This window comes from Hemibagrus wyckioides, linkage group LG11 (assembly GCF_019097595.1).
Source record: "Hemibagrus wyckioides isolate EC202008001 linkage group LG11, SWU_Hwy_1.0, whole genome shotgun sequence".
In the NCBI taxonomy this organism is placed as follows: domain Eukaryota; kingdom Metazoa; phylum Chordata; class Actinopteri; order Siluriformes; family Bagridae; genus Hemibagrus; species Hemibagrus wyckioides.
Window position 1 is genome coordinate 22,034,907 of NC_080720.1, and position 72,089 is coordinate 22,106,995.

The following is a 72,089-nucleotide window of genomic DNA, read 5'->3' on the forward strand; positions in this document are numbered from 1 at the left end:
TTGGGTATTGTTTTGCGTACATATTCAGTGACTGTCTAACTTGAAGACAGTGATGCTAGAAGCAATAATTATTATGTCTTTGCATCCTCAAGTATTTCCCTCCCTGTAGTTTAAGATGTCTGGTGTGCTTACTTCAGAGCTAAATACAGGTCCTGTTTAGGGAGCCATATTTCCTACAACTTAAACAAGTTAGAAAATCTATTTTTCTTTTTAAATCGGGAAAGTAAATTATAACGTAACATTGCAGCAATATATTATGCATTGCAGGCCATTTCCTGATATCAAAGTCTAGAGTTCTTGATCTAGGTTCCTGTTAGCAATGCTGACACAGACTGTTCAAATGAACCGTCAAATGAAAACCGTGTTGATTAAACAAGGCAAAGCACACTTGCTTTAAAGACTTGTGAATTGAGATATATGATAACATGTCGAACCACAAATTAAACTAGTATCTGTCTCAGGCATGATGGATTTCTTTAAGCTTAAAGGTCTATATTGACATGCCAAAGCCATTAAAGAGCACCCTTAATAGGCTGAACTCCTGAAGTGCTCTCCTCCACTCCTCATCAGCAAGTGAACAAGTTTATGTTGCCTTATTTCGCCCTGTGTCCCTCCCCTCGCTCTCTCATTAGGCCTCTTTGGCTTAGGTCGAGGGAGAGGTTTAGTTTGGAAGTGGCCCAAATGCAAACATACATTTGAAATATAGCCAGACAGCCATCTCCCTCTCTCTCTCTCTCTCTCTCTCTCTCACTCTCTCTCTCTCTCACTCTCTCTCTCTCTCTCCGGTGATTTGTAATGTTGGATTGGCTCTGCTTTTTCCAACCAAGCGCAACGAGCCCTAACTCCAGTGAAGGGGGTGCAGTTGATGCAGACACTTTTATGGACCCTTACAACAATAACTGTATTGTAGAGAACTCTCTTAGCTTCCACTGAATTTCTAAAAGCTCTAAATTTAGCCAAGTACTTTACAGTGTCTTTCCTTGCTCTTTGCAGCATGCTCTGCATTCTTCCTAATTATACTAAGGGTATATATTTAAAGAAATTTCTACAGCTCATGGAAGGGAAATGACTCTATTTAAATGTTCCAGTGATCAACTAAAATACTGGGTGCTTTCTTTTTTTTTAAAAGATAGACTTAGATTTCCAAGCTGAAAATCACTACAAACATACTTACCTTGTGGAAATTTCATTCACAGGTTGGTTTTCATGGAGTCACAGAGTCATACGTAGGCAGTCAAAATTTCAAGCCAAATCCACCTCCTTATCTCTTCAGTGGAACTCCATCAGGAAGCACAATTCTTTGTGTAACTCTAGAGGCCTGAAGCCAAGTGAAGTGAACTGAGGTAAATGAGATTATGTGAGTGTTTGCTTTACTAACATTACACCAAGCCATTGACAGAGGGTGTGTGTGTGACGATAAAGGTGAGTTGATAAGATGTCTTTGTTTAATCTCCTCAAAGGTGTGTGTGTGTGTGACAGGTCTTTGTAGGCTATAGAGTAAGCAACAAATTGCAAACAAAGTTAGAAAGTTTGGTCAGTTACTTTGAAGTCACTTATCATGTTATGGTGTCTGCTCTGGAGAAAAATTCTTGCCCAAATGATACAGAAGACCAAATCTGGACCAATCTAGACAAGGAGTCATTGCTGTTGACCTGTCAGTAAGGTTATCTTTCCATTCAGAAATCTTTCCCTCTTCTACTAAGTACTAAGCTTTATATCCCACGGGGTTTAGCTTAATGGTTAGCATGTTTGCCTTGCACCTCTGGGGTTGGGGTTTTGAATGTGTGTGCAGAGATTGCATGTTCCTCTGGGACCTGCGGTTTCTTCCACCAGTCCAAAGACCTGCATGGTAGGCTGATTGGCTGTAGTGTGTAAACAAGTGCATGTGCAGTTTTGCCCTGTAATAGACTGACATCTCATTCAAGGTGTCCCCTGCCTAGTGCCCTGAGTCCCCTGGGATAGACTTCAGGCTCCCTGTGACCCTAGGGAGTACAGAAAATTGATGAACGCTATTATAATCACTGCATTGTCTTAAAAGGTGCATGTCTTTTCAAGGATATATTCAAGGAAGGGACTGTATTTATTTAGATTTTTATCTGGCTTCAACTGCTGATTATACTCCTCTGGCAGCAAGGGCATGATCATCAGATTTCAGTCTTGGAAGAAAATGACAAATGCTTTCTTTGAAATGTAGCTAGTTATAAAAGTGTAATGACTAATATAATTAGACATTATTACACAAGTATTTATCATGTTTTGTGCGTAACGAGGACATCTAAAAAATAGACGATAATTTTAATCATTTTCAGGATGGTGTGTTTTGGTCATTTGGAACAACATGACTTGTTGATTAAGAAAGTCTTAAAAGGTTTTTCCAATGAAATTAAAAAAACATTATCATTAACCATTGTTTATTGCTGCTTGTCTGTCATAAGATTAGCCAGGACACTGTTTGGTTTCTGTATGTAGAGTATCATAACTCTATGTTTAGCTGCTGAAGCAGGGTTATGGTAAAACTGGAAGGGTGTGTGCACCTTGCTAGGCAAATCATTCTGACCTCTCCACAATAACATTGATATAGAGATTAAACGGACAGCACAACTGAAGCTTTTTGATTTGGGCGTGGTCAAGCGTCAGCTTTCTACATTGATGAGGTGGGCACAACCAGCAGGTAACGTATGATAATTCTCACCTGTGTCTTATTCGACCGAGTTTATTTATGGGTGTCTCCGTGTGCCTTCAGGTGTTCTCTCCATAACAGACTAGAGAGAAAGCTTAGCAGTCCTGAGCCATCTGTTAAAATTGCTGAAAAGAGAAGAAATGTATAAAAAGTTAAAATGCTTCACCTCTCCTCATTTCCTACTCAGTGCAGGAATCCTTATTTATGCAGGATGCATGACTACAGCACTGCTTTTTTAACCATCAGCTGCTTGTACAATGACCAAAGAGTGGTAACAAAAGATATATTTTAATAAAATATAAGAATCACGACATTCAACATAGATCTATTAAAAAAAAAACACTTATTCTGAAGACAGACATTATACACCATAACATTGGCAGCGCCATAAAGAGGAAGATATGTAAATGTGAACAGTTTCAAGAGCCCTAAGAAGACACTGGACCCAAATTTGTCTTGAGGATAGGGGCCCAGTGCATTGACCTGTCAGCGAGCCCATAATTCTTACTAGTGCTTCTGACGCCAAAGCAGAAACTGATACAGCGCAGGAAACCCGAAGACTCCTACTGCAAACTAAATAAGGGCACAGTGTATGCTCTGCTTCCCAGTTTCCCACTACTCTTGTCCAAAATAGTTTCCTACTCTTAAACCTCAGTGTATGTGATCAATATTTTAACTTCAACATTTCAAAATGTGCGATGTTTCTGGAAGATATAGGTTTATGTTTCATTTTATTTAGCTCCTAAACCTTCTTAAGGTCTTAAACCTTATTTCCACAAAGGTGACTAGTGGTACAATTTTTAAAGAGAATATTTACTAGACAGTAGAAAGTATGAATAGCAGTGTTTTAAACGTTTTATATAATGAGTGCTTTCTCCACTGTTTCCTGACATGACTCTAAAATATGAAGTGATTAAAATGGTACACAGTTTTGAAACAATAACACTGATTACATATATTTAGAGAACAATGATAAGATGCCACTAGACATTCTAGCTAGCTATTACATTTTCACAGGTTTAGGAATATTGAGATAATTTTTTGGTGAAAAAAAAGATTCAAAGTAAATGGTGAGTTTGGGTAGTAAACTGGGACAGTTAAAATTCAGAGAATTTATTTTCTGAGCTGATATGTGAGTATAAAACATCCCAGAAAGAAATTATATATGCTAGTTAGCCATAAAATTGTCATTGCACATTATAACACACGCTGTACACATCAGGCATTACAACACCTGCCTAATATTGTGTAAGTCCCCCTTTTGCTGCCAAAACAGCCCTGATCCTTCAAGGCATGGACTCCACTGATGGTGTGCTGTGGTATCTGGCACCTAGATGTTAGCAGCAGTGGTACTGACCACTGCAGACTGGGAACACCCCACAAGTTTTGGAGATGCTCTGATCCAGTGGTCTAGCCATCACAATTTGGCCCTTGCCAAACTCACTCAAATCCTTACACTTGCCCATTTTTCCTGCTTCTAACACATCAACTTTGAGGACAAAATGTTCACTTGCTGCCTAATATATCCCACCTACTAACAGGTGCCATGATGAGGAGATCATCAGTGTTATTCACCCAAACCCCAGCCACTGGATGCAGTACTGGTCCCAAGCCCAGATAAAAAAAAATGGGAGGGTTGCGTCAGGAAGGGTGTCCGGTGTAAAACTTGTGCCAAGTTGTTGTGTGGACTAGTTGGTCTGCTGTGGCGACCTCTCCCACACAAGGGAGCAGCCGAAAGATAAAAAAATAATAAACAAATGAATTATTGTATTGCTTGCATGTCTGAATAAGATTAGTCAGGACACTGCTGGGTTTCTGTATGTAGAGTGTTGTGACTCTGCATGCAGGGTGAGGGTAAAAGTGGAAGTGTGTGAGCCCCTGGGCAAATAATTCACACTCCACAAATTGGTAGAGATCCACCATGCAGCAGCTTTGCAAAAGTTTCTTTGATACAAGTGCTACAATAATAGTACACAATTTGTGTCTGAGTGTCTACTTTCATATAAGCCATTAAGTAGTGTATAGCGTGACATCACAAATCAATTTTCTCTCTTCTCATAAAAAGTGTTAATCTAATCTACCCCTTAATCTAGCTCTAACTATGATCCATTTATTGAAATGTATCAAGGCACCAAGGAGACAGGCAGGGGGTGGGGGGGTATGATGGGTTTGATGGGGTTTGATTGATAGTTTTTTTTTTAATTCTATGTTATACTGCTACTGGAAGTCATTACAAAATGTTACTTACCTTTCAGTGTTTTTCAATTGTTCTGTTCATACTTAATCTTAAAGATTGCTTTAAGAAATAAAGTATAGGATGTTACTTAGACTGAGAGAGAGAGAGAGAGAGAGAGAGAGAGAGAGAGAATTGTTCTGTTCATACTGAATCTGAAAGATTGCTTTAAGAAATAAAGTATAGGATGTTACTTAGACTGAGAGAGAGAGAGAGAGAGAGAGAGAGAGAGGGAGAGAGAGGGAGAGAGAGAGAGAGAGAGAGAGAGAATTGTTCTGTTCATACTGAATCTGAAAGATTGCTTTAAGAAATAAAGTATAGGATGTTACTTAGACTGAGAGAGAGAGAGAGAGAGAGAGAGAGAGAATTGTTCTGTTCATACTGAATCTGAAAGATTGCTTTAAGAAATAAAGTATAGGATGTTACTTAGACTGAGAGAGAGAGAGGGAGAGGGAGAGAGAGAGAGAGAGAGAGAGAGAGAGAGAGAATTGTTCTGTTCATACTGAATCTTAAAGATTGCTGTAAGCTATGTAAGCTGAAAATACTTATGAAACTGGAAAAATGTGTCCCAGTTTACCAAATAGGTTGTTTTACATGTCTTTGTTTTATATGTTACATGTTTAAATATATTTGGTATGTTAGAGTTTTGACAATAATTACTTCTTTAGAACATGATAGAAACATTTTCTCTGTACACATGCAGACAGTCAACATCTAGAGTGTTAGAAATGTGTCGTGTTATTTTGTTAACGGAATGGGAAAAGTCAAGAAAGCATAGACAATGCATCAATTCAAATACTGAAACCAACACTGAAGCACACACACACACACACAAGCGCACGTGCAGATGCACATGTGTGTGTGTTTTATTCCTCTGTGCATTGAATGCTAAAGTTAAATATGCAAGCGATTACGGCTTAGATAAATAGCTCCTGCATTCAGTACAATTTATTGCCATTAATTATTTAGCCGCCACAGCCGGACATTATGCAGTTCACACACTTAATAAGTGTGGATCGTGAGCAGGTCGGAGAGTGATTAGAGCCGTTGTGGGGTGGATATGGGAGAACATTTATTCCTCTGTAATTACTTAAGATGATTGAGCGCGCGCATTAAGCACTCGGCAGAGGGAGGCTTCTTAAGCACACAGGCTCTTGTTAAAATTAAGAAAATGAGAAACAATTTGACCTGCCATTCATGCTATGTATCCCCATTAGTAAGACAGAGATACACTATAATCACATCCATTCCTTAGACTTGACATTTCTGGGGGTTTCGGCTGACGTTCCTCTGTTCATCTTAATTGGAATGCTTCCTGCATGAAAAGCAGAAGCGATGTTTTAATAAATAAATAAATAGACAGACAGACAGACAGACAGACAGACAGAGAGATAGATAGATAGATAGATAGATAGATAGATAGATAGATAGATAGATAGATAGATAGATAGATAGATAGATAGATAGATAGATAGATAGATAGACAAATAAAAATTAGCACATTTAAGACAGACATGTTCTACTGTCACTCAAAACAGTTTTTATTTGCTTTGTCACCACTTGCTAGAGCAGTTTTGCAAAACAAACAACCTCAACTGTGAACAAGAAACTAGAACCATGAACTATGGACACATGGGGAAAAATAAGACTAAGAGTGAGGATGTAGTACATGGCAAACGTAACAACAAGAAGAGCTTGACAATAAAAAATGGAAGGAAAATGAAGGGATGCTTATTAGGGGTAAGAGATGAGAAGAATCAGTGGGACATGTGACATGCTGGGGCTGATGGTTAATGTAGTTCAGGGTTGATTCGGGCATAACCATGACATGCTTATATAAAATGTGAGTTAGAGCAAGGATTTAGCTCTTACCTCAAGGCATCCTGATATCACACACTTCATCAGATGTGCTCCTTCCTCTTCAGTGAGGAAATACACCATGGGTAGGACACAAGTCTATCACTGAGCACCATGCACACACACTTTCAGACTGATCAGCATGGTGTTAGGAGATGGGGAGAAACCAGAGAAGTGAACAGAACATCAGCAAGGTAACCAGAGCTCAGGATCGAACCGGGAACCCGAGAGCTGGGACGCAGCTTTCAGTAATCTCAAATACACTTGAACATGTGCTGTCTCACAACGGCATCTCATTACACCATGTAACAAATTTTTACTTTTTTCTTGTTCCTGGAAAATAAGTGTTATTTCCCCATTCTTTGTAACCCAAATAAAGAGAAAAATCCCATATTAGCCATGAAAGTTTGGGTTAGTTTTGGGCAGATTTTTTTTAGTAAAATGGGCTAATTTTGAGGTTTTCATTCTCTTAAAAGCCCAAACCCAAAGTTCAAGGGGCTTAATGGCTATTTTTTTTTAAATCATTTTCCATCAAGAGTAATTGGAAAATGTCATTTACTACCCAGGAACAAAAATCGTGTTACATAGTGTTATATACAACACATTTTGTTAAACAATGTGCACTCCCTGAAATGCTTTATTTCTCTTATACCACAGCCACATGAGAATTTAGAGGGAATTTGCATTTAATGTTGTAAAGTTTCCCATTATAGCAGTGGTCCCTTCACTTGCCTTTTTTTTAGCACTCTTCTGAGGTAAAAAAAAAAAAAATCACGACTTGACGTTACTTAGAAACCAGAACTCGCTTACTGACCATTAAACACAGCTGTGCCATGAATGTAAGTACACTGTATTTTATTAATAGTGAATTACACTCTACCTAACAACATAAACACAAACAAGACATGCCATGGATTAAACAATCAACGACGATACCTATACCAGACGCTAGACTCTAGAGTGCACTACAGACATGACCGGTACCGGTGCCCCTTGTGCATAAACATGGTTCAGGTGGTCATGTGACTTGGTTCATGACATGAACAACTGAAGACTTCTTCATCTCCTTATTAACAAGTTCCCAATAAATTTATTACGAAGCTTCATTCATTCAAGTCTTTTGATGAATGAGGTGTTACTACAGAAACATATATTAATAAATGTATACATTTGGTTGGAATTATTAGCCAGGACTATTGTCAGAGCTGCTGTTAAACAAATTAAATCTTTTGACCAATCAAATTTGAGAACATCACAGTGTGGTGCTGTGAATGATGCTCATTTGTGGTAATAAACAACTGTGGAAGTGATTCCGTACCCGAGCCAAGGGGATAAAATTTCATGTGGGGGAAAAAAGGCTTAGACATTATGCATAATGGGTCTTTAAGTAAAACTTGTAGTTTCAAAACTAAAGAGGAACAATTTACACACCAACCGCTAATCAATGGAAAAAAAATGCATGCTTTTCATTTTTCTCAAACCATGCCTTTGAAAAGTAAGCAAGTATAGCTAAGAGACCATGGTTTGCAGCACTGCTCAAGGCCTTCTGGTTCTCTAGGGTTAACGACTGTTAAAATACACTTTGTATGCTCAATTAGCTTAAATTCAAGCACGTCTGCAGTGCATTTGCCCTTTTTCCGGTTTCAATAGCACTGCTGTAGTGCACTGTAGGTCCATTTCTTTCGGACTCGTTCAAGCACAATAACAAATGCTTATAAATAACTTTTGATCATGCTTTTCCTGCCTGCACACACACACACACACACAATGATGAAGTGAAACACCCACTTACTGAGCCAGAAACAGATGAACTGGGTTGCAGTGAGGTCTATTCACATAGCAAGCTGGAACGCTCAGCATGACAAAGATGGCTCAGATAAGTGTCCAATTTCAAATCACTTCAATTTTCCTGGCATGTCAGAGGAAAATACACAGCTGTTCAAAAGTAAATGTGGCCTCCTTATGGCAACAGGCTGAAAAGCTTGCAGAACCGCAAACTCGGAGTGTTTAACAGTGAGAAAAGAGCTTTTGTTCTGTAACTGAAGGGATCGAGAAACCAAAAACAGTGCTCATGCCAAACCTTTCCAAGCACAGAACTGTCACTTTTCAGCTACTCTTCAACCACTGTTTTGCCTTTAAATAGCCATCTTAAACAAGGCTAGAATTCTAAGCAGGAAGAAGCTCTTGTGTGCCAGCAAGCAATCAATTTTTAATTGGCTTTCACAACCTAAGCTAAACGTTTTCACATATTGATAAACCTGTGTTTGTGCTACTTCAAATAAAGCACTGGTGTGATCTCGTGTGCCAGGAAACAACACGCCCAACAGCAGGTCTCCATGGAGTCATGCTGCTTCACCAAATTCGGCACAATTCAAAAGAGAAATTCGGTCTAATCGTGTTGCTTTTGTGAGAGATGGAGATCCGAATTCTTGTTCTTGACTAACAGCATCAGCATCCAAAATGTTTGTGCTGCTGTAGCCGTTTAAAGAAGGGCTTTGCTCTGGGAATGTGTACAACTATGTAACACAATCCTCCTGCGTCCTTGTGGAACCCTTTCTCATCGAGCCATGGTTTCCATCCACATTATTGCTAAACTGGTGCATTTACATTTAAGGCATTTGGTAGAAAGAGTTATCCATAGTTACTTACATTTATAGAGTTGACGGTTAAGGGTCTTGTTTAAGCATCCAGCAGTGGCAGCTTGATGGTGCTGGGATTTGATCCCATGACTTTCTTAACCACTGAGCTGCCATTGGTAGATTATAGCTTTTAGGTTTCAACCATAATCCCATTACACACACTATATGAAAAACAGTTTATAGACACCTGACCATCATTTTTCACCTGACATTTTTTCCTTAAATGGAAGTATGTGGCCCAAACCTGCTCCAGCATGGTAATGTCCCTGTGCACAAAGTGAGCTCCTTGTACACATGGTTTTCCAAAATCTACACAGAGCCCTGACCTCAACCGCACCTATCACCTTTGGGATGAATTTGAAAACCAACTGAACCCTTGGCCTCCTCACTCAACATCAGTACCTGATCTCACTAATGCTTTTGTAGATGAATGATCACAAATCCAGTCAAAAAAGCCATGCTCCAAAATCTAGCAGAAAGCCTTCCCTGGAGATTGGAGGTTATTACAGCAGTAAAAGAGAACTTAAATTATGTTCAAGTGTCCACAGACCTTTGGCCATGTAATGTCTTCTAACATTCATTTGAACACAAGCCATTGCTAGAAACAATTCTGTGGACGATTTTTAATCAAGGTGCTACACCTTGGCTTTTACACAAGCCTCATCTTGATGAGTCCAAAGTAGTTTTCTCTCCAGATTCTCTCCATGTACTGATTTCCAGAAAACAAACACTGCAACCCAATGTGCAAGGCAGCATGGTTTCGTGTTGAGCCGAGAGTTGTGTTGTCACCTCACAGCTCTGGGGGTCCTGTTTGATCCCGAGCTCGGGTTACTCTATTTGTCATTTTCTCTCTGTGGGTTTCCTCTGGCTTCTTCTGTACATTTCCAGAAACATTCCAGTAGGTGGCTTGGCTACACCAAACTGCCCTTTGTGTATGTGTTTGTGTATAGTGACCTGTATCTCATGAACAGGCATCTCATCCCAGAGTGTACTCCTGTCTCACAGCCAGGGCTCCTGGGATAGGCTCTCGTACAGAATAAACCAGTTAGGGAAGATGAATGAATGAATAAATGAATGAATGAATACAAAGAGCATTTTTCAGGTTGAGGTTTAGACACTAGACTGAAAGAAAGTTGATAGAATCCAGTGTTTAAGTCATTAAAGAGTTTTTTTTTTTTTTTAAAGCACTTAGTCTGCTCACGTTTGTCAGCAGGCTACAGGAAATGGTCTGCAGTTTGTCGTGTGTAATGTCAGTCAGATTGTCATTTCCTTTGAAAGTAAGCAGTTCTTGGCCTCACACAGTTTACTGAATGCTAGAAGTCTGGGTTGTTAAACTAGCATCATGTATACCACAAACCTCACTGAAGTGACGTATCACATGTTGGAATGTACAATTTGCACCTCATAAACTGGCAACTCAGTGGCCGGTTTATTAGGTATACTCTAAAAAGTGATAGACTGCAGCTGTAGTATTATATGCCATTCCGCATTCTTCAGGATAATTGTTCATTTGAAAAAAATAGAAAGAAACAGTGGCATCGGGTTATTCTGTCATCACACCATGAATCTTTCATATCATCCCATCTATATTTGCAAGGGAGATGTTTAATTCCTGCTCCTGACATTATCTTATCCTTCTCACTGTTCAGGAGGCTTTTCACAGTACAGCTTTATAATTTCAGAGGGAAGTTACACACGGTTTTATTGCTCTAAAGTCTTTATTGCTTTCCTACTTGCCTGCCATATCATAGAAAGTTCTGTTGACTTGGCAATATGTGGGAAAGCCGGATTCTAAAAATGTTTTATGGCCCTGAAGCTCATGAGGTTGGAGCTTCTGTTGCCAAATGATGGAATCACCCACCTAGATTCATCTAAAAGTTATCTGTGTTTAAAGTTAAAGTTAAAGAACTCTGATTGTCTCACAGGTGCCTGCTATCAAGACACATTCAAGACTGAGAAACCTGGCAGCTTTCTGCTGCTTCTGTTCACCAAACAACAGGCAGAACCAAATCCTCCTTACACCATCCCATCTCTTAACTGCACTTGCTGATCTTCTTTCACCAGCAGGCCTCCTGATTTCTACCCCCTAATAAAAAGCACCCCCTCCCTTTCCCCACATCTCCATCTGCAGATGTTCCTTCTTTCATCACCATATGGGATTTTTCACTTTGTGGTTCACAGCTTTGTGCAAAAGAGCTGCATTAGGGCAAGGTAATGAAGAGCTGTAAAAGAGACTCTTGGAACCCAGGAATTGTCTCAAGTAACATGAGCTGCTCAGAACAACGAGGAGCATTTCTTCTTAGAGTCTGATGTAAAGCTGAAGACGAATCCTGTGTGGTCCTTTCTCTAGAGAATTTGAACAGGATTTTTAAAAACAGTATTGAACTGATTCCAACCAGGGAATTTTGCCAAACAATAGGAAATTAGCAGCATATGTTCTGGCTTGCATTACTAGCATTACTAGCATACAGTATGTTTTGGCTGCAAACCAGTTCAAACCTTTTTTTTCTGACATCCACATGATGTAAGAGAAAACGTTAGTCAGCAGACCAGGCCACCTTTGGTCCAGTTCTAATTCTCAAAACTCACTATGTGCATCTTTCCATCATAGCCAGCATTTTCAACTATTTGTTCTACAGTCACTCCTCTGTTCCAGACGAGCTAGCCTTCTCTCCCTTTACACATCAGTGAGCACTGGTTATCCATAACCCTGTCACCAGTTCACCGGTTGTCCTTCCTTGGGCCACTTCGGCTAATCACTCCATACAAGGAACATCCTACAAGAAGTGGGATGTGGTAGCCTCTTGGTTAAGGTGTTGGGCTGATCAGAAGGTTGTGTGTTTAAACCCCAGCACCACCAAGCTGCCACTGCTGGGCCCTTGAGCAAGACCCTTAACTCTCAATTGCTCAGTTGTATAAAATGAGATAAAATGTAAGTTGCTCTTGATAAGAGCATCTGCCAGATGCTGCAAATGTACAAGAGCTGCTGTTTTGTAGATGCTTTGTCCCAGTCATCTAACAGTCACAATTTAGCTCTCGTCAAAGCCACTTTTAAAAGGCATCCTTATGCTTGCCCATTTTTCCACCTTTAAGAATGGACTGTTCCCTTCGGCCCTAATATATCCCACCCCTTCGAAAGGTGCCACTGTAATGAGATAATCAATATTATTCACGTCTCATGTGTATACACTCGCTGATCACTTTATTAGGAACACCTGTTCTGCTCATTCATGCTATTATACAATCGGCCAATCATGTGACAGCAGTGCAGTAAATAATTCATGCAGATACAGATCAAGAGCAAACATCAGAACGAGGGGGAAATGTGATCTGTGGCTGGATTGAGAATTTCAGAAACTGCTGAAAAATCTCTTGGGATGTAGTTTACACAAAAATATAGAGTGAATGTAGAAATGTTTAATATTCATTATTTTCTAAGGCGTCTTTGCTTCACAGCATTCCTATACACAGTGCTGTATATACAGTTTGCACCCTCATTTATTTCAAATACAAAATTTGTCTAATTTTGTTTTACTGCTTTATTGAATAGGTACGAAATATAGATTTGCAAACATTCCTGAAAAATCAATAAAGAAAGTTATGTCACAGAGCACTTTTCAGGCAGTGACTCCAGAAGAACTTTTGCAGCTTCTCTAAGATGCTCAGTAAACCATACCAGCTAATTTTATTTCTATCGAGCTGGACATTGTCACAAAGCAATTTACAGAAATCTATAAAGTTTACATATATAAGTTTAGCCCTAATGAGCATGACAGAGGTGATGGTGTAGATGGTGAAAAACTCCCTGAAAGGATATGAAGAAGAAATCAAGGGATGTGGAAGCTTAGTGGTTAAGGTGTTGGACTACTGATTGGAAGGTTGTGAGTTTGAATCCAAGGTCCACCAAGCTGGGCCCCTGAGCAAGGCCCTTAACCCTTAATTGTATAAAATAAGATAAAATCTAAGTTGCTCTGGATAAGGGCAAGTGCCATAAATATAAATCTTGAGAGGAATCAGACTCAGAAGGAAACCTGTCTGAGCAAGTGCTTGTGACTAGTGATACATTTCTAAAAAGCAGTGTTGTCATGCAAAATATTGGCTTTGTTTACTTTATTACTAGTTCCTGCCCTTTCTAGTAAATAGCTTTCAAATGTTTAACTTCACTGCTTTTCAAGGCATCTTTACTTTACAAATCCACCCACATGGACCAAGGACTACTACACAGGCGCTACACAATGTTGTTATCACTATTTGTATCTATTTCAGTTTAAAGTTCAGAATCTTTGTATCTGTGTGTTTGGTCAATACCCGAAGTTTGTTTTATGTAATGCAAACTCTACCAGTGGAAACTGTGAGCAGTGGAAAATGGAAAGCTGACATTCCTCCTCAGATGTCTTTAAAACTGTACATTTAAGTACAAAACTTTACAAAACGTTTTTCTTTTGTCCTTCACAATGCAGACACACACCTACCCTTGAGGAACGGAAGCTAGAAAAGAAAAGAAAAGAAAAGAAAAGAAAAGAAAAGAAAAGAAAAGAAAAGAAAAGAAAAGAAAAGAAAAAAAGAAAAGAAGAGAAAAGAAAAGAAAAGAAAAGAAAAGAAAAGAAAAGAAAAGTAAAGAAAAGAAAAGAAAAGAAAAGAAAAGAAAAGAAAAGAAAAGAAAAGAAAAGAAAAGAAAGAAAGGCAAAGAAAAGAAAACAAAAGAAAAGAAAAGAAAAGAAAAGAAAAGAAAAGAAAAGAAAAGAAAAGAGCGAGAGAGCGCAGGAGGGAGGGAGGGAGGGAGGAAGGAAGGAAGAAAGAAAGAGACTGTAATCCAAACAATATTTTTATTATTATTAGTAGTAGTAGTAGTAATGCTTAGCAGATATTCAATGCCAGGTCGAGGCTTGGGGCAGTTGGGCGATTTGTGACACATAATCATCCAGGACACGAGCGAATGCGAGGGAAACAGGGATGTGTATAAGCTCTCAGCAGGGAGTAGAGAGAGGGCAGCTCACACAGAGGCTCCCCTGAGTGTAATGTCAGTGATCTGCTCGGTTGGTGGCTGCTCTACACCGACATCTCAATCTCAGCTGAGACAGCTCCCAGCAGGCCTTGAGGGCAGGAGCTAGTGGAGGTCTCCTAACAGGCTGCGTTCACACTTGAGATTAACATCAGCATCCGGAGATCTGGTCATAAGTGGACAGCTAAGATGTGTAGCCTCTCTCACCATGTATTTTTACATGACTCGTGTATCATTTGAACATTTTATCAGAGGCAGGGTTGCCAAATCTGCTGAAAATTACTCGATGTCAATCTAAAAGCAAATATCAGCTAATACTCAAAGGACGTGTTTATATCTAGCTGGCGGATGATGTGTCCTCGTTAATACAGCAGGCATAAGGATAGTTTTTCTCTGCCTGAGTTTTGAAGAAATACAGTTTTTCTAAAACTGCTTCCATAAGTGGAGAAATTTTAAAACGTATGCTTTCACCATGTTTGCATGGCCGAAAAAAATACAGGAATTATAAATGCTCTAGGACTCCATGAATCATGTCTACCCACCAGGTTGTCATTTTTGTGTCGGTCATTTCCTATTCCATTCTGTAATTTCATTTTGCTTTGCATTATTTACACACTTGTGCAGAGACTCCTGAACATTTTCCATGTTCCTGCAAATACTTGCATTTGTCTTTTGGCCAAATCGCTTTCTCCTAACATTAATATTTAGGGTTTGTGGTTAAGGAGGGGTTAAAACTATGCTTTCGAAAACAATGACAGACTTGTTAAGGAGCTTCAGATTGATGAAATGTCCAAATAATAGGTGTTCAAAAAAAAAAAAAAAAAAGGGATGGACAGTTTAAAAAAAAATGGGATTGAGAGTAAAAACTGGCAACACTGGTGACTAGGCAAGAACACATGAGGACACACTTATTCTGAGACCAAATGTATTACAGCCACACACACACACACACACACACACACACGCACACACACACACACACGGCCACTCCTGCTATTCAGATCACAAGATGCATTTGCTTCCATTCAGACCTGCATTTATTGCTGTTCACCTGCAGCAGAGATGAATCACCATAGCAACAAATTCTCCGTTTTCAGTATTTCATGGAATCGAACATTATGAAAGAAATCACTGACATCATACATAACATGCACGTGTAGCGTTTGTCCAGTGAGGTCAGGAAACAAACTCGACAGCCAGTAGAACTTTAGATAAATTGGACATTTTATTTGTGAAAAACTACAAGCCAAAAATGCATAAATAGACATTTCTATTTGAAGCGAAGAAAATGATAAAGGTAGCCTCTAAAGAGCAAAGTCGTGCACATGCTGAAAACTGTAGTATTTGAACAGTGTAGTAAGCTATAGACAAGGAGCAATGTTCGATTAAAAAAACAAAAAACAAAACCAAAAACAAAACAAAAACATTTACACAAGGAAAATTAACACAACCATCACACAAAATTACCAAGAACACTCAAGCGAGTAGCAAGAAACGCAAAGCAATGACAAAGTTCAAATAAAATGGTTCGGTTAATACACTAATAGACCCTACGCTATTACGAAACAAACTGTAAAAGCGCTTCACAACAACATCGGATTAGGATCAGAATGAAGCGACTGGGTGATCTGTACACGGATATCGAAATTTCACACAGTTAATGCGACTGTATCTCACAAGTAAAGAAGCATTCGAATAAAGAGGGTTTCTGACAAAGGAAGCTAAAAAACAAAACAAAAAACGTAACCATCTTTACACAGTAAATTAAGGTTACTGGTCGTACACAAGAACAGAACTGCTTGCGCGTTTTAAAAAATAATAAAGAAAAAGAGACAAAAAAAAAATTTACAAATAAAATTAAAAAACAAAATGTTCAGCTCCATTGCCATTTGTAGCCTATCATGTTGACATTTGCACCATTTTTAAAGATACACATACAAGCATTGTTTAAACTGTTTTTTTTTTTTGTTTGTTTGTTTGTTTAAAAATTCCAATAAATTAAGATACAATTCATTTTTCTCTTTACAATTTTACAAAAAAAAGTTAGCTAACTGCTCGTGATAGTGGGTAAGGCAAGTGAAAAGATGGCTATAATCAGAAGAAATGGAAAGTAGGCTATACAGTGCTCAGCAACTACAAGTGGGTTCGGATGTGGCGAGCATTTGGAACGGTAACATTCGGGGTTTTATTATTATTATTATTATTTTTGGAATTTACCCAATGTAGTTTTCTTCATGTTGTGTTCACATTGCATATTCTTCCAAAAAAAACAAAACCAAAAAAAAAAAAAAAACATTTCAGTATAACTGCCATGTATGTGGTTCACCGTATAATTAAAGCGCAGAAGATCAGGGGGTTGTGGGCGAGGGCGGTTATAACTCGATGCTTTCAGAAGTGACAATCACTGGTTAATATCACAAATACACAAAAGACATGGTTACTGTCTCACAAACTGACCCAGTAAAGTAAGCCTTCATTTGTACAGAACACTAGAGGACTAGGAACGACTGCGGTCTCAACAGAACATTATCCCAAAGTCACTGGTGAGAAAGAGAAAGGAAACAAAAGAGCAAAACTTCAATTCATCTCATCACTGCAGGAGCAAAACCAAGTCCTGTTACACAAGTGATACACGAGTGATACTTTCACACTTCTGACGCTTAACAGTTACTAGAGCGACTCAAATGGATGATACGGGTTGAAAGTATTGCAATGTTCTGTTGTACCTTCTAACTGACCGCGTCTTGCTCCGCGAATCGACACGGCAATGTACAACATCTAACGCTGATGTGGTCTTTACAGGCTTGATTCCGAAGCAACCGATGAACTTTCACAGTATATCGTGGACAAGAATTAGACGGTAAGAATTAGATATGGATTATATTAGACTTTATTTAAAATGTATTATTATATATCACACATATGATCATTACATTTCGAATTGTTATTTGTCTATCGTGTCAATATCAAATTCCTTTGGTCCTTCAATAAATAAAACTCATATCATATACACATACTTTATACAGGTTTAATACAGTTGAAAAGGAAGTGGATTTTTTTTTTTTTTTTTTTTTTTTTTAAGGGATAGATAGGTATCACAACTCTTATTTTGGCCGTTACGTCGGAGGTGCGAGATTTTGTCTGAAACACGGGAATACTCTGGATGAGTGAGAAAAATAAAATAAATGTAAAATAATAATTAAAAAAAAAAAAAAAAACATTTTGTGTCCTCTGTTTTCCTTCAGCGACATCCTGTGGTTCTACACAATCAGTAAGTCATCTGAGTCCCAAGTTACAGTCTCTACATCTTCATGTTTTTTTGTTTTTTTTTTCTTATCCTTCAAGACTGTGATTCAAGTACACTGGAACGTATTCTGTAAGAAAGTTATAACATGGGACGGTATGCATTAGCTTACAACCAGACTAGTTCCATGGCTAAAAAGTTTAGTGTTTGTACTACATGCCTTAAATAACCAATAAGTTACAAATACCTCTGCTGAACAAATGTAATTAACTCATATAAACAGCAACAGCAAACCGAGAGAGCATATCCAGATCCTGATCCAACTCTGACATGAGAATAAACTGTAAGCTTGTTTAGGGTTTCGAACACATATATAGTCGATCCAGAGCAAAACTACTGTGAGTGTAAAATACGAGGTTCTATTCACAGATGTTAAAGGTCAAAGATGGGCATCACATGGAGCGTGAAAGCCTGGACTGTGAAAAAAGCTAAGAAACTGTCAGAACTGTCTGGAAAAATGAGAGCTGAAAATGCCACTGTGAAAAGCAGACAGCCGTCCCCTAGCACTCACTGCAAAACTAAAAAACATAAAATTATGATAATAATAACTAGAACAGCTGAGGTGGGGGGGGGGGAGAGAAGAAGAGTGAAATAGACTAAGCTTAAGGACCTTGATGTGTGAAAGACTGTCTGAGCAGGAAAAAAAAAACAAAAACAAAGAATTCACAGTGTAGCTAGCACCAATGTGGGAGAGTTTCTCAGGGGGCTCCAGGAAAACAATTCAAACTCATTAAAAACTCATTAAAAGTGTAAAATGGAACCATCAGCCATGCTACTTAGCGAAAAAAAAAAGGGGGAAAAAAATCTCTAAAAGTATTAAAATACAACAGATAATAAATAAGTGTCATAGCCATTCAGAAAATTGTTAAAGTGTAGGTGGTTATTGTGCACAGCAGACCTTTTTTTTTTAATACAAAAAAAGAAAAAAAAAGAAAAAGTTGATTCAGCCAGATGTTCACTTACAAGTATAAAACAATACATACAAGAGTGGGGATGCCATCTCACTGGCCCTGCTGTCACTCCAGTGCTACCAAGGTGTGATGCTGAGAATATCCACTGCTATAGGTCCAGAGACATGAGATTATCTCCCATCAGGAAATATGTGCACGCATCAACATTTGTGTAAATGTGGGGATGTGAAACATTCGTCCCTCTTTTGGTAATCGAAAGCAGATGAGAGGAATGAAAGCAGGGCATAGGAGAACTGCGGAACAGCCAGCATCTCCACAGTGTCCAAGAGCACTGGTCTGAAGGCTCAGAATGACTCGTCGTGGCCAAGCGAGAGGTCTCGTTTAGGAGTGGAGGCACGTGACGAGCTCTTGTCCATGCTCTCGGAGCCCGAGCTCGGGTGCTGCTGCTCAGAGGCGGCACTGGACGTCACTGTCGAGGAGGATGTGGAGGATGAACGAGTCTTCTCTTTAAAGTCCGTTATGATTACTGTCACGTTCCCCACTGTGATGGCCAGCTGCTGGGCCGTGCTCCGGTCCACGTTCTTCAATTTGGGTCTACTGACCAAAAAAAAAAAAAGAAAGAAAGAGAGAGAGAGACACAGATGTTATTCCCAAGTATGGAACTTGCAAGAACTTGCTTTTTTCTTTTCATAGGGTAAAAAAAAGTGTACAAAGGAAAATAGATAGCATGTGTAATTAGTGGCCATTGAGCATAAATGCGTTTCTCCTGACTAGCAGATTTATGATGGAGTTTGAAATGTTACCTGGCTCTGTGAGCTCACAGCTCGACCCCTCTGCAGTATCTTTCAATACCTCACCATGCTGCCAGACAGCCGGCTGTGCTTAAGAGATGTGTGAGCATGTTGAGATGCTGCTCACGGCTGGCATTATACATTACACAGATTTCCAGCAAGACCCTGAAGTTTGAGCAGAGTTTTTTCTTGTAACTCCCCTTTCACTCCTACATTTTCTTTCTTTACACACTACATGTGGCTGTCTGCATGGTGCCGGGTCACTGTGCCACAGCGTAAAGCCTACACTGTGCCACAGCGTAAAGCCTACACTGTGCCACAGCGTAAAGCCTACACTGTGCCACAGCGTAAAGCCTACACTGTGCCACAGCGTAAAGCCTACACTGTGCCACAGCGTAAAGCCTACACTGTGCCACAGCGTAAAGCCTACACTGTGCGCATTAAAGCAGATTTTAGACTAGGCTATACTATGTCCGAGCTCCTTAGCAATCATGATGGATTATGAACACATTGGTCTTGCTTGCATGCCTGCTGCTGACACTTGAATCGCCACACTGTTGGTTTTACTAGCTGAACAGCAGCGTTTAGACAAACTGATGGCATTTTGCTGTGTGCATCTGAACCATCGATGATCCCTTTGTGACAAAGCAGATCATACCCTAGTCCTAGCAGTGGGAAAAGCTTTCCTACAAGGATGGCTAAACAAAGTAAAGTGAAGTTTGCCAGTGCAGTACATCACAGTGCTGTGGACAGAGACTCAGTGGGGGTTAATAAAGATCACAGCTTTTGTAGAAAGAGTGTAGCACCTCCATCCTCCTCGCCCCAAGAGCCCAATGTTGGGTATTTTGGTAAGCTGGTGGTAGCATATCATAAAATGAGTAAAAATACAACCCTATACATCTCTGTAGTTCTCGAACCAATTTCCTTAGAAAAATGGTCACGGTGCGTGAAGGATTAATGGCAATTGTGTGCGAGACATCGCCGATATCCGATTACATCGTCCTTATCGGCCAGGCCTAGACAGATCAGTGGGAAAACAGCCAGCAGAGAGTGTGTGGGAGTGAAACCTTGCACTGCTCATTTGAGCACAGCCCACGACTAACACACTCATTCAGAGGCAAAGAAGGAGAAAGAACAGGGTAGAGGGAGGGGGGCTGCATTTGTGAATCAGAGCAGCTCTTACATTGAGATGCACTGTGGCTGTCTGCCAGCTTTGTTCAGTGACAGAATGACTAACAGTAGCTATTCAAGCTGAAGGAAGGCATCTCAAACTGCAGTTATTAATATACTACCATCTCTTTTTTAAAATGGGATGGCATTAAACATTCTAATAAGACGAGAGACAAGCAGCTATAGCTCCCTTAGAACAAGCAAAAAATAACACGCACACAGAAAAAAAAAATAAAGATGGAAAATGAAGCACCTTGAGATGTGAGAGTTTTTAGTCTTGGTAGTTGATTTCCCAGACTGTATACTGTTTCTTTCACTTGGTGGGCTTTGATGGTTGTCCATCTTGGGCCTGCAAAGAGACGTCAATAAGTGGTTAATGTGTGTTAGAAACAAATTCATGTTAATGTGCTTTGCAGTAAAATGCAGCTAACATGTTGTACCTGGTCTTTTTGCTGCCGGGTTTCTTTGGTAGGGCAACTGTGATTTCTTTCTCCCTGTCCTTCTTCTCTTTCTCAGCATTGTCCTTCTCCTCAATCTTGTCCTTGGCTGGGTGCTCACCATCAGGCAGGTTTCGCTCTGGTCGCTCGCCATCGGCCCTCTCCTTCTCAGGTCTCTCTGGCTTCTCCTTCTTTTCTTTCTTCGCAGGGGGAGGGGTGGCATACTGCTGCGCCACCTGCTGAGCCACCAGCTGGGAGTTTATCCTGGGCTTCCTGTGGGGCCATTCAGAGTTCACAGAGTGTGGGTTAAAGGGGGAACGAGCAGAACGCATCAAAACCATCCCTAACATGACTAAATGTGCTTCTACATCAACACCTAACATAACACCTAACAAACTACCTGCATTCTAACTGGGCGGTCCGCATATCCTAGTTTGGATGGGGACATGGACTGGGGAAGGTTTAAGTCCTGTACCAAAACTGAGCATAATGAAATCAATAAGATCAAAGATGGATTAAAGGACAGACATGATATGAAATTAAACAGTCCTAGATATTTTGAAGGATAAAAATATAGACTCAAAATAAATTTTGAAATTATATGTCAATATTCATAGCCCATCAAACACAAACAACCCTGGATGGAGAAACAGCTGCCAATACAGCTTACTGTACCATACAGCTTGTGTAAAATACTCAAGATATACACTTACAGAGCAGTTTATTATAAGCACTACACAAACCGTCCATGTTGACTTGACTGCCTGCAGAGTTTTCGGAATCTCCCATTCTATCACATCGTAAAAGGTGCTCTATCAGATATAAATCTGGTGACTGAGAAGATCACTGAAGAACCCTGAACGCACAGTCATGCAACCAGTTTGAGAGGACTTTTACTATGGTGACATGCTGGAAGTAGATGAGGGTAAACTGTGGTCAGAAAGGAAGGAAGGAAGGCAGATGTTTAGCAACTATAGTCAAATAGGCTGTGAACAGCCTAAAGTATGCCACGAAAGCATTCCCCAAGCCATTTCACCATGTTCACCAGCCTGAAGTGTTGACACAAAACAGAAAGGGTTCATGGATTCATGCTGGTGAGTTATTGTATCTTTTGTCAGCTCGCACCAGTCTGGACATTCTCCACTGACCTCTTTCATCAACAAGTCATTTCTGTCCAAAGAACTTTTATAAATAATTAAACAAATCTGAGATCACATTTTCCTCATTCTAATGTGAACATTATCCATCTGAAGCTGTTGCCCCATATCTGCAACACACTGCCACACGACTGCCTGATTAGATAATTGCATGAATCTGTACACATGAAGTGTGCAGGAGCTCATAATAAACTGCTCTGTGAGTGTGTTCACATTAAAGAAAGTCACAAACTCTGAAGTGCCTTAATAATTAAAACTGTATACTGAGTGACTTAACAATTAAACTGAAATATGCTCGAAAGTTAACATTTCAGGAGCACTGGCCATTGCCGAATGGGGGTCATAATACAGTTTAAGACTTGGCTTTCATCAAAACGACTGCAGAGTCAAACAATCTTTCAAAACACCTTCCCTGCATGCAAGTGCAACTTCCATATGTACTGCTGGGTTAAACAGAGCAACGGAGTGAGTATTCCTATTGCATTACTACTGTACAATCACTGGCATTGTGTTCTTTATAATTACAATCAACAATTAAGAGAAAGACTGAGTGGAGTTTACGTGAAATGTATAAAATCACTTGGAGCACATAAACGATGCACAGGCTGGATCACGCACTAACAGAAAAATGGCTGTGGATTAAACCATTGCTTGAATAGGAAGCTTTTCAAGAACTGTTGAACTGCTGAAAGACAAGCATGAGACAGATCACTAATGTGGCAGAGTAAACTGGTCTAGTGGTCATTCAAGGCTTCAAACTTCTAGATTGGTATCTGATGTGTTACAGACGAATGTCAACTCTGACTGTTAGAGGAAACTGTTAAAAAAAAAAAAAATAATTGAATCCTGGCCCCTGCATAAACATTCTGTTTTGTGATGATATGCTCATCTCCAGGACACAATTAACACATAAAATATACTTTTATATATTTAAAATATAAATATATAATATATTTGTACAAATATATAAACAGGTTCACAAAAAATGAAGCGGTATTATTTCATTTTATGGACATCCACGCTCTGAAATCTACAGAAAGATTCATTTTTTGTGCCTATGTTGGGTTCAGGCTCCCTGTTATTAGGGTCCATGCTGTGCTCTGCTCTGTTCCAGCTGTGTTTGCCCGTTACAAGCCTAATCCCATTACTCCACTCTCTTAACAAATGAGTGTGAGGATCACAGGTGTGGGACAATGACAAGCACTAATCTAATTATGGCTTGAGGGTTTGGCCTCATTCAGAAATAAGAGGACTGCGTAGTCCTTCGCAATCTGTCCTGCTGGTACGTGAGGCCAAGTGCCACCACAGGTGGACAGATCTGATTACAACAACTCCTTGTTTTACAATGACATGGTGAAAGCCTTTTGGCTATTCACCTTTTTTGTGCAAATACGCCTCTTCCTCCAGCACAAACCCACAGAGTCAGCAGCCGTGTGCTGCAGGCTTTCTCTCTTCCCTATTCTCAGCGCATGGTTGAGTTAATTAAAAGCCGAGGGGCTGTGGTGGAGATCTGAGGAAGAACTGTGCACGGCCCAGGCCAGCTCATGCTCCTCGAGTATAATGGCAGACATCTGGCAGCAGCTGGGGGTAACAAAGCAACTAGACTGAGGATGGGCGGAAACGGGGGAAGAGAGCCGGAGAGCCCACTAGCACCGTTAACGTTGTCTAAACATTTTGACATGGCAACCTGCCTTCGTTATCTTCCATCTGCTAACCTGTCGAAGGCCATCATTTAAAGCATTTAAGCGGTTCACAGTTCAGAGTGAGAAACACGTTGGATCTTTTTCATTTAAAACACAGGGCTGCAAATAGATTATTTTGTCATTCAATCTTCAGCAAACTACAGCCATGAATGTGAAAATAATTCAAGAAATAAATAAGCTCAGGATAATTCATTTTAATGATTCAATTAAAGAAAAGCATTAAATCACATTATCCAATTACAGCTAATTGACAACAAACTTGTTAGCAGACTATACAGTTTCTGAAAGTCTTATCCTTTAATCTGTCTGCTAACCTTAACACCCCATTTGTAGATGATTTGAAATAGCTGCTGCAGCAGAGCTGAGGCGGAAGTAACAAAGTGCTAAACTTCTCAGTCTCGTTAAACAGCACACAGTTTCCGAGTGCGAGCGGGCGCACACACGCGGGCGCACACACGCGGGCGCACACACGCGGGCGCACACACGCGGGCGCACACACGCGGGCGCACACACGCGGGCGCACACACGCGGGCGCACACTTGTAAATAACTTCAGCCAAGACAAGAGCAGGATCAAACGTGACTCAAACACGGCTCAAAACTACAAAGCATGCTCACTGTGGCATGTTTCCTGGCATCACACCACGTTACAGTAGGTGCAACACACTGGTTGGCAAGGAGGCAAGTCTAAGGAAATGTCTGTAATGCAAAATATTACACTGTCTCAATTCAATGAATAGTGTTGAATTTAGTGTGTGTTGTTGCAGCACAATTTACAAGTAATGTTAAACCCTGAAACAGACACCATACCTCAGACAAAAGTATAGACAATGTGGATTTCCTCAAGCAGCAACCATGTCCTGGGATGTCCAATTTTGGGGTGAAATATTCCTAAATGGCAAATTTATAATAACAAAACAGTGCTACTAAGGAGCAAATGTAATTATATATAGTTTGTGTAGGTGTGTGTTCGTGTAAAAATGATACTCAGAGTAGAAATTTCCTTGTTGCTGATATCACCATGCTTATTGATCCAGCTCATCAATAGTGATGTAACACAACACTACAGACTAACCAGCTGCCTGCCTTGTGAAGTAAATCATGGCCCTGAAGTGTCTGAGCATCCCAAAGATGTCTCTTTTTGCCCCGTGACAGACGGGTTGCAGGTTCCTGTCCCACGGGGACTAGCCAATCACAAGACAATCAATCTCCTCATAATAGGGAATCATGTTGAAGGGACCATCACAACATCATAATCAATACCACCTCTGTGAGCAATCCAGATGAATCTGAGCTATGGGAATTACAGAACTGCTGGGAAAAATGCCAACCACAAAAAAGGGGGAGGGGGGGGATTAGTGCTGGAACATCTGTAGGAGGAATGTCAGTATTCCCTTTAAAAAAATAAATGAATAAAAAATCATGCAGACAAAAACATTGAAAATTAATTTAAATTGTTTTACAATTATAGTAATTTTCTGAATTAAATACAATTAATTAGACTTCATAGGAATTCTCAGAGGTGAAGCTGAACAAATTTGCAGCAATTACATACGCACTTAAAGAAAAAGCAGTGCTGCTAAGCATACCATACACTATAAAAGCAAAAACAAGTCAACAGCAAGGTTAAGTGGTAAGCGGCATAATTCAGTCTAACCACTACAGGAGAGCCTAGAGGTATTTGCTCGGATCCAGCTGAGGGATTTGTCAGAAGTGTGCGCTGAGGCCTTGCTAAATGCCTGTTCGCCCGAGTCTACCTCTAATGAGCATCCGTAACTGCTTCCCACCTGAGGTTAGGCCGGGAGCAGTGCTGGAGGTGGACATGGCCATGATTGATTTGCTCAAACCCGCCCTCTCGCTCAGGTTCTGCTGCCAAGCGGTGAGATTTGTATCATGCGTAGATCAGAGGAGCAGAAATAGGCCAGGCGGTTAAGCCGTGATTCAGTGCCAGCTGTATTTCAGCCATGAATGCTCACTGGCATGTCAGGACCACTGTTAAACCTGCCACGACAAGGCAAAAACCAAACAATGCATTATTTACCGGCCAGCACATGACCAACAGCAGAACCACGCTCCCTTCACAAACCAAGACATCTCTCCATGGAGCTGATCGGATTACCGAATGCAAACAACTTTTAGAATCAGATCTGTGTCCAATATAACGTGTATAATGTTTCTTTATAGAAATGTCATCCACTGCTGCGAATTGCACTCCCCCAAAGCGGTTGTGGGTGAAACCAAAATAATTTTTGAGTGGGGATGGAAACAAAACAGCCACCACTCAGGAGCACGGGCAAACTGTGCCACCAGCATAAAAGTACGCCATCAGTGAATGCCAAGCTCTTCAGACCAGACAGACTTGTAGCACAGACAGCTGCTTTCCACCACGTTCTTAGACAGTGATTGACAGTTCCTCCTCCCCACCGCCCCTTCAATCTTCTGTGAAGTGGGCCAGATGCTATAAAACTACCGTCATTGACACACTATAAGCAACGACCAGGCAGACGGCAGAAAGCAACAAGGAAGCTACACAAACCTCCATCAGCATCTCAGTCATTTAAAAAAAAAAAAAAAAAAAAAAAAAGAAAGGGGAAAAAAAAAAAAAAAAAATTTATTTGGCCTTCAAATTATACACTCACTGACGCCAGCAGTAACACGTTTCTCACGGTATACGCCGACACCCACCTATTAGATAAACAGTGCCGAGAATGCGTTTTGTTTGAGATTTATGTTCACTGAGCTTAAGGTGATAGTGGAGTGCCAGGTTGCAGACAGAGAAAAATGAAACACATCACCTACAATGGGGTGGTGGAATAAGAGTACTTGTCTGAAGAGAGGCTATAGAAAAGTCCTCAATTAAATCAGCTCTTCAAATGCAAGAGCAGTGCAGAGACACGGGATTGCAGGCAGTAGCCTTTTGGACTGCAGTGGTCTATAGTATACCGACGGATGGAAGACGCATCAAAGAGACAAATAATCATACTGACACCAGTAGCGAGGTCTGAACTACAAGAATGTAAACACTCGTGCTGGAACGGACCATAGTAACCCAAGCTCTATCTACTACTACCATTTCTCCCTGCAGAGTGAATGTGTTTTGTGCACCATAAGGATTCCATTACTCAACCCCATGAGAAGAAATCTCTTGGATGCTCAGAGAGAAGGAGGGGGGGGGCGTCTGAAAGAAAATAATGACTGTGCATACCATTCCCTCCACAATGCAGCTGAAGATGTTTCACTATTTTGCTCTGTTTGCGTTTCCAAAAAAATCCCGATGTCTAGTCTCAGGTAAAACGCAAACCGAAAACCTCTTGGCCATTAGAGCATCTCACATCATGGCCATGATGGACAATTCATTCGTATGCAGTCACATTTTCATGCAGTCATCAGCATAACAGTTAGCGGAGAGCCCTGATCCTCTAGTACAGGCGTATTAAGCCCTCAGCGGGGGGGGATGATGGCACTACTGGTTTTCGGTGAGTGTTAAACAAGCTCTGGGATTCAGCTCCCATAAGCCATTCCGCTAAACGATTAGTGGCACGGCGCCTGCTCGCCAAAGACGAGATGGAGTACACAAACCCTCAGAGAACACCTGGGTTCCAGACACTGGACTGGAGACATCAAACATTCACCTCCCCCTCGCTTGGGATGAACTCGGAGTCTCCTTTTTGAGAATTGTTGAGAAATTGCAAATACAGACTGGATGAAGGACAGACTGACAAAGCACAGAGAAAAAGCAGAAAAAGGCAACACAGACAAGCAGTGTTTCTCTTACATAGGTGAATCTTAAAGAGTGATTGCCCGGTACCATACTGCCCAGTGCTGCCCTATACTGACGACCACCCAAGTACATTTCGTCTTACTCAAAAATGATTTATTAATCCGTTCCAAGAAAACAATGTGCCTTATTTCCAACTTGGCAGCACGGTGTCAGAGGGGGGAGGGAGAGAAAGAACAGAAAGAGGAGAGGAGGAGGGGCAGAAAGACAGCAACACAGGCTCAGAGAAGCAGCAGCAGTTTCCTGGTAATGTTTAGATGTGAATTAGCCGGCGACTTTCATTGCTAGAGTTGCAACTATATAGAATATAGTAAACCGTGCTGCATTAGTCATTTAACAGTGCAGCAGCTGTCAGTTATATTCAGCTCTCATATCCCCTGCACTTTATAGCACATGAACACTTCAGGTCACGTCACTTAAAGCATCAACACAGCCTGAACCAATGCGATACAATAGCTGGTAACTATTGTTCCTGGCTAGTTTGCATTTATCGAGTGAATAAGGCACCCTGCTCCCCATTCAGACACTTAATGTACTCACACGCTGCACTTCAAGCAGCAACATGTGACCAGTAGATAAACATAAATCTAAATCAATAGCAATTACCTGTTGCCAGTGATATGTGGTGACACTTTAAATGCTCTTTAGCCTCAAACTGTTTATAACTAAGCTGCGCCTGAATGATTAGTGAGGAGAAGCTCAGGCGCACTCCACTCTCTCCTCCTCTTTAGTGAAAGCTAGAACACACCTACCGAAAGTTTAGATTAGTTAGATTTCTATCAGTTGTTCGTACTCCTGCATATGCGACATCATTTCTTGTAGCAACGTTTGCATACATTTAAACTGTCACCTAGATAATTTCATGCTTGGGAGGCCTAATATGAGTTCCGCTTCTGCAGATGGAACACCAGAAGTTTAATGAATTTTAATGAAGTTGAGATTTAACAGAGAAATGCACAAACAAATGTCTTGAGTAAAATATATGAATGCAGAAATGTTTTTTTTTTAAATGTAGGTATTTTAGATTAAAAAGTTACAAGTTCTAGGACTCAGATTGTAGGGGTAAGACACAGTGCAACAAGACTTGCAGAAAGAGACACAGGGCAACAAAGAGACAAAGTGACATGGGGCATGACAGAGTGACGCAGTGTGTGACACAGTCTAACAGGGCATGACAGAGTGTAACAGGGTAACAGTTTAACAGGGAGCGACAGAGTGACAGGGCGTGACAGAGTGTAACAGGGTAACAGTTTAACAGGGAGCGACAGAGTGACAGGGCGTGACAGAGTGTAACAGGGTAACAGTTTAACAGGGAGCGACAGAGTGACAGGGCGTGACAGAGTGTAACAGGGTAACAGTTTAACAGGGAGCGACAGAGTGACAGGGCGTGACAGAGTGTAACAGGGTAACAGTTTAACAGGGAGCGACAGAGTGACAGGGCGTGACAGAGTGTAACAGGGTAACAGTTTAACAGGGAGCAACAGAGTGACAGGGCGTGACAGAGTGTAACAGGGTAACAGTTTAACAGGGAGCGACAGAGTGACAGGGCGTGACAGAGTGTAACAGGGTAACAGTTTAACAGGGAGCGACAGAGTGACAGGGCATGACAGAGTGTAACAGGGTAACAGTTTAACAGGGTAACAGTGTGCAACAGGGTGACCGAGTATAACAGGGTGACCGTGACTGGATGTGACAGAGTGTAACATGGTACCAAAGGGACACAGGGCGCAACAAGGTCTCACAGGGTGAAAGTCTCACAGAGCGACAGAGTCTCGCATGGTGTGACGGAGAGACACAGGGCAACAGAGACAGAGAACAACAGAGACACAGTGTGTGACAGATGCAGTCACAGAAAGACACCAATGCTCCAGACTAACACCATCCAGCCATCCCAGGAACAGTAAAAATAGGGAACAGGATGTCAGATCTATGACACTTCAGGAGAATAATATTGTGCAGATTTAGATTTGGTTGTTAAATATATAAAGTAACAGATTGCAGAATGGAAGGCGGGACTTCTTCCTTTTCTTTTTTTAGCTTGTTACTTCTACACAGTGGTTGGTGGTCAGGTGGTCATGCTCTCCTCTGATTTCCATGGCAACAGAAAGCCGAGCGAGAAAAGCGTGACACCCAGTTACCATCAGCAATGCAGCGATTTTTTAAAAAAAAGACCCAGAGAGTACATTTATACATCTTATCTAATAAAGAAAGCAGTAAGTAAGGTGTGACCAGTTATGGCCAAGTTGATCCTCTATAATTACACATTTATTCTTAGTTATCTAACATTTTTGGCCATTATGTTAAGTGTTATGGAAATGCTCTTAGAGCTCTTCTGCTTGTTATTAGGCTGGCAATGCTTATTCAGATCATTAGAGGCACATTAATCTGTATGAGAGATTAAAGGCATAACTGTTACAATAATGAATTGGTATGGACTACTCCCTGATCAAATGCTGACATGGATACATTAAGGTTAGACTACACTGTTTCCAACACAAGAGACTTTTCTGACTTTTAAACATCTCTTCAAACACATCAGTGCAATTAAAAAAGAGAGAGAGAGAGAGAGAGAGAGAGAGAAAGAGAGAAAGAAAGAGAGAGAAAGAGAGAAAGAGAGAAAGAGAGAAAGAAAAAGAAAGAAAGAAAGAAAGAAAAATTAATGTAGAAAGAAAGAAAGAAAAAAGAAATTAATGTAGAAGGTACAAAAGAAAGAACGGAATTAATGTAGAAAGAAAGAACAAAAGAAAGAAAGAAAAAACATTAAGGTCATACAGGAGCAATTCAAAAGATCAACGCAAATGCCAATAACAAACAGCACTGTTTTTCACAGGACTGGTCATTACACAGAAATATTCAGGGTCATCATGATCAACTTTTCCACATGCAGTTATTTACGTCCCTCCTATGCCTAAAGGTCCATAATCAATCAGTGTGTATTTTATCTTTGGAAAGGATTTCATACTCGGACCAGAAAAGTCTCCAGTTCTTTAAGGGAGTTAAATCACACTTCTTTGGGAGCAAAATGAAAACTGCACAATGGTAACTCTACACAGTGTTGAAGTAGTAACCACTTCCAACCACAAGTTCTTATAGAATTCAACAGGAAGAACATCTATTCCTGGTGTTCGACATGAAGGAGGCTCCATGAGGGCAAGGGTCACTTCACTGGAGTAGTTCCATTTCCAGAGAGTTCCCTCTGCTCTGAGGTTAGAACAGTTCACTTGAGATATCAGTAGCATAGTGGGTAGAGTAAAAATCCACAGCTGCCCTAGGCATCTCCACTGGGTCAGAAGGAATATGTCCATTACTGTCCCTTAAACAGTGTGCGTGTTTTTCTTCTGCAGCTTTACACTCCATCCATGACTCCTTTTTCCAGAGAATATCAACTATGATAAGTGTGTAATGAGAAAGGGGTGGGAACAAGTGTTTGAAACCCGTTTCTCATGTTCAGAGATAAACCAGTCCAAACGTGCAGCAGAAATCGAACCCGAGCTAACGTTCAGCCAAGTGTATGCCTCCATAAGAAAGGTGCAGGGAGTTAAGAGACAGTATGGAAAGGAAACAGATAGAAGCAAACATACTTATTTTGCTTGCCCTACAATTAGCCTCTCTTTACAAGTCAATTTGTCTTGTCTAATTGTTTTTTGTTAAATACGAAAGTGTTTCTGTTGAGAGAGTTCTTTATAACTACTCACTTTTCTTGCCTGCATCACAGAGGAGACAAACTTTTCAAGGTCAGGGGGAAAAAATGCCTGCTTTTCCTTTTGTTTTCAGTACCATCTGACCACTGCTCCTCATCTCTCATGCCATCATCAGTACGCTGAGACTGCCTGCACTGCAGCAGTGGACACACACACACACACACACACACACACACACACACACACACACACACAACCTCAACACTGTCCCGAGTCTCGCTCTTTTCAGTAGAATCAGTCACACTCAATATTTCCACTCTAACAGAACTACATCCAGGCTGCTCGTCATTCACACCTTTTGCATTGTTCTTACTCCCCTCATTCTGCCCCTTCACTTCCTCAGTAGCTCCATCCACCCACACAGAGCCTTTTCTTTCCCTGTCCTCCATGTGACGGTCAGTGTTCAGTGTCATTATCATTGAGGTAGACAGGTGTGGGTCATTAGGCAAGTCCTTATGTGGGCTCAAGAAGCATTTATGCCCCAAAATCTCTGCATTCAAAACACCTGAGATCCTCAGTGCTTGCGTACACCATATAAAGAGTTATCTCCATGAAAGGCACAGAAAGAATCAAATAAACAACATGTCTGAGCACTGCGTTTTTGCTCCCAATTAGGATCATTCTAAAGGGGCTTGGGATTTTTCTGAATCGCATTAGTTCTTTAGTAATGGTGCCGCTGGAGACAAACAGCAGGAGGGTACAGAGAGGGTAACTCTAGTGGCTGGAGCGGGCAGTGGGGTCGCCGGAACATAAGTTCCTTTAACCCATATTCAATTCAGTCAATGATTGAACCTCCCAAGCTCTCATACAACTAGGAGCAACTCTCCCACAGTAACACCACCTGTACCCATTACGGAAGGAGAGGGCTGGCATTCCTGGAGCGGGAACAGCCGCCATACCAGCATCTACAGTAACACGCCACACACAGAGAAACTTTTGCGCACACACGTTGCTCCTGTAAGGAACGTCACAGCCATCAAACCCAAAATATAAGTTTTATTTATATTTTTATATATATATATATATATATATATATATATATATATATATATATATATATATATATATATATATATATATATATATATATATATATATATATATATATATATATACACACACACACATATACACACACACATATATATATACACACATTATATATATATAATAAAATGTCCAGCCCATGATCTGTGATGATGTCCAGCCCATGATCTGTGATGAGAAACACTGCAGATAAGGACACTATTACAAAATAGAAAAAAAAAATAGAAAGCCAAGAGTTAAAACAGAGAAGAGGAAAAAAGCATGATGAAGCTTGTGCCAAGTAAGTCAATGCTTCACTGACAGTAAGTGCTCTGTCTCCGGAGGCAGAAAGCTGACTGCATCATCTGTCCATAATAGAGGGTTTCCTCCCCCGGCTGACCTTTCGTGCCACATGCCGCCTGCCTTCTTTGAGACTGACAGATAGGTGGTGTGGCAGTGTTAAACACTTCTTAGCTACGTTCGTCAGTGAAAGCCCGACACGTTCTTTGACGCGACACGTGTGCTACTTGCCTGCACATTCACACTCGTTTCTCCTTCTCCCGTCTTGTGTAAACAGAACCTGGTCTGAATTGGCTTAAGTAGGCTCTGGGCAATACGGCAGGCTGCTAAGCGGAGACAACATTTCATGGGATATTTTATGTCTAGACCAGACCGGTCTGCAAAACTAATGAGGAGAAATGCAATAAAGCAGCTCTTCATGTACAAGGCTCAAACTGAAAACCACTCAAAAGAGCTTCTGTGATTTGCATTTCAGAATGCCAGGATACTCTGCGCTGGTTTATTTCTTTTTAAAACTCAACAAATAATCACAGGCTACAAGACACAAACATTTTAGAAAAGATGGGAAGGGGGAAAAAATCATCATCATGCAGGGAACATTTAATATTTCACTGTGTCAATAAAAATGTTCGTTCACCACTAAAGGTCCTTTATCATACGTTGCTTTTTTTTTGTATTTTCTTTTAGTTTAGCTTGTGAAATGAGGCACACCATGCCCCTGCCTGTAACACGTGTAGAACTGTCTAGGAAACTGTTGGAGATAAATAATGGCATCAGTTCAAATACAGCCTTGTGTATTAGAGTCAGACTCAGATAATGAAACCAAAAGAGAGGACCAGAGATTATAGTACGCTGTTTCAGAACAGTACATTTTTATATTATGTATTATTCTGACAGCCCAAAGTTCAACAGCATGATGCAACCGGACATGGATAGCCTGCTGTAACGCACCCAGGCGGGGATAGCCCGCTGTAACGCACCCAGGCGGGGATAGCCCGCTGTAAGGTGAACGAGTAGGATATTTTAACCGTCTTAGATTCTGTGATGTCAAAGAGACACCGAATCCAAAACATACTGCTTAGTAAGTCAACATTATGGACTATAGCGTGAGTGGTACTTTAACAATGTTTCAGCTACATGAAGCCCTTTTTATTTCAGAAAACCGAGGAAAATTCGGGTCTCCATTATACGAGCCCTTTAAGAGTATTAGCAGCACACCACAAAAAGATGTCAGCTTGTAATAAGACAATAGTGCTAATCCTCTTACTGGTGACACCAAACAAGGATTATAGCCTGAAGCGAGTTGACTGAGCAGGGAGTTTTATCACACATGGAGCTCCAGCAGGAATGTGCTGGCAAAACTGCTGTATCAGGGTTATATATTAATGACAGCCAGAAATTATACTGAGTGCAAATCAATCTGGCAATTTCACGGGTCAAGACCTGCGATGAATTTGATTTACATACACATCGGAGCAAAAACCCAAAACAAACAGATTAGCCAAGAGTAAACACAGTGGTATTAAGTATAACTGAAAGACGTCTGGGGTACAGTATCTCGAACAGATCATAACACGAATGAAAGTCGACTTCATGAAACCATGCCTACGTATATTTAGACCACATGAGACGCTAATTCTTTTAAATGACTGAACTGTAAACACCACCAATCATGACCGAATCTAAGACGAAAATTTCATATCGGTGTCAAATTGGCTAATGTAAAGGACTGAAGGCTCATCACGGTGCTTCCCATTAAGAAAGATTATTTTGTCTTCAAGGCAACTGACAGACAAACCCGAGCATAAAACTACTGCCTGTGTGTGGTTTCACTTACATGATTTAACCTTGATCACGGCATGTTGTGGTTTCACCGGCGCATGGCTCGGATAAACACCCACCCCCTGGTCCACTGAATGACTGAAGTGCTGTGGCGGTGGTGCATGAGGGAATAAAAGTAAGGGAACGAGAATGAAAAAGAGGCAGAGAGAGAGAGAGAGAGAGAGAGAGGGAGAGAGAGGGGGCAAGCCCGGCACTTCCCTTCGCTGCGTAATGATGTGCTCCATTCTGCCTTCCCTCTGGGAGCCTCTTGGCTGAGTGAGCACATCCCTGCACCGCCGTCCATCAAACTGCCGCTCCCCTCACTCTCACAGCATGGTCCAACTCACTCGCTCGCTCCACACCCTCTCCCTCTCTCTTTCTCCATGTCCCTCTCCTCTTTCCTTCTCTTCTCCCCCGTGCCTTGTCATCTGGTTCGCTCTCAATGTTCCGATTCACAGGGCAGTTTAGAGAGCGCGTTGTCGCTCCAACTCGTTTGCTGGGTCCCTTAGCCAACAATCTCTCCCACTGCTCATCTCGAGTTTCACACTCAACAAAAACCCACACTCAAGACTCCCACCTGTACTGACGAGTAAAGCGTATGTTTTCGCCATATGTTAAACAAAAAAAGGCTATGAAAAGACTTAAAAACTTTATTTTTAATAAAAAAAAATAAAATAAAAAAAAAAAAACCAACCAAAACACAGCAGGCTGTATTCTAACTTGTCCTCTGACACAAACCATAACTCAACAATTTTAACTGCACAAGTTTACCACACTGCTTCCAAGTAGCCAGTGGTCAAATCAGATCAGTTCTCTAATTTATCTTTTTTCCTCTCTCTCGTCCCGTTCTCTTTTTTTTAACATTCAGAAACTGATGAATCCACGTTAAACCTCAGGCACAGTAACATTTTAAACATACCTAAAGCTACACCATTTCAACCCCAGTTTCCCCATCACAGACTAATTCTGGGGTTCATCAGGAAAGCCATTCTATATTTCTACCACCACATCTTTCTCTTATTTCTCTCTTAACACCAAATACAAAATTGTGTAGTAACCACCACAACAGCCAAATTCACATGACAGACATCTTGTGTGTTTATTTTTGTAAGACAGTGGGATTTTGGGGGGATGAGGCACACTTCGGCAGGGATCTCTCCAGGTGACAGACTGTTGTAGTTGTTTGTGAGCCTCGTCTGCGATCGCTCGTGTAGTGAGGCACAGTGTTGCGTCCACAAAACAACAGACTGCATCAGACTGATAAGAGTCGTGCAGTGCAGTACAGTGATTTGGAGAGTTTGAAAGGCTGGAGCGCTCACACACTTGCAGAAATCTTCACATCTCATTAACAAATTTAATCCCCCAATTACCACATCAGGGCAGACTAATGACGCAGGGGGTGAGGGGCACGAACACAAAATGCAGCACAAACTGCTTCTACAACTCCATTATATGAATTTAAGTCACAATGAGGAAATTCCCTGAATTATACACATCTCGAATCATTTTATATCAAACACATGCAGATATAACACACTCACGCGCACACACACACACACACCATCTGTGCCCGTCACCTTACTGCTCGCTTGAGCAGGTAGTGTTTAAACATAGTATTAGCATACTCCATCCGGAATTAAGCACTTAAAGCCTTAATTTCCCATCAAATTATAAACGGACCCTTCACTTCAACTGAGCAGACTGCTTCACATTCATCCGCTATTAGACACTTAATATTCCATCTGGTTGACTTGACACATGAAGCAGGTCGCCCACAAACGGCAATTTCAGACTTATGTTTGATTGTGCGCTGTAGCTTAACACATCACACTCTTCAAAGACTGATAGCATTCAAACGACATGCTTGGAAAGTGTGTGTGTGTGTGTGTGCGCGCGCGCGCGCGTGTGCGTCAGCTTAAAAAGGAAACTGAAGGAGAGTCTGCTGGTTAGTAACCAACGTGGTGGATTTTGCTGTGATGAACTGATACACAGATAAAAGGTCAAATTCACTGTGCCGCCACAGATTATTATTCACATTTGCATCAATCATTCATCACTGGGAAGCTGACCTTCACATTACACAAGAATGTACAAGGTCTTAAGGGAGGAGAAAGTAAACCAAAATGTAACCTTAGAACGACTAACGCGATACTTCAAACGCTCCCCTCGAGCACGAGACAAACATAAAACTTACAAACGTGCAGAGCAGGCCAGGCCAGCCAGCAGGAATCTGCAGGGGAAGGAGACGTAATGTACACCCACCACTGAGGATCAAGGTAACACAAAGCCTGCCTGGCACTTCCCCTCCGATCCCACACATCAGTCAACTTAAGAAAGTCCTAATGGACACTTCCTGCAACCTGCAAGATACTGATACGTGTACAGGGAAACAGTCAGTGTGAAAGCTGAGACAGAAACTAGGTGTCGCGTTATTGCGGCACTGCTCTCAGGCTTTTTCACTGCAATGTTACAGCACAGTGGTTAGTGGTCTTCTGAGGTCGGGGCACAGGAAAACAAATTCAGCAGTTGCAAAACACGCCATAGGACACGTGTTCTGTGAACGCTCCCGGTGTTGTTTTTCCTTTTGCAAATCATTATGGTTAACGTTTCAAGTCCAAAACACTGCCTGGAACAATCTCTATAACTTAACGCACAATAATTAATAAAACGCACTTTAATACTTTACACGTTTAGTCTTTAGACTCTGCATCGTTATGTATTTTATTGTGTTTGAGCCACAGCCTCAACAGCAATAATAAAGCACCGGGCTCTGTATGCACACAGAACACCACCGCCTCTCTGTCAGCAGCGGCAAATCTATTCTGGTACTGAACGGAGATAATGCACTTCATATGCATGCATACGCTTTTAGTTGTGTACCTACGCTGCATTACCCTGATTGTGCACGGACAACCATGTATATAAAGCAGAGATCATCTGCTAGTAATCCCATGGCATTAATAAAGCACTAAACTTCATACAGATAAAGATAAATTGGCTACGAGGTTGAATTTTATGTTTCCCCGTTTGTGAGTGTGTTTATCTGCATGACAACGAAAAGTCTCCGATCAACCTGGCTGCAGTCTCGCATGGCCCTCGTGTAATCACACGAGCTGTGAGGACATTAGGAGATGTTGCACGTGTAAATGTGATACATGACTAAACGTGTCGGAATGGCTAAAGTAGGGAGACGGAGAAGTGGCACTTGAAAAATGAGTAAAAGTGGTTTATTAACCGAGACTTCTAATAAAATTCTAATAAAAATCACGAATGTATTCAGTTGTACTGTGGCCATTTTGCAGATTCCATATTCAGGGAGCTTATGCCGTCTTTGAGAGATCAGCAGCGCAGTGCAGCTCTGACCCGCGTGACCCCGGATGACCTCAGCTAACGTTAACGCAGAGCGACAGCCTCTGATGTGCAGCGGCTGCTGAAAGGCATAGAAGCGCTGGAGACACCATGGTCGTAGTGTGCAGTCTGCTACCAGGGACACGGCCGCGTTATTACCATTTGAAAGACCAGCAGCCTTTTCATTCATACTAATTATGCTCATTTTATTCCCCGGTTAACTTTTTTTTAAAAAAAAGTCCATTATTAAATGTCACCCAAACGTGCTTAGACTTGCTCAAAAAACATCATATAAATTGAAAATGTGCTGCAGTGTAATCTCGTCCTAGTGCTGTACATTTCTACGGCTCTCGTTAACCGCGGTCATCATCTCTGTACGATAGTCTGGAACAGGGAAGACTAAACAAAAAGTCACTTTACCTGCAATGAATTTTAACAAAAACATCAAACAAGTAGGTGAAAAAATCAAACCCAAACATTTGGACCCATCTCCAGTAAGAAACATAAAATAAAAGAGCAGAAATGCAAGCGCTATCAGCTGAGAGCTGGCAGTGTTCTTTGAACTCGACACCATCAAAAGGTGAAATAATTGGCAAATGAAATGTGTTATAGCTACACAAAGGCCCATTCAGAGAGGGAAACCTAGATAAAAGGCGAGGAGAGCTGAAGATAAATCGCCAACAAGCGCAAGCGCATGTCATTTTGCTGCACGCGCAAGCCGCGCTCGCCGATACGCTGCTGGATTACATCAAAACAAGCACAAGGTGGCTAATTAGTGCTCATTAATCCGAGAGCCAGATTTCTTACATCAGCAAACGATCGCGTCCATCAAAGGTTAACGTCTCCGCTCAAACAAGGCTGTGCGTCTTTTCTCTGCAACATTTCAGGTTTTTATTCACCAGTCTGACAGCGGCTTGGCACTTGCTGGCGAGAGACAGATTGGTGTTTTGACGTGTGTGGTATTACTTTCTTCCATTACCATAAATCCTACTCATCTACTTCCTGCAAATCACTCTGTTTTGCAACGTTCAAATCTGGAAGGAAGACGTTACTGTTATCGACATTTACGTTGCAGGACATCTGTGTTCCCCTTATAAAAGGTGTAGGCACACATACAAACTCCCACCCCCAAATGTCAGTTCTGCTGAGTGTTAAACCACAGTTGAAAAGGGTAGAGCATGGGGATTCCTGACCTGGGCCACACATTACTCATAGCTGTAGACACCACATCAGTCAGCTGATGAGAAGTGTTGGCGGCTTCACACACACACACATCATAAACACTGTAAAGCACTGGCAGGGTTTATTCAGTTTATAAGAACACGATGACTGGGTTTCACACAAAAAAAAAAAAAAAAAAAAAAAAAAAAAAACATACAACTAACGTCACACGCTAGTCACAAAACAATACGCAAAGCACACGCTGATCCCCGGCAGTTCGGCATTTAACGGTAATTTAGGAAAACTTTCACAGCCACAGAAACGTCAGCTGCCATTAGGCTTCTCTGCTTCAAGTTAATAACAGATACAGGCAGGTTTCACACTTGTGCGTCACACAGGAGTTGTACCAGAGAAGCACTTTATCATCACTGACAAATATGCATCACTTACAGGAGAGGAAGCGACTGAGAACCACAAGATTTCCTAACAGTTAATAGACTCCCTAACAGCAGCATTCGGCCAGACAAGAATATTTACTGAGCACAGACTCCTCTCTCTCTCCCTTTCCACCTGTCAGTGAGAAAAGCAGGATGTAATAATAAACACCTGACAACCTGAACGCCTTATATGACAACTCCTGGCCATGAATAACAAACATCTGGAGAATCTATGCACATATTCCGTGATCACGCTGTAAACAGTAGAGTTATGGATTTTGGACTGCAAAGCACTGAGGAAGACAAAACCAAAACTGCAGCTGGATGGAGGAGGGGGTGTGTGTGTGTGAGTGTGAGTGAGACAGACAGAGAGAGAGTCAGAGAGAGAGAGAAAGACAGAGAGAGAAAGACAGGGAGAGACACACAGAGAGAGACAGACAGAGACAGAGAGAGAGAGAGAGAGAGAGAGACAGAGACACAGAGAGAGTCAGAGAGAGAGACCGAGACACAGACACAGACACAGAGAGTCAGTCAGAGAGAGAGACAGAGAGAGAGACAGAGACAGAGAGAGAGAGAGACAGAGACAGAGAGAGACAGACAGAGAGACACAGAGACACAGAGACAGACAGAGAGACACAGAGACAGACAGAGAGACACAGAGACAGACAGAGAGACACAGAGACAGACAGAGAGACACAGAGACAGACAGAGAGACACAGAGACAGGGGATTGCGTGTTCTCTTTTTTGCCAGGAGCTTTAAATTCCTCCAACACATGGAAAGATGTGCAACTTTACACCCTGCACTTCTGCACGCGCTGTTCACCAAAATCTACGCATAAAGAAAAGGAGCATCGTTCATCCCAAACAAGGCTGTGTAAGAAGTTGATGTGCAACAGCAGCAGGATTGCATTAAGGAGGGAGGGAGAGAGTGAGCGAGGGGGAGAAAAGCCCTACCTTGTGGATGTGCCCTTCCGTACATCGCAGATGCTGCATTTAAAGGCTTCCGCGCTGTTCCTGAACGTGCACACGCTGCAGTCCCAGTAGCCGTCATCCGCCGCCGGCTTGGCTTGTCTTTTTGGCCTGAGGGGAAACAAGACGAAAACATTTCACTAAGGTCAACTTCACTCGTCGTCCAAGAACTGACAGAAACGTGTGCGGACGTGTAATATTAATCGCATCAAACAAGTCCCACAGTAATGTAAAGTGACAAATGTCAAACTCGACACTGGTTGAAATCCGGACTAGACGAAGCTAACTAGCTTGCTAACTAGCGCAGTTTTTTTTTTTCTTCTTCTTTTCTTTTTTTTTTTTTCCTCTGGAGCCACCACTCACTCGACTAACACACAAACCGTCCGATTGTAACCCTAGCGTTAGCGCGAGACCAGGCTAGAGCTAACGATATCGAGGGTTAAAACTAGACGTCAAAAATGTCCTTTCCGAGCAAAAGAAATTCGAGACAGCTTCAAGTGGCAGTTAATACATTTTTTTTCCGACGAGGCCCGGTGTATCCTCCTGTAAATCTCCCTTTGTCTGTGAGTGACTAGCTGCTCGAGTCAGTAGGGGTAGAGCAGAGAAGCCGCCATAGCTGCACTGTTCTCTCTCGAGCACACGAGACGAGAAAAAAAGCAGAAACACTCCTTGAGGAAAAAAAAAGCGTCTGAATAGCGAGCCCGAGAAAAACGGCACGGAAACGCAGGCGAACAAACACCGATCTCACGGGGAACGTCCAAACGGTGGGCTTTCTTACCTGATAGGGCTCTTTTTGTCGCCCATGATAGGGGGAAAACGTCTCAGAAAAAGAAAAAAAGGGATTTAAAAAAAGGTTTGGGCAATTAAGAATAATTGTGAGGAGGATCCACAGAGCTCGAACCGCCGCTAGCGCAGGCAGGCAGAGTCGCGTTCACGGACGGGCGCGAGGCAAAGCGAGCGCACACCGCGTGACTCCGTGCTGCCCAATCAGCGCCGCCTTCGCTTTAAAGTCTCGCTAGGAAATCGAAAATAGATCCAGTAATAACGCCACTCTCTTCTTTTCTCTTCAACTGTTCGCCTTTAGTCGTGCAAACGCTGAAGTGTGTGTGTGTGTGTGTGTGTGTGTGTGTGACTGAGTAGACTAGTTGAGAGGCTGTTCTGCTGTCTCGCGCAGTATGGGAAGGGCTAAAAAAAAATAAATGAGCAAGTTCAGGTTGTGTGCACTGTAACACAAGTCAGCTTGGATAAGTTGACAAGCAAATGCATCCAACTTTCTATTCCTCACTTTCTAACCACTCCTAAAACCTTAGTAAAGCTCAGTAATGCACCCGATCTTGCTTATCAAGGTTTCCACATAATGGACATCTAAATACTAGAGCAAGGTGTGGCTTTAGGGTTGTGAGTGAGAAGCAGCTGATAGCAGCGCAGATCCAGATAATGTTCCAGAAAGCTGAAGATAGAGCCATGTTTTAAGCAGTGGAACATCCCTCACATACACACACACACACACGGCGCAGCTGTTAGGTCATTCACCTGGGATGAGGTGGATCCAGAGCGTATCCCGGGAACACCGGGAGTAAGGCATCCTCAGTAGGACTTCAGGCACGTGCTCACATGCAAGATGATCTGTAGATCAAGCTCAGGATTGAATCCCTTTAACCCCTATCCCCTGTCAAAAACAAAAAGTACACCCACACACAAATTATACCATAAAGCAATTCAGAAAAGATGATGCTGAAATGTTTGTAAAGTCTTAATTGTTGAATATGTCTAAAGTTTCAGCACATCAGTACATTGTGTTCTCTGCTCTGACACACCTGTCTCACTAACTGCGGATTATGAACTATTAGCTGATGGAATGAATGAAATGTGTTAATGCGTGCATGGCAGTAGGTGTCCAGGGCTAAAGCTGACCACATTTATGTCATTAATTTTTTTTTTCAGTAGTTCAGCCCCTCACTTGTTGATTCACTCCAGAGCAAGGCTGCATGGGGACAAGAGCGTACGACTCTGACAACCCTCCTGATGTCAGAGACAAGGGCCACTCTGTGGGGGATGTGAAGTGTGGATCATCAGTCTTACTAGTCAGGCTTTGGTCACTCACATGTCACTGTGCCCATCCTGTCTCTCTTACAAGAGGATGTACCACTGGGTCATTGTCATCTGATTTGCCCTTGTCTCTGTCAGACCTTGTAAGTGATAAATGAAATGCTCTGGTATGCACAAGCTGTCAATCATGTCATTCATCTCCGGGTTTATGTTCAAGCTTGTCTTAAGAAAAAGTGCATTCATGAGCAGTGACTTGGGCAATATTAGATCATATGGACATATTAGATCAGCTTCTTCTTCAGTAGAGGAACCTTTGAAGTTGCATTAAATAACACTAATGATGAGTTAATTAAAAATCCAGACTGTGAAATACCTACAGATAAACTGCTGCTACCAATTTCCTTATCTTCCTGCCTTTTAAAAATGTGATACATGTGGGTGTAGGGCAAATTAGAAGCGATGTTTCAAATGATTTTGGCAATGAAATACTGCAAGAGCACAAAGAAGAAATCAAGACGACTTCTTCCCACATCAAACCCAGATGCTGCCTTTGTTCTTCATTCTTGATCCAACATGAAACTCAATATTCACAGAACCTGCTGACTATGGCCATGTGCCGAAAAAAAAAAAATTCTTCAGTTCAATAATTTTTTTTCCCCACAATTGTTTAATAATTTTAACAGCAGAAATCACCACAGAGCATCTTAAAAGAAATCCAAGTTTGTACCATAATGAGGAAATGGCAAGAAAAAAAAAAATCCCTGACGTTGTTAAGATGTTTGAAATCTTGAGAGCAGCCAAGATGCAAAATTACAAGACTCAATTGCATTAGATGACTATTTCAGCTATGGTCATAATCATAGACCACATGGGATGATCTGATTAAAATTCTTGAACTAAAGCTCTATGTATTTTTTCCAGCGTGCAAGAAAATGAAGAAAGCCTCAATTTTTCTTTTTTCCATACCCACTGATGTCAACAGAGGGTAATTGGGGAGGGGGTTGTTGTCCCAGGAGGAGGCCCAGGGGATCCATTGACATGTTGAATAGACAAATATGTTGTTCAAAACAAAAGAAAAGACGAGGATTTTCCATCTTGTATTGGTTCAGATTTGTGTTAAAAAAAAGTATTGCTGGCTCACTATCCTAAGTAACTGGTGTATCATCAGTTTCAGATTGTGCTTCAATTACATGCTTATAAATGCTTGTGGTGGATGCATCTGAAAACGGCAGTCTGTGAATAATGAATACAGCATGTGCACAAATTATATTTTACAGCTTGTGGATTGTAATACACTATATAGCCAAAGGTTTGTGGATACTTGTCTGTGCCATTCATGTGTAGCAATGGATTGTATAGAATCTTCTTGCATTCTGTAGGACTACAATTTCCGTTCACTGGAACTAGGACATCTAAACATGATCCAGCATGTCAATGCTCTTGTGCACAATAAAGACATGGCTTGTCAATTTTGGTGTGGAAGAACTCAAGTGGCCTGCACAGAGCCCTGACCTCGACCTCACCGAACACCTTTGTGATGAACCGGAAGACTTATCACCTAGCATCAGTGCCTGACCTCGCTAATGGCTGAATATCACAAATCCTACAGCAATCTAGAAATCCGTCCTACAAGAGTGAAGGTTAATAGCAAAAGGGGGGCAACGTCTGGAATGGGTTGTACAAAAAGCACATATGGGTGTGATGGTCCGGTTTCCACAACCCTTTGTTTCTACAGTGTAATCACAGAAAGCCTGTTTTTTCTTTTCTTTTCCTTTCTTTTCTTTTTTACTGCTAATAGCAGCAGCCCACCAAATAATTGTGTTCATTTAACACTGCAATACTGTTGATCAATAAATTGTCTAATTTCACATCTTGTTGCTTTCCCATTAGCTTTAGTTAAAACAGGGTATTTTACTTAACCTAGATATGTGTGCTTAGTTTGCTTACTTCAATGTCAGTCTGTAATTTGCCTGTGTCCTCAGGTGGCTGCTTGTGTCAATGTGATGAATCACTCTCTATGACACATAATACAGTATATAAGAGTGCTGGGATTTACTATTGATAGTGAAGAAAATAAACTTATCTATTGTAACAGATACTAATCAATGTTAAAATACAGCAAATATCATAGAGGTCGGAAATGATCCCTCTTAAATTACAAAGACGGAAGGGTTTTTCTGGACAAGTTTCACAGGGTATACATCCATCCATCCATTTTCTGTACCATTTACCCTACACAGGGTCAAGGAGAGCCTGGAGTCTATCCCAGGGGACTCGAAGTACAAGGCGGGGGAAACCCCCGAAACCCCCAGAGCACAATTACACACACTACAGATAATTCTGAGATCAGCCTGCAAGGCTTGTCTTTTGACTGGGGGAGAAAACCAAACAACCCCAAGGAAATTTCTGAAGTACACAGGGCAGAGTGTGGAATGAAACCCTCAACCTTGGAGGTGCAAGGCAAACAGCCACTCTGTCCTTCAAGCATATACAGTTATATTCAAAAGAATTGGCAAATATTATTATGTCATGATTACATTATGCACAATATAAATAACATTTTAAAACAATTGAAGAAATGATTTCAACTTATTTAGGGCTAGGATTAACCTTTCAGAACAGTCTGGAACAGTTAAAAGTTGACCAGAATGTATTTCAGAATAGCACAGTTTCATTAGTGTGTTCAAGATTTAGGATCAGCTATTAATGCCTGAAAGACTCACTGAAAATACAGCAGTGACCCAAATCAAATTGGCTGATTATGAAAATAATTAGCGTGTTTGGGGGGAAAAAGTGGGTCCAAAGCAAAGGAAGAAAACCCCCCATATATACATAAATGCACAATACTGTGATTCACTGATGATTAAGTGTTCCTTTACAGCTATTAGTCCAGGGGCTTCTAGGAAGATTAAGTTCATCACAGGTTCAACACACAATGATTCAACTTTTTTTTTTACTGTAAAAAATGTGTAATAGATTATAACAAATATACCGGTCTGCTGAGTATACAGTTATACTCCACATGTTAGGAAAAAAGGGTCTTTCTGCTATTAATTTTGGACCCACAGGAAGTACCTTGTAAGTGTCTGAAATTGATACTATAACAGAGGAACTCGTATAGTGTGGGCCTCTCAATGACATGTGGCTTGGTTTCTTGTTCCTCTCATGTTCATTGATATAGCCTCCTTAAACGGTAGCTATTTATTTTCATTATTTATTCATACAGAGGACGCTTTTATCAGAAGGAACATCGTTTTTTTTTTTTTTTTTGCTGTGGAGGAGGAAGACAGAACAGAGGAAACAAAATCAAAACACTAAGAGTAAGCTCTTTTTCTGGTGCAAAGGTCAAGAGCTTTTCCGCCATTACCCGGATCATTTACCTTTAGTTTTTCTTTCTTTTTCCACTTGTCCCATTTACTGTAAAAAAAATAAATAAATAAAAATAATAAAATGCTCCATTTACTGTAAGGTGTGCACTTTCACCTGATATTCGCCACTGTCTTACTGTATCGGCACATGCTCCTTACTTAATAAACCAACTCTTCACATATCTGTTAATCGTCCGTGTGATCATAAAAACAAATGAGAACATTCTAGATTCAGGTATGGACATGAATTAGCAGAACCAAAATAAATGATGAGTCGTGTACCTGTGGAGAAGAGAGTTGTTTTGCTATTGGTAATGACTCTGTGTGATTTGTTCTACTTGACCTTTCACCCTGCAGATAAAACACATCTGGCTGTTTGCCCCAGGGACTGTTTGTTGTTGGCTGAACCTACCATATGTGTGTGTGTGTGTGAGACTTCAAAGATGCTTTGACTGATCAGTACACAGAGGTTATAGTGATACGTATGCTCTCTCTCTCTCTCTCTCTCTCTCTCTCTCTCTCTCTCACACACACACACAAGAAAAAAACAGTTTCTCAGTCAGACAATTGTGGTAACTTGCAATTTTTGTTAAACTATCATTTTAATGTATGTCTCTTTCCAGACTCTTTCCAAATACTACTGCATTCAGAGATTTAACATAAAACCCTGTGAAAATTCTTACAATCAATGTACACCATCTCTATCTGAAGGCCTTCTATCTATTGTGACACTATTCTAAGTAAAAGAATAAAACACAATGGAGAGAGCGCTTATAGGAAGTAATCAGTGACAGGCTGATATGATGCAGTCTGACATTAAGCTGAGTTATTGTTACCGCCCACGAAGTGGATTATTTACCCTTTGAAATTTCTTTTTATTCCACATAAACCACAGCAACCTGTCAACATTGAAACAACTAGTAATTAAAGAATGACACATTATACTAATCAGTTTATAGTTAGGTTTAGTGTTGTGGAACAGGTTGGTGTTTTGTGATCGCTTTTGCAATTCAAGAGCCGCTATAAATAATCATTATAGACAATGCAGCTTGTCATGTTACAGAAAACAAACAAACAGGAAGTGTTTCAATGAGAGGTATTTTTTTAAATTAATTTTTTTAATAGAAAATTAAATTTTAATCTGACCTTTGGTCCCTGTGGACTTACACAACGATCATGTGAATTAAAAAAAGGCCGTGTATTAGAATGAGTATTTTAATATAGCCCTGTGATTTGAATTAAAACCAGGTACTGCTATCAGAACTGCTGTTATAAAAAATTAATCACCACCACTGACTGGGCAGAATTGAGAATTCAATAATAATTGTAATACCATGCTGTAACATTTCTATTCTACTTATTTTTGTTAGGATTCCTGACGACTTCAGTGCCTGGTTATATAGACCAATACTGTCAGTTAAAAAAAAGAAGAAGAAATTTTGTTCCATTTGATTCATTGTTTGATCTCGAACCCTGACCTCAATCTGAGATATTGCAGAATTAAGAGATATCTTCGGTTTGTTTGTTTTATTCGACGCTAAACACCTAGTTTCTTTCTAATTACACCTCTATGAACAGGGGTTTAAATGGACGTTAGAGGAGTTAGAGGAGAAGTCATCTTTCATTTGGAGATCAGACAACATGCGATTAAACATTTCCATTTGCAGCATTTGACAAATACCCTGTTCCAGTGAAACTTACAGGAGTGCACCAAAACAATTCCTCATGCTACTACAAATAGGTCAGGGACTAAGTAGCCCTGTAGAAGAGAAGTTTAGATTTGTTTCCCTCTGGATTTAGTGCTTGATGAAGTGTTTGGAGATGAGATCTGGACTTCAGGGTTTGTTTGAAGACGGCCAGTGATTCAGCAAATCGGTCAGGGAAAATTCCACCAGCTTGCTGCCAGTCCGAGAGGTTCATAGGGAACGTGTTGCAGAACAAGGGTTTAAGAAGACGCATTAGGTAGGATTGAAACACTCTAATTCTGGATTTGTAAGTGAGCATTGATGTTTTAAATCTGATCTGGGAAGCTACAGGAAACTAGAGTGTGGTGATGTGGGAGAACTGCTTTATTCCTAACGAAATTAACATCCAGAAATTTCTCCAATTTCTCAACCACTTATCCTACACAGGGTCACAAGGAGCCTGGAGTCCAGTCCCAGCAGACTCAGGGCCCAAGGCAAAGGACACTTTGGATGGGGTGCCAGTCCATCAGGGCACAATTACACACATTCACTCACATACTATGGAGAATTTAGAGACATCAGTCAGCCTACAATACATTTAGTTAATAAACCAGAGTACCTGGAGGTAACTCCTGAAGTATAAGGAGAACATGCAACCGCTGCACACACAGTGGAGGCAGGAAACGAACCCCTATCCTCTAAGGTGGGAAGCAAGCGTGCTAACCAATAAGCCATCTCAATTTTGGCAGAAAAATATTAATTATTCATGTTGAGTATGTACTTTTCCAATGGCAGTGGATTGAGAGAAGATACTTGCCCACTGCAGGGCATTAAACATACACACACACTCACACACACACACATTTGCATGCTCAGTCACACCTCGGTGCAATGTAAAGTTGCCCATATACAAACGTTTGTGGGAGCTGGAATAAAACCCACTCAAACACAAGAAATAAACTGAAAAACTCCACACAGACAGTGATATCAAAATAATATCAAATATTTTCTGAGTCTGTTCTGGCAAAGATTTTACAATAACTAGCACAATGTGACAATTTTAATGATCTAATGCACATACACAGTAATTCATAATTGCCTTGCCACTTTACATTTCACAATTTTGAAATGAAAGCCCTTGTCTATTAAGCGGTGTGAAATTGTATTACATCATCATTATTGTTAGGATTTACATTACCATCAATTTATGGTGCCACTGTGCATTATAATGGATAGAATCCTGCGCTGTGTGAGACAGAAATGGATGTGTGTAGGGGTTTAATTGTGGCCCGGACCTCTGGGACTGAATTAGAGTGCCATTTTCATGAATAAGCGTACGTGTGTGTGTGCGCGTGCATCCTGGGAGAGTGGGGGATGGAGGTCACGGCTTCCTTTTCCACACGTGGAATGCCTCCATAAGTTCCTGTTTAGATAGGCAGCCTTCTCTGTCTCCCACTCTCTTTCCCCATCATATGCTGGCATAAGCTTAAGTGCTGCTTATGTTCAGATGAGTGCTTGGTGATAAGACGAGGCATGGATAGGCTCCAGGGAGAGCTTCGGGAAGGTAGATTATCCTCCTTACTGGTACATGTGTAGTGTCTTAGTGCTGGTGGGAAAGTGAGCAAAATAAGACAGAGACAGTGCAAAGACAGGAAAAAACTCGCTTTAGAAAAGCAAAGGAGAAGTTATGAAAAGAATTTTGGAGCAATAGACAGAGACGGACCAACAGAGAGGAAGAATGCAAGAGACAGAGGATGACCGAGAGTCTGACTCAGTGGTGCCGAGCTTTGTTGAATTCAATGCAGCCTTCACAAAAACTTTCTCAACAAAGCCCCGAGAGCTGAAAGTCTGAGCGCGTAAGCATGTGGAAATGTGTGCGCGCGCATGTGTTAGAGCATGTCTACAGATGTCAAGACGGGGTAACCCAATCCCATGGTTTGTTAACTAGGCACACTGTACCTTTAAACAAGAAAATGAGATGCTTTGTTTTGGCTGCCAGAGCTCAAGCTCTCACTTTCGGGTGGTGTTTAGTTCTCCCCACCTTCACGTTCAGTAACGTGCCTTTCAAACAGCCTGGTTTTGCGATTTGCAGTTCCTCGAGTCAGCTTCCTACAAGCATTAACAAAACTGCCGTCACTCAATAAGAATACAGTCAAACACACAAAGCTTTATGCGAGAACGAAAATGCAGAAAACAGACACTTTTATGTTTTTTGGTGGTATATGCAAGTGTCTGGGGCTGACAAAATCCATGCACAGCAAATGCGTTCTGCGGTGCTTCTGTAGAGCTGCAAATATCAAGAAATAGAAATGGTTTTGCAGCAAAGAAAGATGGGGGAAGTGGAGACAGGATGATGCTATAGACTCTCACCCAGTACTATGGAACTCAGTCCATTTAACTGATTAGTGTGTAGACTAATGCATCTCAGAGGCAATTTCTCTGCATGGAGTTGAACAAATTCTGGGCTGGAGCATAGGTACATTTGCAGCAATCATATAAAGAAAGAGAGAGAGAGAGAGAAAGAGAGAGTAGTTGATTTATAGCAGGGCTTATTTCCAGTCCTGGAGGGGCAGAGACTATCAGAGTTTGCTCATTTTCTTGTTAAAAACATCTGATTCATCTTGCTACTTAATTCCCAAGTTTAGTCAGGAAATAACCAAACTGTGCAAGAGAATTTTACACACTCACTCTAAACCAAAGATTTCTCTTTCTTCCTCTTTTTTTCTCTCACTCTGGTGACTCAGCTACTACATAAGTGACCTCAATGACTGAGGACATCTCTCTCTCTTTCTCTTTCTCTCTCTCTCTCTCTCTCTCTCTCTCACTTTCTTTTTCTTTCTTCTCTCTCCTTATTCCCCCCTCCTGTTCTTTCTTGAAACAGGCTTGAAACTAGCACACTGTATATCCATCACACTCAGGCAGGTACAAGCAAGTGCCCTGACAATGCCTTTTTTCACTCCAATTCCTTGGACCCTTGGGCTTCATTCTCAGAAGAGTGTGAGGACACGATGCCTTACAATTATCCTCTCAGATAATTAAATGTGTTAAATATGCAATGAACAAAGACTTCAGTAAGGTGAGTGAAAAGGAGAGAGAAAGAAAACGAGAGAGAGGTTTAAAAAGAAGATGTGGGTGGTAAATCCACATTAAATAGCAGAAAAGTTGAAGACTGAGAAAGGCTAAGGAGAGCAAAAGTGCATTAGGTAAGGAGGGGAAAATGGGTTTTGGACAAATGGAGTTGTGTGGAAGACGAGTGGTGATGATGTAAAAAAAAAAAAAAAAAAAAGATAAGGAGGTTACCAAGGCTACCGTGGCAGCATGCTTTCACAGAAAGCTCAGTGGCATTTTTGCACTAGATATGAACCTTTCATGGCGATATTAAAGCAATTTAGCTGAAGAGTATGATCAAACAGGTAACCTCAGGCATCAGTTCAGAATATCAAGAGTTTCAGTCAAGTAGGTTTTTGAAATATGTCTCAAATCAGTACCAATAGATTCCCTTGAATGCCTTTCTTTTAATGGATGCATTTAAAATAAATGTCAATCTCTGTGTACAGTATCAGACTACATGCACATTATCACTATTTTTCTTTCTTTCTTAGAGCAAAGAGTTTTAAAAAAAACTTGAGCCAAAGAGGGCTGTGGTCAGCACTTGACTATCTAGCCAAGATGGAGTCAAGATCAAGTCTTGACCTGATTACCAGACTCGAAATCATTAGTGGAGTAAGTTTTCCCACACCACCCCACCGCTGTGTTCCCTTCACTGGCTTAGGGTTTGTTTTATGTATTGTTGTATGTTGTATGCTGATTAAAAAAAAGGCTGATGGTATCCTAAGTCTGTGACCTATTGAACCAGTGTTAATGTATTCATTGATAAGGCACTCTTGTACGTCGCTCTGGATAATAGTGTCTGCCAAATGCCAGAAATGTAAATGTAAAGTCTTTAAAGGAGTTGATACCAAACAATGATCAAGTTCAAATGAAATCATGTTGAAAAGGATCAAATCCTTTTGGAGGTCAAGCCTTTAATTGAAATCTAGTAATAGTAAAACTTTTAAACTGGCTTCATTATGTGACTTGCGCCTACAAAAGACGTCTCTCTCTCTCTTTCTCTGTCACACACACACACACACACACACTCTCTCTCTCTCTCTCTCTCTCTCTCTCTCTCACACACACACACACACACTCTCTCTCTCTCGCTCTCTCTCACACACACACACACACTCTCTCTCTCTCTCTCTCTCTTTCAATATACAATATTTACAAATTCTCATTTAAGTCAAAATTTAGACCAACATCCAAGCCAATTCCAAGTCAATGCAGAAAGTATCTTAAATATCTCAGTGTTCCAGTGTCTTGAGTCCTACAGCTGTAATGTATAATACATATCTAAAGAGCATATGCTAAAAGAGCAGATGAGAAAGACAGCACAGAACATGCTTTTTTTCCGGTCTCAGAGGAGATTTCAGTACTGTTGCTGATTACACACGGGAAACATTTATGTTTCCTGACAGTAAAACTGACTGATGAAATGCCACTGAAAAAAACATGGGGTGATATAATCAAATTCATTCTTTAGAGAAAAAATGACTCAGTGAAGATTGTTTTTCCGCTGGAAAAAAAAAAGAGATGTTCGCCATACGTCTTTCACCACCATGAAATAAGGTGTAAATTACGAGTTATCTCCTCTGGATGATTGTGCCAAATTTAAGTACTATACAGGAGATAAAAAGCCATTTGTGTTTCATAAAACATGGCAATTCATCAGCGTCAGTTTCAGCAGAGGAATCAAAATGAGACTAAAACACTTTAATTTAATTTTATGAAATTTCCTGTGATATTTACTGTGACATGATGGTAATGAGGAGAAATGCTGATCTACAAATCCGTGTGTAAGAAGCAAATTTGATTAAAAAGCCAAGGAAAATAAATCACGAGTGGATATGACTAGGTGGTGTATGCATAGATGCAACTTGAGGTGGTTGTGGGGGAAAAAAAAAGTAAGGGATTTATGAGGGCCAGGTGATGAGCTGACAGCAGAGACAGCGCTCTGAAAACTCTCTACTGAGGACACGTCCAGGACGGAAGTCTGGCCCTAAGGCGCAGCTCAGATGTCTTTTAACTGGAGTGTGAAGTTGGTGTCCTTGGTCCGTAATGATACCTTCTGGCACTCCATCATGCCAGAATACATGATGGAACTGCGCTTCATGTATTTTCTTGGTAGTAAACTCAAGGGCATCACCTGATGATGCTATTCAGAACTTCCACTGAATGATTGATGCGGGCACCCAGGTGCAACAGTTTGTCACTGTTTGCAATTCCACTGTATAGATTTAACCGAATACATGACTGGAAATGAACAGATAATGTGTTGCAAGTATGGATACTGATCAGGGGTTCAAGCCCCAGCACCACCAAGGTGCCACTGTTGGATCCTTGACCAAACCCTTTAACCCTGCACAAAGGGGTTTTTTTTTTAGATATCCTTTTGCACAGTGCAGCATCATTAACAGCATCGCATTGTTAAGTGCCTGGTCAGGGTAGGGATGGTTTAAATTAGGCTACTAGTTTCTTCTCATAGCATCAACATAATTTAACTCTTTTGTACCAGGACACCGGTGTTCCACTCTGCCTGCAGAATTGAAATCGACTTATCACACATTTTCAATCAGTTTAAACAACTGAATGATTTTATCGCCTTTAGGTCTGATATAAAATGAGTCAAGACACTGTTGGCTTTCAGTGTGAGATGTCTTTTTTATCAGACATGACATATGAGATGTCTAACTCTGTTGGTATAACCTTACACCGAATTTTAGTGGTTGTAGATAACACCTTCAGATTTTAGATGGTTATAAACAAACACTCGGGGCATCTCAGAGAGTAGAAATGGGTTTGACATCACCATTTACTTTGAAGATAAAAACGCTTGTGTGATTTTTTTTATATTATTTTTTCTATAAATATATTGGACCTAGTAAGCTAGGAAAAAACAAAAATACGTATGAGAAACGACAATTTTTTTAAGCCCAGCATATCTACTTTCAAATGAGCCATTAATCACCTCTGGAGAGTTTGACGTGACAAATAAATTCAGAGCTGAATACCAGACATCACAAAACAGATTAATTTTTTTAACCCCTGGTAAAAAAAAAAAAAAAAAAAAAAGTTTTAAAAGGAAATATTATGTGTGTATACAACACAAATATCAACTAAATAAATAAATAAAAAACAGTTCTGTGGAAATCTTTAGCTGAGATCAGTTATGAAAAACTTGAAAGATGTAGATAAGGTTGAGGAACTAGAGTCAGTTTTTTTTTTTTATTATAATTTCCCATTATGATTTCAATAGGTAGTGGCATTACATAACCTCCATGCTATCTACCTCTTTCCTATTCTCATTAGTTGCTTAACATTGACTCCCAACATAACACAGACTAAATTACCGGATGTGTATTTCTATTTAAAAAAAAAAAACAATTATATTGATGTAGTATTTAGACACTGAGATAAATCCAGTAAGACATTGCCCTTGATGTAGAGTGATCATTCTGTCCTGAGTAAGAAATCATTGTTTGTGCCTGTTGCTTTCGCGCACTGTGGGCTCGGAGGCATGAAATGTACGTATGTGGGTGTGAGAGAGAGAGAAAAATAGACAGAGAGAGAGTGAATGATAAAGTGTGTGTGCCAGAGAGATGTGGTGGGCTCACTGGGGCGAAGCATTTCACTGTAAAACATGCACCCAGGACAGGTCATGTGTTATGCATTGATCCATATAACTGCAGCAGAAAAATCCCACACGGCGAGATGGTGTTTCTGCCAAGTACTCTTAAGACCACAAGAGTATTCAGGCCAGACCAGACCACTAACATCCATCTGATATTATCTACTGGAATTAATGAGACAGGCTCTGTGAAAATGGTACAAAGGCATTTTATAGTGGAAAAGAAACTACATTTCACATCTAGAGCATTGTCCTATCTATGCTTTTTTTTTCTAAGCATATAAATGTTATACCATGATTGAGTAGCATCATTACTTCTAAAACTACATGGTTTTCCCCAAGATATTTCTACTCATCTCAAATTCATGTGTGTTATTAATCAGACTGTGAATGTTTCCTATGTTTCTTTCTCACGGGTTATATGGTGAGTTGCCAAGAAGCACATGTCAGAGAACAAGACCCTCTCCAAACCAAAACTGGTTATAGTCTCATTTTTTTTGCAGCCGCACTCTTTTCTGTGAGAACACAAATTGTCTGGACTATAAAAGGCAAGCATGCCTAGCTCCACTCCACTGACAGCACCACCCAAGCGCTGGAAGGCTCAAACCCAGAGCTTACCGAGTGGAATTTGAAAGGAACACTTGAGAATCACAACATGGGTTGAGGATAAGGGAGTGGAAAATGTCTGCGTCAATTTAGCAAAAAATAAAACAACTCGTACGTGATCCGTCTACATGGTTTAGGAGTATGACTCTCTATGACGTCTATTAGAAGATGCAAAACATTCAAGCATTCGACGTTTATTCCATAAAATTTAGAGATAGAAATGTTTAAAAAACCTCTCTAATGTCCTAAACTAGGGTTATTGTTTCAATCATAGTGTTAAACACTGAGCACTAGAGGAACAACGGTTCTCTCTTAGAGATTACAAAAATGTACGGCATATGAGTTTTCCGAGACTGTAGCAGTATCACTATACCTACATGCACTCTACAAATTGTGATATTAAGACAATATTAATATTACAGTACAGCCGGTGAGGGACATTAAACTATAAGCAATCTAATCTGAGCCTCTCTCTGGATCTGGCGTATGAAATTCTCCCTCACTTCTTGGCCAGCTGATATGAAAAGAAGGTGTGTGAGAGCCCTTGGTATTCGTAGCGAATAAATCTCAGAGCAATGCTAATGCTAGGCAGATGTGTAACAGCGAAGTCTGCACCGAAGCCAACGGCGAGTGGACGACGCTAGTGCAGTAGATGAATTTCATGTGGGTGGTTTCTTCATTGATTATGTGTCAAAGGCAGATTAGAGCATGTAAAGATTCCATGCACCCAGGGATGGAATAGATTACAGCGGAACCTATTTTCCTTTAGTCCTGGCTGGAGCCCCAGTTCAGCTTGAGGGATCTGAAGTCAGTAATTGTGCAGCGGGAAGCAGCTAGCTGACCAGATGTTGGCATCGTCTTCTGTAGGAGATACAGGCTTAAACAATACACAAAACTTGTAGACATATGCGTAAAAAAGGCTGGATAGCAAAGATGCTTTCAAAAATACTGAAAAGTTTCCATCTATCCATCCATCCATCTATCTATCTTTTCATCTATTTCAGTAGCATTTATCCTACACAGTGTTACAGGGAACCTGGAGCCTATCCAAGGGGACTTGAGGCACAAGGCATGGGACACCAGCTCATCTTAGGACACAATCACACATACACTCAAATACAAACTTCGGACAATTTAGAAATGCCAATCAACCTATCAACCAAAGTACCCTGAGGAAACCCCTGAAATGCTGCATACCCAGAGCAGAGGCAAGAATCAAACCCCCAACCCTGGAAGTGCGAGGCAAATGCGTTAACCACTAAGACCCCCTTCTGAAAAGCACTTTAAAGAGCATTAAACGTTCATCCATTCATCATCTGGTCAGGGTGATGAAAACTGGGTGGAAAACATAGCGGGACACAGGAACACGGCCTGAACAGGACACCAGTCCATCACACACACACATTTACACACTTAGAGGTGTACACCTATTGACAGGTTTTTGGGAGGTATGAAGAAACCTGAGAACCCTGAGGAAACCCACACAGACACAGGGAGAACATGTGAAACTCCACACAGTAATGAGAACTGGAGCTGTGAAGCAGGAATACTACCCGCTGTGTCACTGTGCCGTTCAGCAGCAACAGCAAAATTTAAATCAGATCCATATGTAGCATGGCCAGACTTTGCTGCCTTCACTGCCTTTGTTGCCTTTGCTTTTAAAGTTGCATCAGTCCTCTCAGACGAACCGTCATGCAGTTTTATAAGTAAATTATCCAGCAGGTTATTTCAAGCCTTTCAAGCAGAACTTGTCGCAGTTCTTTTGCAGACTTTGGTTTCCACTTGCTTCAGTTTTCGCAGGTAATCACAGGCCGCCTCGATGATGAGATCTAGCCTCAGGTGAGGCCATACCGACGGTTGAAGATCTCTTTGCTGTTCCTTTCAATATATTATAGTCTATATAGAACAATGAAAGCTTTCTTATGGATGAACTAACGTATGAGACATGAAATCTATATGCAAGGCTGCCTAAGACAACAGCTCTGCATAGGTTTACCATACACTTTTCCTGATTTTAACCATAGAAATGAATCCCAAAGGATAAAGTGGAAAACTATTGTTGTAGCTATTGTATAAAGTGGAAAACCCTGATTAACAACCCAGAGCCTTAACCACTTGAGCTACCACCACCCTACCTTTATTATCTGCATGGTTAAAAACCAATTAATAACTATGAGGTAACTCTTTATCAGGTGGTAGTTTGATCAAGACACTTGATCTCAGGTTACAGTCTCTGTGGCGTTTTGCACATTCTTCCTGTTTCCATGTTGTTTGTTTAGGACAAAAATGCAAAATTGCCCCAGATGTGAGGTGTGAGTGTATTCCTGGTTCATGCAAAAAGTTCCCAAGGTTAGCTTTAGATCCACTGTGACATTGAGCAATATAAAAGTTACTGGAGTGTGTATGACGGATGAAATTTACATCAAAGAAGGAAAGAAGTTTTCCGAAAAAAAGCGGTGTTCATAAATGTTTGAAATGGAAGTTGTAGAAAAAATACTGTAGTATACAATATTCCTTTAAGTAAAGTGACTTCTTTTTAAATGAAATATTCAGCCTAGTTGTCTTATTTTAGCAAGAGGAAAGTGACAAGCAACTCTCATGTCCCTTTTTCGGCAAACTACAATTTCACGTAATAAACAAGCTGTTTTAGAGCCCTATGAAAAGATTAGCAGCAGTGAGTAATTACTGCTGGTCCAAAAGTCATCAGTCTCACCCTCAAGAGCATAATGGACTCTGCATCCCCACGAGAGATTATGCAAGAGCCAGAGCAGCCAGCGTATTCCCTTAATGCACTGGCATCTTATCTCCCTCGACACACTTTCGAAGGCCTTATCCAGGAAGGGAGTTTCCAATAGAGCTGCCACTGGCAAAGTGCAATACGGTTACCCAGCATGTCATGCTTTTTTATTTATTTACCTATTTTTTTTTTGAATGGTCAAAGAATGCTTCTGGTGTAGCAAAGTGCTGTTAAAATCTAGGAATATACCTAGGTTTTAATTAGTTCATTAGGAACAAAGATCAAGTTCATGTTCGCACTAGTGAGTGAGAGAGGTTTTGTTACAGGCACTGCATCGTGTTTCAGCAGTGAAGGTTATGACAAGGCGAAGAGAGTCCTTGACATTCCCTCAGAGAGAAAGAGTGTGTGTGTGTGTGTGAGGTCCAGACAGCAGCAGTGTGACACACTAACGACGTGCTGTGCTGATGATAAGGTGCTACTGTGGCAGACGCACCCCCTCCTATCGTACATGGTGTGTGTGTGTGTGTGTTGCCATGGCAATTCTAGACTGTATAACTGCACACGTTGGCCTTGACTGCCAGGCCTGACTGTGCATAGGTGCTGTCTGGATGTGTGTATATGCAGAGTGGTTTGAGCCTGACATGAATTCATGTGTATCTTGGCTTCGCTCTTGCTCTCCGTACGCTGCCTCGGCGGTCCTGCTGTGCGAGCGGGCATGTCTGTGTGATGTCCAGATGTAATCCTCACTAGCCAGGCGATGACTGCTATGCTCCATGAGCCACAGGGGGTAGTCTGGGGGTGACAAGCTGACACATTCAGGCAGGCACATGCAAGGAGATCTCCTTTCACACACTGCATCCCGAGGGTGTGTGCTGTGTGAGAGAGGAGGGAAAAAGACAGACACTGAAAAGGAGGCTGAGGGATCCCAATTTATAGTATTCCACAGAGAAATTTACATTGTTTTAATGAATTTTTGGGGTCAGGTAGGCTGAAATGCAATCGAGGGGAAAAACCCTGTGATTGTTAATGCAGATCATCACTGAGCAGAGACGAGTGGGTTTTCTGTGAATGTTTCAGGTCTATGGGGTCACCACTACTGTGGCTAAAACTGCTGTACAAACATGGCCTTTGCGCCCCAACTACATGCTTCTGAACCGCTGCTTTGTACCAGAATTATATGGTATAACTTTGCTAAAGAATGCTGGCTCTTCAGCAGTACAGTGATACATCAAGTTTACTTTTTTTTTTCTCCCAGCTTTAAGGGTTTTTTTTTCAGGAAAAAAAACATGTCTGACATGTTGGATGAATAGTTTCTCTAAGCTCATAGTTTAAAACAAGCAGCAGTTCACTTTTAAACCACAGAGTAACCTTAACCAAATCATACAGAAATTGGGAATAAGAAAAGCAGGTCAAATTTTCATACCATGCAAAGCCATGTTTTTCAGTCTAATGCTAGTTAAGACAGGAAAACTGCTCTGTTTGGCTACAATCATTTCTGGAACAGTTTATAAAGTGGAGAGAGGCAGAGGCAGGGAGGGAGGGAGTTTGTGGGGGGTGGGAGGGGTCTGAAGGTGGAGCAAGGTGCTAAAAGAAAGAGGTAAATAGGAAGTAGTGAGAGATGAAATAGAAAGGAGAGAGAGCGAGAGAGAGAGAGAGAGAGAGAGAGAGAGAAAACAATGTAGAACATAACAGTGAGAAAAAGAGGTCAAGAAATAGAGAGAGAGAAGTGACGAAAGAGACAAAGAAATAGGTGTAGAGAGAGAGGAAGTGATAGAGATACATGTAGAGAGATGCAGACTGAGACGAAAAGACGTATGGAGATAGTTAGAAGTAGAGCAAGTTGGTGAGAGAGGGGTCAAGACATACAGAGAGAAGAATCAGGAGAGACAGGGAGAGAGGTAAAGAGGGGTGGGGAAGGGGTGATGGACTGATAAAGAGATGTATGATATCCGTCTATCCTGCCTCCAATTCCCCCAGAAGTTTTTACCGACTTCTGCTTCTCAGCCAAGCTGCTGAAATATTGATCATCTGTGAGAATTGTTTAAAATCCAAAATCACATTGACGACTGTGCCTTTTGTCTGAACGACTGTGAACTCGAATTCAATCTTGACAGCGTAGCCTGCAGAGGGAAAGCCATTTATTAATTTTCACTCACACACACACACACACACACAAAATATCATATCGTTTAGGGTGAAAAAGCTCATTTAACACACTTCCTCTCGGGAGCAAGATATCACTTGGCTAGACGCAACAATGACAGCATGTTCCGACTGATGACAAGAGACTTACACTTGACACTTGTGTTAATTGTTACTTTACCCTGTGGGGCCCACTATTCACTGCAGCGCCAAGAGACCACGCAATTTAAGAGGTAATGACTGGACAATGGTGAGCTAATGAGACTCTCACACACTTACACAGGGCGAGAGTGCTGGATATGCAGAGGAACTAGCGTCTGATGCCATGTGTTTTACATGTACACACACACACACACACACACACCAACACACACACACACACAGTGGCAATTAGCATGTATCAGCAAAGCTTTGTCTGTTAAGAGCTGTTAGAGGGCGTTCTCTGAGTTCCCTGCCTGAACTCAACACTCCCCTGCATGATTTACATAGCTCCAGTCAGAAGCTCGTGCTTTAACCGTCACTTCGAAGAAACACACCTTGAATAACAGCACTTAAACTGAAGCTCAAATCAAATACAGAGCTCAGCAATCTCAGGCACGCTAGAACAACCAAGTGGATCACAACAACACACTGTACATGTTCTAGATGATTCTAAGCTAGGGAACAGGAACAGACCTGAATAGACTGCTTGGGTATAGGAAGTATTTATGGCACTGGTTTACAGGTCGGTTTTTCAGGGGGAGGAGAGAGAGAGAGAGACAGAGACAGAGAGAGAGACAGAGAGAGAGAGAGAGAGAGAGAGAGAGAGAGAGAACAAAAGCAATCGGGCAGAGTCACTGGAGAAGGCAGGCTCTGGAGTGCCACAGATTCATTTCTTCTTGAGGGCTATTCATCAGCTCAAGCACAAGAATCACTTTGCTCTAAGGACCGAGACGATATTGAGCCTTCTATCAGTTTCATAAGCAAGAGCTGCCGAGTATGTCTAGGGCGTGTGTGTGGGTGTGTGTGTGTATGTGTGTATGATCTGTAGAGACATTGTCCTTGGTCTGGAAGCAAAGCAATAAACCTACAGTAGGTTAGTGATGCATAGAGGGAGAATGACAGTGTGTTATGGCAAAGTGACTCTAATAGCAAGACTCATTGGTGCTCAGGACAGCTGACAACATTGTAAGTCACTAAAGAAACATTGAACGGAAAAATATAGGCGTTGGGTATCACCTAACACCCCTGACTTTTATCAGCAGGGTTTTAAGAGAAGCTTTTTTTTCCAAGCGCTTCATTCCAGGAGGGAATTTAAAGACCTGATCCAAGCAAAAACTGACCAATCAACAGATGTCGGTCAGACCACACACACACACACACACACAAACGCACACACGTAAGAAACAGCAGCTGCTGGAGTGGAAGTTCATAAACAAGCAGTAGCTGGGAGTTTAATGAGGACCTCACACCAATGTCAGAGCCAGCCATAATTACCTCACTCTGCAGATGCTGGAGGGAAGGAGAAAAACACACACATACACACACACACACACGGGCCACATTCATCTAATTTTGTCAGCTGAATATATTTAAAAGGCACAAATGTCCTCTTAGCCACAGGTTAAAGCCATTAAAAAACTAGCATTGAAAAAAGCATCTCATACTATAAAAAAAGAAGAAGCATCCATTGAGTCGGCCTCTTCATAACAGGAAATATAGAGCTCTTTAAGATGAAAAACAGCAATGCAACACTCTGTCACTTAATCAGTGGCAGGCCCTGGGGGGGAGTGACTGCTAGTGTGCCTTGGATGGTGGGATGAAGGAGGACAATTTGATAGTGGTCAGACCGATGGCTTGGCCCCTGAGTGCTGGACGGCGTGGTCAGCTCTTCTCTTGGGGAGTTGCTTTAATGACACCATCCATCTCAGCAGCAGTACACAGAGCCTTTGCAGCCATTATCACCACCTCTGAGGAAACAGTGGAGGAAGAGGAAAAAGAGAGAAAAGTTGAGATGAAACCGATTCTCTCTGTGACTGAGGTTGGGCACACTGCAGGCGCACAGCCGTCTCGCTCTGTCATGTCACTCCAAGGGCTCTGCGGACTGCTCGAGTCTTCATGAATCTCATTTTAAACTCATCCATTCCTCCACTCACAGGCCTTCAGCACTCTCCCAGCACCTCTGCAAAGCCGATATTACGCTGTTCGATTTGCAGCAGTCTTTTAAGATTATTACTTGTCACATTGCACGAGATGATGCCAATAAATTCTTGACAGAATTCTATAACAGACCGTTGGGTAACATATGCTCTTCATGTCAGATTATATGATGAAGATCCTCTAACGAAAGATCTATGATTTAAGAAAATTCCTGCCTTCTGTTTCATCAACATCTAGTGCTTGTGCAGAGAGGGCTCAGATAAACGGAAAGAAGTCTCAAGTAGGACAGTAGAAATGATAATCAGAGAGAAAAGGAGGAGTTTGGAACTGTTCACTGTTGGGGGAAAAATCATGGTATCAATCATCAAGAGTAAATCATGGAGGTGAGCTTGAGACCATAAGGATATTTTTTCTGGCCATTAGTAGGATGTAGGCTTATAATTATGCTAATTATAATAATTTCATTAATATTTCATTTATGTTTGGAATTTGCCACCATTGTGTCTGTAGCTATTGCTTAAGACAGACGCCTTAGCAGAGGTCACGTAATCTCATCTCATGACCAAAGACAAAGTTGCACATTATAAAATAATTATTTGGTCTTCAATTAAAATTTGAGTGTCTTAGAACCCATAATCTGATGAAACCATTGACCATTTACTGCCATTGTGACCAAAGATGTCCAACAACAAAAGAAATGTTTCATTAAATTCTCAGAGTATTGCTACTCTAATAAAAGCCACCAACAGAACAACAGCAGAAGATAACGCAGACTCACAGAACAGCTACAAATGTGTTAGCAGTAATGCTGAATAATCTGACTTGCTTACGTTAGGAGAAGGCATCTGATTATCTGTTCAGCTCAGCAATGGCTAGAAATGAAACCGAAGCTGGTGCGTGGTGCTTCTGTGCACTATTTACTACTGAAATTTGGGATACAGCCTCACATTATTGGTCTGGCTGCTAGACAGACACCAGATTATCTGCTTATACTACACATATTAGATATTCGGTAGCTTCTTTATAGTCTTCATCTTCATCCAGTCTCTCACTCTTGGGTCCAGCTTGCAGTTTTTCCACAAAACATCTATTGCTACTTTAAAATTTCAGCTAAACCTTTCTCTTTACAAAACATCCATCTTGTTTTTCTTCTTCTTAAAGGTTCTTTGGCGTTACAGACACTGTGAGAATGAAACTGAATTTTAACACATAACAAATGAATAAATAAACAGACTTTCATTTCTTCATTTTCTTCTTCATCTTGAACGTTGTTCTAAACCAGAGCCTGATACAAACAAATGTTTTCTGTAGGCGTATAGCTGTCCCATGCTAGTTCTTCAACTTCTGAACTTGGAGTGTCATGGCCTTAATAGCCCTTTACCTTTGATTTTAAGTGGAGTTCTACAGCAAGAAAAAGCTGTGACAGTTAGTCTAACTGTAAAAATGGCCAAGACTTGACTTCAAGTATTCAACTTATTACTAGATTAACATGCTTATCTCCTGCAGAAATGATTCCTGTGTCCTCTTCAAATGCTAGCTCATAAAGGCTAAGGCAGGCTTGATTTCAGATTCTACAGACAGGAATCTTTAGTCTTCTCCAAAAAGGGCTGGTATAGCTGCAGGCTTTCATTCCAACCAAGCAGGATCCACTCCTTATTCCATTTGTTTAATCAGTTCATCTCGGTCTCCAATCAACTATAATGCGTGCCTCTTATTTGGTTGGAATGAAAGCCTGCAGCCGCACCGTCCCATCATGAATAAAACTGAAGACCCCTGCTACAGAGGCTTCTGGGTCATTATCTGAAAATCAGTGCTCAAGTTTCAAGATTTTTGTCACACAGTGGATATAAAAAGTCTACACACCCCTGTTAGAATGGCAGTTTTTTGCGATGTACCAAAAAAAAAAGAGCATGTAACCTAGTTAAATCATGTTAGAACACCTTGTGAAATTGCTTATTGAAAAACAATACCTTTTCAAGGGGGAAAAATGGAAAAGTATACAATAACCTGGTTGTATAAGTGTGCACACACTAAAATTAATATATTTTATCACAGCATTCAATTTCTGTGAGTAAAAGTCGATCAGTTTGGCACGTCTTGACTTTGCAATGAATGGAAAAGGATCTAACATGATTTTTTTAAAACATATTTCACAAAAACCTGCCATTTTAACAGGGGGGTTTAGACTTTTTATATCTTGTATATGATATATAACTTGCAGTGAAATGGAAAACCCGGCCTAATGCTCATTAGACTGTGCATATATATAACTAAATTAAAAATTAGAAATGAACAGAGAAATAAAGAAATAGAAATAATGTAAAAGCAGTAAAAGGAAAGTGAGTCACTGTGTTTTAACTCTGTTGAAGGACATAAGCTTCCTTGCTGTGGATACTCAGTCCCAGATTAAATGATTTCAGTTCATGGTGAGTTCATAAAGATATTTTTCTAGTAAGATATAACACATTTATTTATTTATTTATTTACGTCATTAACAGGATTAATGTTAACAACAACCAGGTGTCAACCAGCCAAGCCACATATTATTTTTAATGGAGGCTTGGTGGTTAGCATGACTACCTCAGACCTCAAGTGTTGGGGTTTCAATTCCCACCTCTGCTGTGTGCATGATCTTTCCGTGCCTTGGAGGCTTCACCTGGGCACTCCAGTTTCCTTCCCTGGTCCAGATACCCTTTTTCACAGTGCCTTATGGGTTGTGGCCATCAAACTCATCACCCATCTCCCTATGCTGTCTGAATTGCTACCTCTGGACTTGATTTATTTATAAATCAATATGTGGCTTGGTGCCTACGGTAATGGTGTCAACTATTATTTTTTTTAAGATAAGAAGCATTACAATCTTCAGCTTGTTGTTCTCTGTTTTAGGTCTGAGCTGAGAAAAAAACTTCAATGCCTTATCAGTGTAGAACAACTTACAGGAACTTTTCAAACTTACTGTACTTCCTTCACTGGTTGAATTTATAGTAGCTGTTTCTGTGATATCTGATTGTATACTACTACATTTTGTCGTGTTTTTTTTAACATATGTTAATTGGTGTGTCTAATTTTTGTTGTGCCTTTTTGGCCAGGTTATTCCTGTAAAAGAGATGAATCTTAATGAGTTTTTATCTTGGGTGAATAACTAACTAAGAATATGATTAAAGAAAATACTGAAGCTGGGAATTTAATTCGATTTATAATTTGTCCGAGTATGTTAATGAAACTCACTCAACTGCACCAGTGAAATAAATGTTCTTCTGATTTGCTGTAAAGGAAATGATGACTACTAAAAATGAATAGTTGAGCTAGTAAAATTTAATCATCACACAAGTCCAAATGACAATATTAGTGGACCAAATCATAAAACAGCATGAGGCTTTTTGATTGCTTTAACTCTTTTTTACCAGAAGCCAAAAAATCGAATTTGCACCTGATCACCATTGGATGTCTTTGTCAGGTCTCACTCCCCAGTGGTGGTTAATGGCTCATATGATATTAGACACTCAGGACTTTAAGATTGTGTCTAAGTTTTAAGTTTTTCTCTTTCTACCTAGCCTACTAGGGAAAATATTTTCATAGAAAAGTTCCTAAGGAAACAGTGATATTAAATTCTGCTCTCTGAGAGGCTCCAAGTTCTTGTACATATGGGTGTAAAAATGTAAGCCGTTATATTCAACCACTAAAATTCTGCGTAAATTTATCCCAACAGAGGTAAAAACACCTCACACTGAAATCCAACTATTGAGTCCTGACTACTTTAATATTAGACTCGTGGCTATAAAATAATTCATTTGTTTATACTGATTGAAAATGTCTGTTTCAGTGTCCTGGTTAAAAAGTAAATGAACAGTGGGGGAAACATCTGGGACTTAGCTGTCAATTTAAAAAGGATGCAAAATGATAAACCACCAAAATGGATGTCTTTGCAAAAAAAAAAAAAAGAAAGAAAAAATTGGTTTTTGGCTGTGTAACATCTTTAGCAATAGCTCAGCTGGAACTGCAATCTCTCCCAGCTTTAGCCACTTTCCCCAGAGAGCTACTCAGGGCTGAAGTTGACATTTCCTGCTGATATGCCTTCCCTCCTCGTTTATCGTTCAGCGACTGCCCCTTGCTGTTTTACTTCCAAGGAGAGACGACAGAGCGTAACTGAAACAAGCTAATCTTCCATTAGTCAGCATGGAGGGCTGACAGGAGTGCGGGTTTGGTTTCAACAACAATAAAAAAAAAAAAAGTATCTGAGCACTGACACTGTCACACATGATGACGGCTCGGCATGTTCCAAAAATGACAAGGCCTTTAAATGTGAAGTTACAGAGAAAAGAGAAGCAGAATAAATGCAGGTGGTGTCTGAATTTATATTAAGAACTACAACTTTATGGAGCAGTATTTTTAATAAACAAAGCCAGTAAAAAATCTCAAATAAATTTCATCTATGATTGAAATGAAGTCGGAAAAATAACAAGTCAAATCAACTGTACTGCAAAAAAGTATACATTACTACATTCATTTTAAGTGTTTCAATTCAGGTATAAACAAAATGAAAGAAAGACAGTCCAGTTTGTCTTCGTGGATCCCTGTGAGCACTCACTGATTCAGCTGGTCCTCATCCTCATCGTCGCTGTCTAGTTCCTCAGTATTCAAGATGCGTATGTTACACTGCCGGTTCTCTTCCAGATCCGTGTCACTTGCTGCTTTTGCGATTTTAATTCCATCCGGAGCTTCAGGGAACTGGGAGTCGTCTGTCTTTTTCAATCCCTCCACCTCTCCCTCTCTCACTGTGCTGCTGGAGGGAACGGTTATTTGAGGCACGTCCTCCCTGATACTCGGCTCCTCCTCCAGCCTCTCTCCCAGCTCCCAGATCAGACTTTCTCCATGCTCAAGCTCCTGGGAGCAGGGGCAAGTCATTGCTAGTCCGTCTGGTACTCCTTTTTGCTCCTCCTCACCATTGTTGTCATGATCCTCATCTTCGCATTGTTTCGTTTGCTCCTGCTGCCCTTTCTTTACTAGCTCCTCATGTTCCTCTTCCACCACCATCTCAGCGGCTTCCTCCAGAATCTGCAGCTCAAGCTCCAGGTCATTTTTGTGCAGCTCTGCTTTGTGTAATGCTTCAGCCAGGGCCACCATGTGCTTGGACCTAAAAAGAAAAATAAACACACACACACACACACGGTTGAATAAAGGATGTGATGATCTATAAATGCAAAGTGACATGTACTTCCTGCTATCATAGCCCCTCCTATCCTGTGGTGTGTTACTGGGTTCAGTATATTTATCTTACAGTAGGTTCTTCATATTTCCTTTGGTTTTGTGAATCTGCTTTAACCCTTGTGATGCTTTGTGATGTTTGGGTCAAAACGCAAGAAGGCTCATGCTCACTATTGAATATGATAAAGACAAATTGAATTTTGATGCCATAGACTTCTTCGTGGACCGGAAGATCTGGGTTCAAGCCCCAGCATCGTCAAGCTGCCACTGTTCGGCAGTTGAGCAAGGCCCCCAACCCATACTGCTCCAGGGGCGCTGCATCATGGCTGACCCTGTGCTCTGACCCGAACCCCCAAGGATGGGATATGCGAAGAAAGAATTTCACTGTGCAGTAATATATATGTGACAAAGACAACTTTAACTTAACTTCCAAATCATCGGATAATTTCACCATTACAGTTATTGTTGTCATGAGTGTGCCTGCCAACGTCACAAACCAAACAATGTGTTGAACCTCGCTGTGATTGGTCAGTGTGAATGATACAGGAACACTCACTACATCTCCTGAAAGACTGAAAGCTCATAAGGAGTATAATGTTGTGCAGAAATATTCTAACAGAGAATATAATCCCTGGCTATATCATAAAGCGAAAACTATCCAAACCTTTTTTTTAAAACAACATTCATTATTTGTAGGGATTTCCTCGTCTCATTATTATTACTCATTTTTTTGTTGTTGAGTTGTGTGTTAGCGCATGTCTGTTGTGTGAGGCTTTTCTCTGGGCATTAGATAACAAATAAATGTTGTTTAGGTGTGTGTCTTTCATGTCATGCCTTCACAATAAAGTCATTGTATCTAACCTGGCTACGGTAATGAAAACGGTTTGGCCACGCCCACTTGAGAAGCAACCAGAACCCATGGGTTAAAAAACGTATTATTCTTGTTATTATTATCCTTAATCAACTAGACAGTGAACCTTTAGTGTGGGGGATAAAGTTCTTTTGTTTCCAGGCATGGCCTGTCAGATACACTTAGGAGTTTTGTGTGTGAGGAAAGGAGGCAGTACACAGGCGATGTTAGCATTCACCTCACAGAAAAGAAAAGCTGTCTCCATGGCTACTGTTGGAGAAGTCCGTAGTAGCACTTCAGTGCATGCTTATCAGTCCTGCTCTCGGTTGGAATAATTATTTTAGGAGTGAGACAGATTTTCTCACACACACACACACACACACACACACACACACACACACACACACAGAAACTTTTGCACACTCACTTACTTACCCACCATTTGACACATTTCAGCACACTGACATGCCAATTTCCCTGCAAACACTTGTGGATATGCTCGCTTGTAAAACAACACCATCCCTCCTTCCCAAGCAAGTGCAGTGCTTTAAATAAATACAACAACTCGCTCTGATTTCAAGCTTTCCTAAAGGACAAGGGCTGCATCGAGTAACACCACAAAGCTCACCCTTCGAGAGGAAAGAAAAATCTGCTACGATTGTGCTGCGCAGTAAAGCTTATAATGCAAGGGGGGCCCCAGAAACATGCATTATTCATGCGCTGAACAAGTCCGGGTCGCTGCCAAAACTCAAGTGGCTGCTACTGAGCACTCCAGACAGCTAGCGGTCTACATCGGCATGGTGATTATCGGAGCGTCCAGAGTGCTTTTGAGGTCGCGGCTTATTCACCGGGGGGTGGCTTTGTGGGGGGGGAGAGAAACGAAAGGAGACACAGCCATCGGTGTTTCAATTAACCCACCACTGAGAAGCGAGATGCATCCTTATTAGGGAGCGGGGCTAATGATCTCCCGCTTGGTGAGCAAAGCGAGCTATTGAGAGTGGGAGAGTTCAGCTAATGCCTCTGGAGGAGGCTGTTTATACAGCGCTTTAGCCTCGAGTGCTGCGGCTCCGGAGCCACAGGTTTGAGGACGGTTCTAAGGCGGAGAAAAGAGCAATCTGTTACAGTGAGGCAGGGGAGCGAGGCAGGGAGGCGTGCCGCCGAGTCGGTGTTTGCGTATTCATGTGGTGAAAGACTGACAAGGTAAACAAACTCCACGACCCAAGAACGCTTAAACCTCCCACGTCGTGCGAGAACAGCTATCAAGACAGATTTGCAGCAATCGCGCAATCAATAATGCCTGCAAACATGGGCTAGAAAGCTTGGATGTAATCTTATCTCTTGAGAGTTTCAAAGTCAGAACTGAGCCGCCCATCTGTGTACACGCAACACAACTCCTGAACCGGGATCCTATTCCTCACTGTCAATACAAGTCAAAGGAATAATGTCCTTCAGGGCAAAGTTGATTAAGTAACAGCTTTCTTTTTCAGAGGTGTTCTTTCAATATGTCCTCAAGCCATGAGCTTCAGACGATCCCGAAGATGGCAAACGCAACATGATCCCATAAACACACCTGAAAGCAACTGTAGAGCTTCCTCCAGTGGAGCGGTCTTGGTCCATAAAAACCAGCGAGGCGCTTCCTGGAGCGATGTTGCTGCAGGAAGTTCCAGGGAAGTAGCGGCACTTCAAACACAAGCAGTATTCTCTTTCTCCCCGTGGGAAGTCATTATTGAGTTAGTGCTGCAGAGGCGTGCTTGTTTTCTCTCTCTCTCTCTCTCTCTCTCTCTCTCTCTCTCCCTCTCTCTCTCTCTCTCTGCGTGCTTACGGTGCAAACAAAGGCTCCTTTTCGGGCGAGGGATAATGTTGTATGCGATTCAGTCACTGGAACGGCACTGTTGTGGCTTGCAGTAATTAAGTGACGAGAGGTGGCTTTCAAGGTTGGGAGAGGAAAAAAAAAGCTTGTCATGACTAAAAATGAGCCAGACATAGCAGGTCTCATGAAAGTGCATCTACCAAAGAAAAGGAAAGGTGAACTTGTGGCAAATTACCCATGTTAAACTACTTATGTTCAGAAAGCGAACTTCTAATGAACAAATCAAACACATATGAGCGGGAAACACGTCTGAACCTTTAACATGCTTAATCAGTCTCGGGCACATACTGGAATGTTTCGCGAGTGCTTAACAAATTCCAAATGCATTTTATACGCGCCTTTAGATTCCCGTTTATGACGGGGAATATAAAAGATAACGACATAAGCTTTAAACAGCCACTAATAAGAAATACGATCTATTAAATGGTGTTGCAGAATAAAACTTAGCTCACTAATGCAACAGTCATCCCTGTATATGCGGGAGACGAAGAGGCAAAATTATCCGTGATGTTTGGGAAGGAGAGACGTAATACAATCGATGCTACCTGTATGTGCGTCTGTGAGCTTGCGTACGTGGAAGAGGGCAGAATTCATCAGAGAATGAACAGCAGTTTGAAGGCAATTGACAGCTGATTAAAAAGAGAATTTGAGGCAAAAATACAGGAGATGTTATTCATTTTAAAGCACTACACTGTCCCTCCAGGATTTCATGATTTTGTGATGAAACCAAAATCAAACAAACTCCATGAGCTTGCGATTTTTGAAAACAGCCGTAAATCTTCCACAGATTTGGGATACGTCATGTGAAGTCATAACATCCCAAAACCCTCCCTTCCAATCACATGCATCAAACATGAATACAGCTTTTACAGAAAGTTGTGACATACAGTATGTGTCCTGACTGCTAGTAGTTTAAAAGAAGAACCCCGTGCTTGCAGTATTGCCAATTCAAGTAGATTTCTGCCAAAAAAAAAAGCACAAAAAAACTGACTGCTGCAGCAAAATAAAGCATGCTTGGCTTCAACACTAACAAAAAATCTCAGGAAAATCCTGGAGGATAGTTTTTGGTGCTTACTTAAGATCCACTACAAATCAGTAGCCTGGGCATCCTGGGTTTTTTATTCATAGCTGACACACAAAACACACTTCTTATTGAAATTCAGAAAAGAAAAGCTGTCACCTGGCAGAAACGTATTCTGCTTCATGGTGGTGTGACGCACCTCGACGCTGTAACTATAGCGTGAATCCCAGTGCCAGTTGCACTAGAGTGAGGTGCGATAGACAGATTAATCAGCATGCATGGATGACAGATCTGTCAGCGCAAAGCTGTCATGCCAGTCTCCTGCTTGGGTTAAACATATAAAGACGTTACCTAATCTTTAATAAAAACTTTTCTGTCAGATGCAACTACAGCACATGGCTATTAGTTGAGACGTTAGCAAATGACTTTTTCTTAAAAAGTCACAAACACATGTGCTACACTGTTAACTTTGTTAGTAGAGGATAATGATTACATACTGAAATGAACACCACAATACAAGCTGGTTAACCAGATTGTATTTATAATCTAATTCAATTTTGTGCTTTTAAAAATGGACATTATAGCAAAAGAGCTAAAGTTTACAAGTCTAAAGGCAACGGTCATGAGAAAAAGTCTCTGAGACGATATGAGGAAGAAACCTTGAAGAGGAACCAGGCTTAAAAGGGAACCCATCATCATCTGAGTGACACCGGATAGTGTGATGATAAATAATTTCCCTTTTTTAAACTGTATAGTATATAGTCAAATGTAATTGTACAACCAGAAGCATTTGCATGAATTTTAAAATTCATTACAGTTTGGGGAAGCCATTCCACTTCCAGTGTCGTCATTTGGACTGTTCAGCAGTTGCCTCAGAAGTTGATGGAAAATAAATTCAGAAATTCTAACTCGCTCAATCGTTTTTAAATGTGCGGAACAAAAACAGCCTGAATGCACTGAGTCATCGTGTATTCTGGCTATGCGAGTATATAACAGCCCCCATGCTGAGAGCAAATGTGATATAATGAAGTCCTGAGACAAGAAAGCCTGCCGTCTAAAGCAGTGGTACACTTCAATCCCTACACAAACATGACTACTTACTGCTGAGAAAAATTCAGATACTGGACTGTACTGGAGTTAATGGGTAGAGACAGCTGGGATTATGGATAATACCATAACGCTGTGGATACGATAAACATTAAACACTGCTACCAATAAACCACCTGTATAGTAATGTATTACAAATAAACATTAGGTTTGACCAG

General features: G+C 41.0%; 2 protein-coding genes across 5 annotated transcripts in view; both read right to left on the bottom strand.

The window, feature by feature from the left end:
* Positions 1–15,617: 15,617 nt before the first annotated feature.
* Positions 15,618–41,532, bottom strand: rybpb (RING1 and YY1 binding protein b). 2 transcript variants are annotated; one of them, XM_058404019.1, is made up of 5 exons: positions 41,204–41,532; positions 40,411–40,536; positions 21,028–21,297; positions 20,841–20,936; positions 15,618–19,223 (listed from the first exon to the last, which is right to left on the bottom strand). In XM_058404019.1, the coding sequence occupies exons 1-5, from the start codon at positions 41,227–41,229 to the stop codon at positions 18,971–18,973; spliced, it is 771 nt and encodes a 256-aa protein (XP_058260002.1). In that variant the 5' UTR covers positions 41,230–41,532; the 3' UTR covers positions 15,618–18,970. The 2 variants fall into 2 exon arrangements, with proteins under 2 accessions (XP_058260002.1, XP_058260004.1); XM_058404021.1 differs by having other exon boundaries at positions 15,618–19,220; positions 41,204–41,530.
* A 23,643-nt stretch (positions 41,533–65,175) lies between these two features.
* The window catches only part of shq1 (SHQ1, H/ACA ribonucleoprotein assembly factor), a 76,092-nt gene continuing 69,178 nt past the window's right edge, over positions 65,176–72,089 (bottom strand). For all 3 annotated transcript variants that reach the window (XM_058402741.1, XM_058402743.1, XM_058402742.1), the window contains one exon: positions 65,176–67,012. In XM_058402741.1, coding sequence (XP_058258724.1) covers positions 66,463–67,012 — 550 coding nt within the window. In that variant the 3' untranslated portion in view covers positions 65,176–66,462. The remainder of the gene's footprint in view (positions 67,013–72,089) is intronic.

Excerpts from the sequence above, each read along its gene's own strand:
- rybpb (XM_058404019.1), bottom strand. The coding sequence starts at position 41,229 with ATGGGCGACAAAAAGAGCCCTATCAG. Across the intron at positions 40,537-41,203 it reads GACAAAAAGAGCCCTATCAG|GCCAAAAAGACAAGCCAAGC; the intron begins GTAAGAAAGCCC and ends GTTTCCCCTCAG. Across the intron at positions 19,224-20,840 it reads AAAAACTCTCACATCTCAAG|TAGACCCAAATTGAAGAACG; the intron begins GTGCTTCATTTT and ends TTTTTTGGTCAG.